Source organism: Amblyomma maculatum, chromosome 6 (genome assembly GCF_055883805.1).
Source record: "Amblyomma maculatum isolate TAMU_Amacu chromosome 6, ASM5588380v1, whole genome shotgun sequence".
Classification (NCBI taxonomy): Eukaryota; Metazoa; Arthropoda; class Arachnida; order Ixodida; family Ixodidae; genus Amblyomma; species Amblyomma maculatum.
Genome location: NC_139349.1, coordinates 22,599,729 through 22,671,817, shown reverse-complemented (window position 1 = coordinate 22,671,817; position 72,089 = coordinate 22,599,729). Strand labels below are relative to the sequence as shown.

The following is a 72,089-nucleotide window of genomic DNA, read 5'->3' as shown; positions in this document are numbered from 1 at the left end:
AAAAGTTTCCATATGTACTTTTGGTTCTGAGCATGCAAGGGGGTAACAAAAACCAGATCACGAGGTTGTAGCCCACCGCTCACAGTTCAGAGCGCTTCACAGGTTCGCTGTCTGGCCACCGATAAAGAGTTTCCATTATTCGCAGACAATGGAGCGGAGAAGGAAGAGCTAAGGGCCGGGGTTTTCCTCGCTTCCCTGGCTTCGTGGGATCCGAACAAGACGTCGAGCACGGGAGGGGGTGAACCGTACCGGTGCCTGTCGGTTGTTCTTCTAATTTCTTTCTCTCGATCGGAACAAGCTTAGCTCATTCTTTCTTCTGCTTTTCTCCCCCTGTACTGGGCTCGGCAAGTCCATCCACGCTCAGCAAGAATATATGAAATAGAAAAAAAGAAAATGGTGGGAAGGGGCGGCTTATGCATTTTTGACAGTGTGCGACGCTTGTCGGGTTCGTGTATGAGCAGGTACAAATTATGGGAACGGAGACACAGGCGCCAGCAAAGGCAGGACACCAGACGTGTACTTGTATATATTTATTTTCCCTTCTGACATTAGCTTTCTGTGATTTCTCTTGTAACGAATACGACGCGATATTTCTCGATTCGCATCGTGCGCCAGATAATTCTACCTGCCACTGGGTACAATTTGCTGGCCCCTGGCAGAACGCTCTGCGGACCCGTTTTCCCTCATAGGAGGGGTGCTCGCTCCAATTGCACGGTATCGGTTGACGACGCGGTGTTTCATTCCGTACAAATATAGTTACCACTGAAAACGCTTAGCTGTCGAAGACAATGCGGCTGCGCATATGTATGGTCCTTTGACGTTCTTTTACGCATGTATTTTAAAGGATTACGGAGTGATACCACAGCCGCCCTCTCACGGAAGAAATAGAGAGGTGACGCACGTTTTTTGTTGTAAGTTTCACTTTTTCAACAAACTTGTTTTTTAAAAGTACGCTAGTAAATACATTGCATTTACAGCAAATCTTGAGTTTGTACTCAGGGATGAAAAAAAAAGCCTGGCACTGAAAGAAGAAATTATCCTGAGCGAGGCCGACGAACAACAGCAGCATCGCCACCGCCTGCGCTCTGATTTCCTGTTGCCTGACCCACTGCCGCTTGGTCCTCTTCCTGTCTTGGACTCTTCTGATTGTGAACTGGTGAAGCCGTTCCGCGAGTGGGGGATTTTGCCAGGTTTCCCCTTTATGGTTTTGGTTTCATGCCTAGCTAGGGCTACGACCATGACATGTCTTCCCTGGGCTCCGGCCCGGTAAACTGGTTCGCCAGTTTGCAGGCAGATAACCTACCGCTAAAATGATTTTCTGCCATTGGTGTTAAGCATATCCCTGTGGCACGTATTCCTGTTGGAGATGGATTAAGTAAAATAAAAAAATCTTTGTCTAATCCAAGATCTACTGAGAGCTGCAACCAGCCGATGCCTGCAGATCTCGGAGGTGCCAGCATCTGGTAGAAGAGGTTTATTATGCAAATCTGATGACTTGGACTTCGTTGCTGACTTATTGCATTGCGCTTCATATGCTTCATTGCCTGTGAAAGCATTCATTCCAGAACAACTTGCATGCGTGAAGGGAATAATCCGCGAGGTTGATTCCTTGGTTCTTCCGCTACGCCAGCAGAGATTCTTGAGGACCTTCATTAGGCCGGTGTTGGTATCATGTCAGTGTACCGCTGTAGCAGAGAGGCTAGAGGCTCACGCGTACCAACGGAGTCAGTAATTGCGACATTTGCAGGGTCCCCTTGCCCAACTGAAATTAAAGCTTGGCCAGTTATATACCGTCTTGACCCTTTGCATCCTCGGCCATGACAATGCAAACATTGCTAGCGTTTTGGGCACACTGCCAAAGCTTGCAAGTCGGCAACGCACTGCCGCGTTTGCAGAAGTGATCGTGCTTCAGATCACTGCACTTCTGAATCTATTAACTGCTGTCTTTGCCAATGTAGTCACACAGCTGATGATTCCAGTTGACCCAAGAGGACCGATGAGCAGAGTGTCCTAGAAATTATTCAACTCGACAGCTGCTCGCGCGCTGATGCTTATGCCCTAGTAGCAAAAAGACTGAGTGCATACGCAAATATTGTCTGCACCTCATCTCCTGATGTTGAAGCAAGCTTAACAAAGTCGGCTGTTGCTGTAGTAGAGAAGGCTGTTGCTGGGATACTTGATCACTTGATTAATACATTCAGCGATGCTTTGCAGCAATTAATCTCAGCGCAGGCTGCATCGTCGTCCTTAGATACTCTAACTCCGTCTGCCTGCTCTATTTCCTATAAAACAATAGATAACATTCAACCTACCTCCTCTTCTGCGTCCACGCCTGTGGATGTAAATGATACTCACCCAATCTCTATTTCTACTGCATGTCAGTCAGATGTTGAGATGGCCTGCCCATCTCAGAAGCGTCTTGCTTCCTCTTCTCCTAATAAATCAGACCATACGCATGTCAAATCTAAGAAAGGTAATCAAGGAATTGCAAAGAAAACGGATGTTTTGAAAGAGGTTGTTGATGCCTCATTTTTAAAGCAATAATCATGGCTGGAATATCTGTACTCCAGTGGAATTGTCACTCTATCTTACCTTTCATCAGCTTTCGACGACCTGCAGCCTCCCTTATTCTTAAAACTGCCCCTGACATTATCTTACTGAAAGAAACTTGGCTCTCTCCTAATCATCCTTTCACAGTTAAAAATTACCGTGTTTTTAGATCTGATCGCCCACTCGGCAAGGGTGGAGGCTTTTTAGCATTGATTTCAACCAATCCAGTTCATCGTGCTAAAGTGGTTCATGAATTTATTGGGCCTGATTGTGAGATACTTGCCGTTGAGTTATTGGTCCCGCAGTGTGTCCCGATCATAATTACAAATATCTACTTTCCTACACACATCCGTAGGACAGATTGCTTAGAAGCTTTGGTGACAATTAATTCAAATGTAGTTTTGGCTGGGGACTTCAATTCCGATCATGTCATATAAGGTTTCAAAACAGACTATAGTGGGCAGTTACTTTGGTCTTGGTTGTCTAGAAATGATGTTCAATGTTATAATAGTCGCACCTATACTTATTAAAGAGCAAATTATCATTCAGCTATTGATTTAACATTAGCTACAAATGACATTAGAGTATCATCGTGGTCTACAACATACTTCGGTACGTCAAGTGACCACTATCCAGTCACTTTCAACATTGCATGTAATCCGATTAGGTCAACTGGTACATCATGTAAATTTGTCAACATTACACTGTTCAAGAAATGTGTAGGAGAGGCCTTCATATCCTCTGCCCCTTCTGATAAAACGAATCGCGGCTCTGAAGTATTGTCTTCAGTTTTAGACGCAACTCGGCGATCAGAGTTTATTGTTCAGTCTGCCATTAAAAACAAGACTCCTTCGAGCTGGTGGAATGAAGAATGCGAAAAAGCCTATCGTCTGAGGAAAGCCGCTTGGAAGCGCCTAGCCCATAATCTGTGCCCAAACTTACCGGATTAATTACAAATTCTTTACAGCTTCGTTTAAAAGAACAATGTCCAAGGCTAAGGAGGAATATGATGCCAGTCTGGACACCTATTTGTCTAACCCAGTCAACTGGAAATCTCTCTATAGATACATGGAACGTACAAAAGTTTTGTCCTCCTTTCATGCCACCCAGTCCACTGTTTTGTCTAAAAAAGATGAATTAGATCAATTGGAATCAATTGCCCAAGGCCTTGCGGCGCGCTTTTAAGGCTTGACTACTTTTTTTCAGCCCGATTGCACTTTGGTACAAACTTCACTGAGGTAACTATATCTGAATTATTGACGGTAGTTAATTGCCTGCAATCGGCTGCCCCTGGTGTTGAGAGAACACCAGTTGCCATGCTTAAAATACTATTCAAAAACTTTGCCTCGAACCTATTGCAGATTGTGAAAATTGGTCTTTGGAAAAAGCATGGATTCCACAAGCTTGGAAAACACCGAAAATAATTTTACTACTAAAAAACCACCGGAAAGGGTTTTATCTCGACAACGTTCGGCCGATTGCTATCACTTCAAATTTAGTTAAGTTTATAGAACAGATTGTCTACTCTCGTCTCACGGATCATACTCTACCCTTTCAAGGCTTTAGCGAGGCTCAGATAGGATTCCGACAGGGATGCTCGATTTGGAACGCACACGTAGACTTGGAGAGTCGATTAGGGTTGCCATGAGGCAAAAAGAGGTTTCAGCTCTAGTTACTTTAGATACTGCCAAGGCGGACGACCGCGTAGAATAAAGCATTTTGCTTCATACACTAGCTGGTCTGCATCCTCCGTTATACATCTTTGCGTGCATTAGGGAATTTTTAAAGGAGAAATTAATCTTCTGCACAAAGTATGCACTAAATTCCAACAATTACATCCAGTCAAGAGGTGTACCCCAAAGAGCAATCCTCCGGCCGTCAAAGTTTGTGGGTGCAGACGATATTGCCTTTTTTGCTTTTGCCACAAATATTCACAACCTATAAAATTTGTTGCAAGTTTACCTAAATGCTCTGGAGGTCTGGCTGGACAGTCTAGGGCTAACTTTAAATGTCAAAAAATGTGCCGTCCTAGTATTCTCACAGACAACCCTCGTTAACATTTCCTTGTCTTATCATTTTGTCCTAATCCCGCAGATTGATTCTATTAAATATTTGGGTATATTATACGACCCACAGTTCGACTGGAGGCTTCAAATTAGAAGCCTTGTACTTAAACGTGAAAGTGCCCTTGGCCGGTTGATAAGAATCAGCAATAAGAAATATGGTATGCGTCGGGACACTCTGCTCCTGCTTTATAAGACCTACGTACGACCAATACTTTAATTAGGCTCCATTCTCTTTTCTGGGTGCGCAAAGTACAAGCTTGAACCCCTGTTTGTTCTGGGACGACGAGCTCTGCGCCTTTGTTTAGGTCTGCCCATATCAGTGGCCAATGCTTTGCTATACTTGGAAGCTCGGATACCTAATCTAAATTCGCGGTTTCAGCTTCTCACTGTGAGAACATATTTAAGGTATTTGAAACCTATCTCTGGATTGGCTAACCCCATATTTACTTCGATCCCATCATACTTCTTTGATAATATTTGGCTTAGGTATAAGCTCCCTCAGGTTGTGTTTACTAATTCCCTGCTTTCGAAACTTTCCGTATCAATAATTTTTTTAGTACAAGTTAACCACCGGCGGCCTGACACTATGACCTCATTTGATGACACCACCCCAGGGAACGCTAAGCATTTGTCTTCCAATGTATTTAATGCCCTTATAGAGGATTACCTAGACAATTTTCCGAGCCATATTGCCATTTTTACAGATGCCTCTCAGCAGGATGAAAAAGCAGCTATTGGCATATACTTCCAGGCTCTTGACTGGAGTTATTCATTTCGGGTCCCAGACTATACGCCAATTTTCCCTGCGGCATTTCTGGCCATTGAGTTGGCCTTGATTAAAATCTCTAGTAATATTTCTAAGGTTATTTTTCTTTCTGACAGCCTATCCGTGCTGTCATCGCTCGAAAATTCGCAGGGCGCTCTGCTTTGCCATTCCCTTTATTTTTTTCTTCCTCCTCACTTTTCATATTTGCGTTTTCAATGGGTCCCTGGCCACTGTGGTATTACATATAATGAAAGCGCAGATTTTTTTAGCAAAATCCGCTCTTGGTGGACCTCTTGTTCCATGCATACCTAATACCGTTTACTTAACTTTAGCACGATTTCAAAATTTCCAACGTCTCCATCACCTCAGTAACATGCCTCTCCTTTCTGCACGAGATTACCAACACCTCAGATGGCCTTGGCGTGGTAGCATGTGTGTTTCAAGGCTATGTGAAGTATCTATGACTCTCTTGCGCTGCCGATTACCGAAAATAAATCTGTATTTATGTCGTTCGGGGCTATGCGCTACTAACCTCTGTGAGTCTTGCAAAGAAATTGAATCCATAGACCATTTTTTTTCTCTTCTGCCGGCTGTTCACAGCTCTCTGCAAAATTTGCTTAGCGACTCCCCTTTCGAGATTAGGCTTTCCACTAACCATTCCAGTTCTCCTCTCCTTCGGGGCAAACGTCAAGGGATATGCCTTAAAACCAGTGTGCGATTCTATTCATGATTACGTAATTTAGCAGGTAGACTCCTATGCTAGGTATGAATTCATTACTTTTTCTTTTTTTAATTTTGTTTCAAATTCTACTTAAACATCCATAATTATCTGAATACTCCAGTCCTAGAACATATATATTTACAATCTACAATGCACCCTGGCCAATCCCCCGCCGTGGGTATGCGGCATTTTGTCTGAGGTCATCATCATCATCACCATCCTTCGCTTTTCGAAAATGCTCTGCTAATAACGGAGACATGTGAAAAACTTAAGGTGTGTCAGAGGCGTTTTTATTTTTATTTTTTTTAGTTTGGTGCATTTTTTCGAAGCGATGCCACAGTACATCTTAATAGCTGCCGTGCGGCTTAAAAGGAATGAGTACACATTATTGTGTGCTGTATGCACGCGCTTTGTCAACGTTCTTAGGCGACAAGGCCAGGTTACAGGTACCATATCTGGACATCAACTAGACCTATGAGGCACCAGAGTTCCAAGGAACAAAAATCAGACTCCACCTCGGCCTACAGACATTTTCAGCTTCTTGGATGTTTTAAGTATCCCATTAAAAGCTACACAAGGCACAAGTTGCAATAATACCCTCTAGACTGAGAACGGTTGCCAAACTCTGTAAATCTGCAGTAACCACGGTCTTGTTGGTTTTGCGTTGTTAAAAGAAATTCGACATCGCGTGCACACACACACACACAAACACACACACACAAATGAGGAGTCTACGAACAGGCACCTTTTTGTGTGTATATGTAGCGCAATGTAGTTATTTTTCTAAATATATATTCAGTACTTCTGTGCACAGAGACGTCGTAAATGAGCTTGGTCACTCGCTCAGTTCATGACCCAGAAGATGGGTCACTTTAGCCGTACCTTTAAAAATCAGTTCGCTGCCCTTGGTGCAAATATGCGAGCTCCCTTGATGACCGTACTAAAACTTCGAGTTGCGAACACATGAAGCGGGCTGAGAGCTTCTACGGCGAGTGTATTTCAACATTAGAGCTCACAATATGAAATGGATGATATGGCAACGCCAAGATCACCAAGTGCGAGCCCAAAGAGCCGAAGTGACCAGACTGATGTGAAAGGCAAGCCACAAAACTGTCACTCGCAACATTAAGCTTCACGTGAAGTTCACAGCATCCACGGTCATTATCTGGCAGATTTTCTGCCTAACAGCTATGAAGCCGTTTAGGTCATAAATTAAGATCGTAAATGTAGATTAGTTAACGCGTGATGATGTCGGTAACCCCGCCATTCTAATCAGTAATTTCTTCTTGAGCTGACAAAACGACATGAAGCTAAGATCATTCTTCTCCTGCCTTATGCTCTCAGTATGTGGAATCAAGAAATACATGATTTAGAAAAAAAGATAACCAAACATTCCGGTATAGCTTTTCCACTATCAGGCTATCCTTTTCTGCTTGCTTAACAACCATCACCATTAGGGAGTTCCTGGTGAACCTCGAACCAGTTATGTTGGTGTAGTCTCAAACTATACTCATCATACAGCTCTGCAGGCAAGCTGCTTGTGGACAGGACAGTGGAGCTGCATGATGATGCCCACCGACTTCAAAATTTTCACCTTTATCCGAAGGCACGCAACAGCCTCATGAGTCGGCTTTGCCATTAGAACGGTTTCCCAGACAAGATCAACAAACAGGATTCGTGCCCAGACGGTACAAGTTTATTGGAGAAATAACAGAGGGACGCGACCGTATTGAAACACCCTACTGGAAATAAAAAGAAGCATTGGCCCCTCGATCTTGAGAACTTCGAACCGACCTCGGCTGCCTTCAAGCATCAAGAGTCAGACAACTCTCTCTCTCTCTCTCTCTCTCTCTCTCTCTCTTTCTCTCTCTCTCTCTCTCTCTCTCTCTCTCTCTCTCTCTCTCTCTCTCTCTCTCTCTCTCTCTCTCTCTCTCTCTCTCTCTCTCTATCTATCTATCTATCTATCTATCTATCTATCTATCTATCTATCTATCTATCTATCTATCTATCTATCTATCTATCTATCTATCTATCTATCTATCTATCTATCTATCTATCTATCTATCTATCTATCTATCTATCTATCTATCTATCTATCTATCTATCTATCTATCTATCTATCTATCTATCTATCTATCTATCTATCTATCTATCTATCTATCTATCTATCTATCTATCTATCTATCTATCTATCTATCTATCTATCTATCTATCTATCTATCTATCTATCTATCTATCTATCTATCTATCTATCTATCTATCTATCTATCTATCTATCTATCTATCTATCTATCTATCTATCTATCTATCTATCTATCTATCTATCTATCTATCTATCTATCTATCTATCTATCTATCTATCTATCTATCTATCTATCTATCTATCTATCTATCTATCTATCTATCTATCTATCTATCTATCTATCTATCTATCTATCTATCTATCTATCTATCTATCTATCTATCTATCTATCTATCTATCTATCTATCTATCTATCTATCTATCTATCTATCTATCTATCTATCTATCTATCTATCTATCTATCTATCTATCTATCTATCTATCTATCTATCTATCTATCTATCTATCTATCTATCTATCTATCTATCTATCTATCTATCTATCTATCTATCTCTATCTCTCTCTCTCTCTCACCTCCCAGTCCACATTTTTTTATCTTGAAGTTACGTGGCTGCAGCGTTTATTGGCCGTCGTGGCCTCTTTGTGCCTCTCTCCGGGCCATGCTTAGATGGTGCTTGTCCATCGTTTAGGCAGAATCGAGAACGCGCCCTTTTTCTTTTCCACAAAGAATAGAAAGCTGTGGTCTGTTAATTAGCTGGTTAAGTTCGTCTGTATCGCTTTATTTTTTATTCTTACAGTTCTATTATTTTTATTTATCGTTTCTATTCTTCCTTTTTGTTTCAGTTTCACATTCCTGGTTCTTGAAAGAGGACATTTTGTCAATGCAGCCCCAATAGGAATACCAGCTTGAGATCCTTGACTGTTAGAGAATCAACTACTTTTGGTACCACAAACTCGTTCTCTATTTCGTGACCAAAACGACCCTACCCAAGGAAGTGTCTTCTCTTTCTGCCACCCAAGGTGGTAGTTATTTACCGCCGAGATTTTGTTGCGAAAGCAACACTACGAGAGCCAAAGCGAGACCTCGGGTGACCGCAGTTACGCCTTCAAGAGGCGCAGCTAAAAAATCAGCCTGCAATGACCTTTGAATTCGCTTTATCCCTATTTCACGGGCAGGAGTTGCAAACTCGGGTCCTTTCATATGGGAGGGTGATATCAGAATCAGCCTACCAGAACCGTTTGCGTTCTCGTTACCCCTATATGACACGCAGGCACGTCCTTACGGCTTGGTTGAAGCGTGACTTTATATGTGGGCTGGTAGCATATGCTCTCGCGTCATACCATTAAAGGATGAGCTTAAGTGTCCCCAATAATGTAGCGCCTTACACTAGAAGGCAAAAGAAGCTTTCACCGTTTCTTTCGCAATTCAACTAGGGTTAACCAGAGCTAAATCACAACTAATTTTTTCTAGTGACAGGCACTTTCGGCCTATCCCCCTTCTTCTGTCCGGTGCCCCTTTTCTCGCTCTCACAAAATCGTCTATCTGCATTCCAAAGTAAATAAATTCTCGTTGCGCCTTCAACCACGCTACACGTTCACCTGTTACGTAACTCTACTACGCATACTTCAAGGGTAACCATCACGCGGTAACTATTCCTCCGCTATCGCTGCGCTTTATTCTTTCCGAGGCAACAACGTTTCGGGTAGTTGCCGTGGCAGCTACGCCGGTGAAATTTGATGCCTTCATCGGAACGCTGGTTGTGTTTGATGCAACTCTCGGTCGCCCGCAGCCAAAGCTTTCGCTCCATACTTGGTTCAGCAGCGTTCAACCCGTGTAGTTTTTTTTCTTTATTCAAGATATACTATTAGTAAAGTTTAATTATCTGACCTTCCAACAAGTGCCCAAAGAAAGACTACTGATCTCACTTTCTAATTACTGGTATCAGGAAGAAAGAGTCAGGGCTGAAGTTGTACATCTACGTGCGAGACAGCTAAATAAAATTTTGCGACAAGGCAGCGTTCGCGTACAATATTTTACTGTTTTTTACCGATTTTAAGCAATAAGCCCACAGGAAAATCTCACACGTGAGAGCAGTGCTGTTTCAGCGCTCCAGGACTTAAGTGCCTTATAGAACAAAGCTCCTACGTTTCTTTGCAGCTCTCTTTAAATAGGGCTTTGCATGTGCGTTGGGCAAGCGATATGCGCCAGCTGTTGATCACGTAGCGCCCTTTTTTTAAGGCCGCTAAATATACTTCGAAAGAGGTACCTGAACCGCTGTCTGAACCAACCTGAAAATTGTTAAGAAGCGGGGTGATTAATGCCTACAAATGAATAAACTTTCGACAGTACAGACTATTAAGCATTATATTCAACATCCTTCAAATCATTTGATTACAGCAAGAACAGTACGTTTCTTTTAAAAGTTCGGTTGCGTTTAGCTCGAACACCTGTCACATATTTTCACGAATGCCTTAACAAATGTTGTAACATTAGCACCTCGCTTGTAGCAAGCTGTCATCATAGACGGCATCCGCTTTATTGAAGCACCGATCTGTTCATGCAAGCTTCGTGCTGGTGAAGTTCAGCTTTCTTACCGAAAATAACAAGCGCATGGCATAGACATAATTGAAAACGTTCCAGATTTTGTGCATCCCCCACGCCTTTCGCATACGTCAAAAAGGTAGGATAACAATGGGGAAAAGGAAAAATCCCCTAATAAGAGCGAGTTGGCGGGCTAGTTGGTTTTGCACTTTTAAGGAACAGCGCAGCGCAGCGTATCTCTGTGTCCCGTTCCTTGCGCTGTTGGTTAAATAACAAATCCCCTACGTCGCACTTTATACCTCGTATTGCAGACAGGAGGCCGATGACTCTGCTTTTAATCCGGCGAGACCTCTAAGCTCGAGTACCATAGCGAGAGCATCCAGTGCGATTCAGCATCGCGACGCCACGTACTTATCATTTGCGAGCTCTCGGACAAGCGAGAGTTACGCCACGACATTTTGCTAAGAGCCTCTAATGCCCATCTAGTTAACGCGCAACGAAGAAATGGAGAAAAAGCGCCACAAGAGAAAAGTTGATAGCCGCCGCTTTTTGCGGAATTAGAGGTCCCAGATGGAACACAACGAAAAGGAAGAAAGCCTTGAAGATTAACATGCACTTCTGCAAAAGAAAAAGGTCGCACTTTGCACTCCCACAAGAGTTCCAATATTTGTCTCGCTTTTGGCTAACCGGTCAGGGAGAGTAACAACGTTCTCGCGAGAAGCATCGTTAGAAGTTTTGTGCATCGTAAGCAAAATATCGGGACGCTTTTCTGGTTTCGAAGTGACATCCGAAATGAACGGCGGTGCCACACTGCGCAGTCGTATGGCTTCCCCAGAAATCCGCAAGGAAATTAAATACGCTTAGCGCGCGTTATTTTTCTCTTTGGGCTTCTCAACTCTCATAGTGGCCGCGTTCTGGGAGCGCGCTTGCCAGGCACTTTTCGGGCCAAAAAAGAAAAACGGATACTGTCGCAAGTGTTTAAAGTTTGACCTCGTATACTGTTGATGTCTATAACAATTATGGATGGTTAGATTTAGCAGATTTGTTTGTAACTGTTGCGGAAGCCCGGAATGAGCCACAAATTAGTGATGCGTAGGTAATATACGGTTTTGTTGTTAAAGTGGAATAGATAAAATCGCCTGTTCAAAAGGGTATGATGATAAAGAAAATGAATGTCAGTATCTGGAACGAGGCACTATCGGAAATCGCATTGATGTAGAGGCTAACGAAAAGGCTTAACCCGAAATTAAGGTCAACGTAGAGAGTTATCGAAAGGAAAATGACAAGTGCAAGCAACGTTAAGAGACAGCACGCGTGCAGAGTGTGTCGATGAACAAAGGCGAGTTCCTCACATTATAGCCAAAATCAAGCACAACAAATGTGCTTGGCCAGGGTGCGTAATGTGAAACATAGATAACGCATGGTGGCTGACGGTAACTGACTGCATTCCAACGGAATACAGCCGTACCAGGGGCGGTAGAAGGTTAGGTGGGCGGGTGAGATTAGGAAGTTAGGTATCAGGGATTAGGTGGCTGTAGATGAACCAGGAACAGGTTGCTTGGACAAATATAAGGGAGAGTCTCTTATTGGGCACATAGCATTGCGAAGTAGAGAATATTTTATTCGTTATTGTGATATTTATGTGCGTGTAACGATGGTATGATAAGGTTATAAGGCCTAATGCCTCAAAGTCACATGGTTAATGAGCGCCGTTTTAGTAAATATTTGATATTACTGGCCCCATTTCTTTTTATTTCTCTTGTTGCATCTTTTTTCCACGAGTTCGAAAAATGCCATTACCAACATTTTATGAGTACACATATCTGAAACCATTTTTTACTACGAGCCTCAATCCTCTGTTTTCTTTTTTTTTTTTTTTTTTTTTGAGGGGGGGGGGGGGGGGTTCATTTTATGCCTGTAACCACTCCCCTCTGTAACGCCTTCGGTGCTGAAGATACACAAATAGGTTTGGTTAGGTTTGGCTAACGGGGATTAACGTCCCAAAGCAACCCAGGCTATGAGAGACGCCGTAGTGAAAGGTTCCGGAAATGGTGACAACCTGGAGATCTTTAACGATGTGCACTGACATCGCTCAATAGACGAGCGCCTTAACCGCTGCACCACCCTAGAAGAGGGAGGGGGTTGGAGTTAAATAAAAAAATTAATAAATACCTAAATATATACATGTATATATATATATATATATATATATATATATATATATATATATATATATATATATATATATATATATATATATATATATATATATATATATATATTGAGGACGCCATTCCTTACCCCCCGCAGGGGGCACCTGTTAAAGCAGGTGTTTGTGTGTTTTGTGCGACACCACGGACCCCGAGCACCCACGCTTAGCCGTGCGTGGCATCGTCGTGTCTGGGGAAAAGGGGATCCTGGTGGTTGAGCCGATGCCGAGTGTTTGGACCTTTAAGGCCCCTCGGCGGAGGCAACACACCACTTTGGCCCACGCTTCCCATAGACGGCACCTCCGGGCTGACCCACCCGGGGGAAATCGGCAGTCGCCTTTTCCTGTCCTCCTCTCCATCTTTCACTTTCCTGTCATCTATCCTACAACTCTCCTGTCCTCTACTCTCTTCTTGGTTTTTTCCTTACTTCCCGGCGGCGAGGGTTAACCTTGTGTGGCTGACTACCCTGAGTTGAGCCATATTAGGTTATAGTTAAGGTATACAGCTGGCGTGGGCAGGGCTTTTTTTTAGGCACCTGTCCCGTCCCCTTGTTGGACTCCATGGTGGGTGGCTGGTACCATAACCGAACAATAAAATAAATTTTATGGCTTCTTCCCTTTCCGCAACTGATCGCCCTCCCGCCAAGAGAGGGCGCACCGATGTGACGAACAAGTTTTTCACTAAAAATGTAAACAGCTTCCCCCGCTTTCATGTCATTCACTCCGAACAAGCAGAAAAAACTGCCCGTCAAGTCTCACCGTTCCTTGTGACAAAGACTCTCACAGACACAATAGGTCCAGGCTACAAAGTCAAAAAGCTACCAAATGGTGACCTCCTCTTAGAAGTGCTGTACAACCACCAGTGCGAAAAGCTAGCAGCTGTTACATCATTCGGTGATGTCCCTGTCACAATCTCACCACACCGCTCACTCAATACAGTTCGTGGGGTCATTTCAGATAATGACCTCAAGTTTCTGACCGAAGAAGAATTGCTCGAAGGACTCAAGGACCAAAATGTCATCAACGTTTACCGAATCAAGATCAGGCGAGACAACAAAGAGATCCAAACTAAGCACATCGTCTTGACATTTGCGCTGAGCACCCTTCCAGACTCCGTTGAAGTAGGATACACAAAGCTGCAACTCAGACTGTACATACCTAACCCACGTCGCTGTTATAACTGCCAGAGATATGGCCACAGCTCCCAGAGCTGCCGAGGCCGACTCACCTGCGCAAAATGTGCTTCAAATGAACATGCCACTGACAACTGCCAAACTGAACCAAACCTTTGCGTAAACTGTGAGGGCAACCACCCAGCATACTCAAGATCCTGCCCAACATGGAAGAAAGAAAAAGAAATTGTAACCTTAAAAGTCACTGAGAACATTACATTCGGAGAGGCGAGAAAGCGGCTTTCATTGGTCCAAAGCCCAACTTACTCCGTTGTGACGCAACAGGGCGCAGCGTCACAGCGTGCTTCGGCACCCGCCCAGGTCACGGGTAGTGACCCTGGTGTGGAGCCATCCGCGCCCACGGTGGCTGCAGCTGGCGCTGCTCCACCACCCCCAAAGCAGGCTTCGCGACCTTCCAGGTCTGCGGGGCCCAAGGCCTCTTCTCACACGGGGAGGCCTACTTCAAGCGTTCCGGTGTGTTGTCCGCGGTCATCCAGCGTGTCTGAAGACGCGATGGACACGACAACACAGGGTAGTCCTGTGCCCTCAAGACGGCGGGACTCCTTAGAGCGTGCAAAAAAGGACAAGCCCCGAATCACGGGGCCAAAAACAACGTAGTCTCTATTTTACTCATATAGCTTAAGATGGCTTTTGTAATAAACTGGAATTGCAGGGGACTGCTTAATAACTTAAGCGACATAAAAGACATTTTAGCAACATATTCACCTGTGGCCTTATGTCTGCAGGAAACAAACCTGAGTCCTCTACATGTGAATATTCTTAAAAAATACAAAGTCTTCCGCCGTGATCGAGAGCAGGCATGCAGGCTCTCGGGCGGTGTTGCCATCATAGTTAAAAACAATATTGCATCTCGTGAACATAGGCTCAAAACTCGGCTAGAAGCAGTAGCTGCCACACTTATCACGTATAAAACAATCACAATTTGCAGTATTTATATAGAGCCACACTTAAAAATAACACTCCATGATATCGAAGACCTTTTCAGCCAACTGCCAGATCCATGCGTAGTAGTTGGCGATTTTAACGCCCACTCTTCTTTCTGGGGCAGTGAAAAAACTGACACGAGGGGCCAAATTTTAGAAGACTTTATTCTGTGCAATAATATCTGCTTACTTAACACCGGAAAACCCGCTTACTGCTCCCCGAGCTCCGGTAAACTGAGTTTTATTGATTTATCTTTCTGCTCATCATCGGTTCTTAGCGATTTTAAATGGGATGTCTTAGATAATCCGCATGGAAGTGATCACCTACCTACAACAATCAGTCTAACATCATCACCATCTATAATTCAAACCAAACCAAGATGTTGGAAGCTGCATTTAGCAGACTGGAAGCTTTTTAAAGAGAAAGCCGACTTGAGAAAACTATTTGCCGAAGATTTTAATGTCGACGAGTTAAATGAAAGATTTACCTCTTGTATTTTAGCCGCCGCACGCCAAGCCATCCCTCAATCATCTGGAGTTGTGAGACAGAACTGTAAAGTGTGGTGGACAAAAGACTGCAGGGAGGCAAAGAAAAAACAAAATAAGGCGTGGAGTATATTTCGCAGGTACCCCACACAAGAAAATCTCCTAATTTTCAAAAAGGCTAGAGCTAAAGCCCGCTATGTGCGTCGTACTGCTGAAAAAGCTTCATGGCAGCATTACATCTCTTCTATAAACAGTCATATAACATCCAAGGATATGTGGGCACAAGTAAATAAATTAAATGGCAAGTACTCCCCGTTTACAGTTCCTCTCCTTACAGACCCAAATACCCAGACAAGCATTCAAGAGCAAGCGGACATTTTAGGTGAACATTTTTTCATGGTATCTAGCTCATCACATTATTCAGAATCATTTTTAAAGTATAAAAGCCAAGCAGAAAGACAGAAATTACCTACTACTGGCAGCGTTCACGAATCATACAACAGTCCCCTTACACTACAAGAAATAAACACAGTTCTCTCTTCCGGCAAACGTACAGCACCAGGCCCAGATGAAATACACTATCAAATGCTAGCCCATCTTTCTGAATCCTCAGTTGAAGCACTCTTAAAATTTTTTAACAAGGTATGGATGTCAGGAGAAATACCGCAGGCCTGGAAGAAAGCCATTATTGTTCCGTTACTGAAACATGGAAAGCCACCAACATCCCCAAGCAGTTATAGGCCCATAGCACTAACGAGTTGTATCGCTAAATCGTTTGAAAGTGTTCTAAATATCAGGCTCATGTTTACACTTGAATCTCGCAAACTTCTCGACACACGCCAATGTGGATTTAGAAAAGGATGTTCGACAACTGATCATCTTGTGCGCTTGGAAAATACGGTACGAGAAGCATTTATACGCAGACAACACTGCCTTGCCGTATTTTTTGATTTAGAAAAAGCTTATGACACGACGTGGAGGTATGGAATCCTACGTGACCTGGGAGACCTTGGCATCCGCGGCAGAATGTTAAAATGCTTGAAAGAGTTTTTGTCCGACCGTTCTTTCCAAGTTCGTCTCGGTGCTACTCTGTCAAAACGTTTCACTCAGGAGAATGGTGTCCCTCAGGGGTGCATCTTGAGTACCACGCTGTTTATAGTAAAAATGAACTCCATAGTAAAAATAATCCCAACGACCATCATGCATTCAGTCTATGTCGATGACCTACAAATAGCATGTACATCCTCTAATGTATCAACGTGTGAGAGACAAATTCAATTAACAGTGAATAAACTAGCGACATGGGCAGATAGAAATGGTTTCAGGTTCTCTGCACAGAAATCAATAGCCGTTTTATTCTCACTTAGACGAGGTTTGCAAGTGGACCCTACAGTTTACCTCAATGACATTGCTCTCCCAGTAAAACACGAACATAATTTTCTAGGCATTACTTTCGACAGAAAGCTTACTTTCCTCCCCCACATAAACACCCTTAAAAAGAAAGCCTCCCAATCTTTAAATATACTCAAAGTGCTGTCACGTAAACGCTGGGGAGCCGACAGGACATGCCTTCTGCAGATTTATCGTTCAGTTGTACGTTCGAGCTTGGACTACGGTTGCATAGTCTACGGTTCCGCAAGACCCTCATACCTAAAACGACTAGACCCAGTCCACAACCTAGGTCTGCGTCTTTCGACCGGGGCATACAGGACGTCGCCTGTGCGAAGTCTGTATGTAGAAACCAACGAACCATCTCTTGAGGACAGAAGAACCATGCTAACTTGTTCATACATTCTTAAGATCCGTTCGCTACCAACACACCTCTGCTACCCCATAGTAACAAAGTGCCCGTCCAGAACCCTGTTCAACAACAAACCGCAAGCAGTCAGACCCCTCCTCCTCCGCTTCGAACAGATGTGCGAAGAAATAAAAATACTCGATACACTCCCCGACATTGCACAATGCCCTGATCCATTACCCCCTTGGTATAAATTTCCTTGTGTATGCGACCTTACTTTAACACAGTTTGACAAACAACAAACTCCACACGAACACATATTACAAGAATTCCTGACATTAGAGGAAAAATACAAAGACCACAATACATTTTATACCGACGGTTCTAAAACTACCTCATATGTTGGTAGTGGTGTCGTAGAAAACAATCGCCAGAAAACAGTTAGGTTGCCCAATTGTGCATCAGTGTTCACTGCAGAAAGTTATGCCATATCCATAGCTGTGGAAAAAATAATAAAATGCAATATTGAAAAGAGTATAATCTACACTGACTCCCTCAGCTTAATCACAGCATTACACTCTAAAAATGCAACAGAACCTGTAGTGGGAAAAATAATACATTGTATAACATCAGCCGAAACACGAGGTTACAAAATTAAATTCTGCTGGGTACCTAGCCATGTCGGAATCGTAGGTAACGAGACAGCTGACGAATGTGCAGCAGCTGCCCGAAAAGCAAAAATAGAAAAAGTAAATGTACCACGCAAAGATGTTTTGAAATTCATACAAAAAAAGCTCAGGGAAAAATGGCAAGCCTCATGGAAAAATGAAATAAACAACAAACTACACGTCGTGAAACCAGTTGTCGAAGAATGGAAGTCATGCAGTCACCAGAAACGCTTCATGGAGGTAATATTATGTCGCCTTCGAATAGGACACACGCATCTTACTCATAGTTACATTCTCAAAAAAGAAGATGAACCCATATGTGAAGACTGTGGACATGGACTGACGATAAACCACATTTTAATTTCATGTAAAAAACTCGAAAAGCTACGGAAAAAGCATTTCACTCTATTTTACACCAAACAGATACCATTCCATCCATCACTTCTCCTAGGAGAGAATGCAATTGTAGACATTTCATGTGTTTTTAGTTTCTTGGAAGAAACATCCTTCCTGAACAAACTATGATATCTTAACACTTCATTCCTTTTAAAAAAAAACCATAATATACCTTGTGCTTGGCGCATGATAGCCTGAGTTGCTTATGCGCCATAAAACACAACACAACAACACAACAACAGCCATTCCTTACTGGTCCCATTTGTTTGACCTTGACAGAGCTTTGGCACTGTTGGTGCTGGTTCCAAAGCTTTCCAAAAGAAGCTTGACAGCCGCGTGCAGATCCTAGGTACATCAAGGACGTCCTCGCCCATTGCGACCGCGTTCTCTACATTCCATATTTAGAAGGGCATTGGCTCTTCCGCAGCTCTAGCAGCCCAAAATCGCTCTAGGGTAGCTAAAATTCCCACCACTTGCCAGCGATTTGACCACCTGCAACCCACACAAATGGAGTACACACAAGCCAGATTTGACAAGTGAACCCAACAGAGGATCATGCGCTAAATTTTCAGAAAGTCTCAAGTCACATCGTTTAGTACTTCACCTTTAAACTCGGGTATCGTTGTGAAACAAAATGTACACTCCTTGCCAAAAATATGCAACCTCGGTGGTTTGCTTCTAAGCCTTTGTAAATGGGCTTGCTGCACGCTTCCAATGTTCTAAGCATCGTAGGTGACGACATCCTCATCCTTCAAGGCCTTAAGTATTCCATAAGTACTTATTCGAGCCCCGCTACAAGACTAAAGGCGCAAATCCTTGAGCTGTTTATTGCCACGGACATGGCTCGAGATACCTGCACTCTAAGCCGGGATCAGGACGAAGTGATCGCGCTGGCGTGAGGTATGCTCGAGCTGGCTCTGGTCTGGGCGATTAAACCTCGCTCGTTCTACGGTCCCCCTCTACGTCTGCGACTGTACTTCCTCTGGTCTGTGACAAATACTGCACATATATATGGCGACAATGCTATTGGAACTGCACTCGATGCTTACTCTGCCTTTTGGAAAAAGCGTCTCAGAGCCTTCGTTCTCATTATCGAATCAAGCTTTTTGGGACTCGTGTAAAAGAAGAAATTATTGGCTCGTTAGGCTCTGCTATATGGAGACGCATGATCGGCTAAAAATATGTAAAACCCGGCTCTTACTTTCTTCGAGTTCCGTTTCAGACGGTTTTGGAGGCGCCGCGTTTAACTTCCCGGGTCGCTTATCTGCCACTCAGATGCGCCAAGCCCTCGAGGATCGGCGCACAAATGGTGCCTAGCTAGAATTCCGTGCAGTATAGATAACATCTTTCATCACACACTGGGTATAGAGGTTATTTCCCATGCTGAATTTGAGTAATGTGGTCTCATTTCCTAAACTTTGTAAAAACATACAGGTGCCTTTCTTTTTTTCGCCGATCGGAGAGAGACAGGTTCATAATTCAGTAGGAACGGTGGAGATGTTTCTTTTTTTTCGTTGAACGAGGTAGGATGGGCGGTGAAATATGCTTACAATGCGTATACTTGCTCCTGAGAAAGGGTGATATCTCGCCGTATTGCAACGCACGTTAAATCATTACGCATGTGACGCCGCTTGCTTGTCAAGTCACAATGCCTGGTCGCCATCCTCGAAATCAATAAAACATTCGGCTCTGTGTTTCCGGGATAACTCGGCCAACTGCTGCATGACACTCAACTTCCATGACTCATTCACCACTTCGTAAAATACTGCGAAACTAGGCCGCTGCGAGGGAGGAGAGCGCACAGAAACTGCTAGTCCGCTCCCCTTTTATTTGTCAGTTTTAGCCTTTATCTATCTATTTGTGTGTGTGTGTGTGTGTGTGCGTGTGCATGTGCGTGTGCGTGTGCGTGTGCGTGTGTGTGTGTGTGTGTGTGTGTGTGTGTGTGTGTGTGTGTGTGTGTGTGTGTGTGTGTGTGTGTGTGTGTGTGTGTGTGTGTGTGTGTGTGTGTGTGTGTGTGTGTGTGTGTGTGTGTGTGTGTGTGTGTGTGTGTGTGTGTGTGTGTGTGTGTGTGTGTGTGTGTGTCGCTTCAACACGTTTTGGTCACCGTTCCTAGAAGTCGTCAAGATCGCTATGGGCCATTTGTTTAAGTGCATTTCATTGGAAGAGTGGCTGGCAGATCTCCCACCGCAAGTAAGTGCGAACGGGGCTTGTCGGAGATTAAAGGGTAGCGACAAAGGTGGATGCCGGCTTCGGACCAAAAGGTGTGCACCCTGTGTGCCTCGCTTGGATGACGCCGTGAGCCGCCTTGCGCCTTTAAGCTAGTCTATGACACTTGTGAGCGGCGACATAAGGGGTTCGCAGGAAAAATGTTTGGAAGCGCAAAGGCAGGTGCAGGCTCGAACGTGCTTAAGAGATTTTTTTTCTCTCCTTGCGTACCGCCAGCGAGGCCCAGCTACCATCCGCTAATTATCGGTTCTGAAGGCGGCGACTGTGTGTGCTTTTCCGCCTTTGCATTTCAGAGTGTCTGAGCTCCATCTTTATGAGGGGAAAGAGCCACCAAAAAGTACGCGGTGCTACATCTCGTGGATGCCGACGTGCCATTGCAGCTTTTATTTGTTCTTATGATTGGTTTCGTAAAGTTCATTTTCTGATTGGTTTAAATCTTTGACGGTAGACGTTGAAAAAGTTACTTAAACGCATGTTTTGGCGCAAAAGGGAGACTCAGGGCTGGCTGACTCTGGTTGCCTGACTAGCGAACAGGGGTCTGACGGGTATGAGTAGTCAGTGAGGTGATAGGTTGAGCGGGGCCAGAATGTCGAGAGGAGAGCGGCGCATGTACCACCCTGGCCTAATGTAACATACAAGTTTGACCTGCGCAATAAATTGTTCCTGCTGTTCTAAGAGTTGCCGAGTCCGTTTGCTGTAACATGTCGCCGGATTAATGAACCATCGGGAACATTCATCGACTGATTCATTCATCGGGTACCCCATTGATCGATCTTATCAAGTCCAGATCATCCCAAGAAAATGTAACTCTTCACATACTTCTCTTGTCTGCTATTATTGTCTTGGGTGCCTTTTTTTTTTATACTCACGTATATGCCTCGAAGGTTGTGCCTGTGCCTTCTCTTGCTATACTTTGTGCAGGTATGTCGACAGTCTGCATTAGTTTCACTCTTTTAAACGCCCCTTCTCACGCTGGCATAGTACCTGGTGTGCGTCTCTTACATGTACATTTTCGTGATGTTAAAATGTATATTAGAATTAATTGGCATTAAATAAACGCGAAGTTCTCCCCGATAATGAACAATAATAAGACAAACGAGTGACAAGCAAATTAGCCATGTGCGTAACGCAACCATGACGACCAAAAAAAAAAGTCGACAAAAATGGAGCTTTTAAAGGCTACATGCATGCTTAGCCAGGTTTCACATAAGCTGTAAGTATAAATAACGTGTTCTTAAAGTTAAAGTTACCAATCAGTAAGACCATGCCCAGTTCTGATGAAGGGCAAGAGGCCACAGTCAGAATTGGGCATGGTCTTACTGATTGGTTTCCGATTGAGAAAGGAGTGAGACAAGGCTGCATACTGTCGCCCTGCCTATTTAACCTATATGTTGAGTGCATCATGAGGAAGGTCGGTCTGGATGAGTCTTCAGATGGCGTGAAGATTGCTGGGAAACGTATCAACAACCTTAGATATGCGGATGAAACCACTTTAATGGCAGAAAGTGAAGTGGAACTCAAGAGACTTCTGATGCGCGTACAAGAAGAGAGTGAGACGTTTGGGCTTAAACTGAACATTAAAAAGACAAAGACCATGGCGTCTTGCCCTATCAAGTCCTGGAGCATCAAGGGACGAGAAGTGGAAGCTGTGACAGATTTTCTCTTCTTGGGCTCCAAGATTACCCCGGAAGGAGACTGCAGCCATGAAATTAGGAGACGCCTGCTTCTGGGAAAGAGAGCCATGGCTAGCCTTGACCGCCTAGGTAAAGAGCAGAGACGTTACACTGCCAACCAAGATCCGTATAACTCGTGCTATGGTCTTTCCAGTTGTGATGTAGGAATTCGAGAGTTGGACTGTGAAGAAGGCTGACCGCCGAAGAATTGACGCATTTGAATTGTGGTGCTGGCGGAGACTCTTGAGAGTTCCTTGGAAGGCCAGAAGATAAAATCAGTAGATATTGTCGACCATAAATCCTGACTGCTCATTGGAGGGTCAAATTCTAATGTTAAAGCTCAGCTACTTTGGTCATCTGATGAGAAGAGAGGAGTCGCTGGAGAAAGATTTGATGTTGGGAAAAGTTGAGGGTCACCGGAGAAGAGGTAGGCAGCGAACGCGATGGTTAGATGGCATCCTCGAGGCGCTAGAGATTAAGTTATGTGATGTTAGGAAGATAGTGAGAGACCGGAAAGCGTGGCGTGATATGGTCCATAGGGTCACGAGGAGTCGGACACGACTGAACGACTGAACAGAACTGAACTGAACTGAACTGAACTGAACTGAAAGTTTCTGTTTAGGTTCTATTTGTAACTGGAACATATGTAACTAAATCTACAATAAGATAGCAGAAAAGGGCATGAAAACGCAAAGCAGAGGGCGCCATATCCGGTCAAACTCGCAAGTAATATTTGTACGCCGAGGGTAGACTGCGTTACCAACTACTTAGGAATTGAATCAAGGAACCTTTTTTTACCGCCCGATAAAATGCTTATGTGGCTGCTTTTTGGTGCTTTAGGTTAGTTGTCCTAATGTCCTATAAAATGCGAAGAAGGACTGCTATAATCACGAAGCTACAAGACGCAGCGCACAATAGCTCTGTGGCTTAGGTCCCAAAAAACGGGCACTGTACGGAGTCTAATTGGGCTGGGGGGAGCAACAAAAGCCACTGTTAATTTCATTCCCTGTAGTTTATACCAATTCCACCTCTGAAAGGAATGCGCTGAAGCTGAAAAGGTACATTCCAGTACGGCGTAGGTTCCGCAAAGAGAAACTTTTTTCTGATTACGTGCCATTTGTGGAAGCAGCGGCGTACATCAGATCTCGGTAGTGTTGCGATGGTCATCGCATGTCATCGGCACATGAGACGTCACGCAAAGAAAAAAAAAAGTAAACGCCAACACGAACTTTGCTTCAAGCTTAATTACTATTCCTCTAATGAGAACTTCGCTCAACCGAACTTAATCATTAGCATGCACTCGTAAGATATCATTTTCTGTGAAAGACCATATGAAATACTTTAAACCTCCAACTGTACCAAAGCCACAGAAGACTCCCATAGTGGCTGCTATAATCAATGAATCACTCAAAGTTCAAGCATTTCCTTCAACGGCTGACAACAGACACAAGACACCGTGTGAGAGCCTGCATGAAAGGCGCTGATGCAGCAAAGGCGGCAGGGGTAATTATTGTTGCTGAAAAAGTGATGTGAGGGAGATGGAGGAGGTGCGGCAGCCAGCAGCCCTGACTGGACGCAATGAAGCGTATCCTGCAGCATATTCCCGCTAGGCGGACAAGCGGCAACAGCGAGAAACCCCATCCCTTTTATCGACGGAATAAGAATCCCGCCGACATGCAGCCTTAATGCAGCGTATGGGTCGGAAGAAATCCACTCCTTGAGTTGAGTAAGGAAGGCCACAATTCCGAGCACGTGAATGGCTAGAGGCAGCTGTTAGACCTTTCGGGAAGCGCCGTTGTGGGAGTAACCTCAGGTTAGGAGCGACTTCTTCTTGGACTGTTGTCCTCTTGACGCCGAAACTTCGTCGGCAGCTGAGTTCATAAAATCGCCATCGCCACCGGAATAATGCTTGATGAGGTTCTAGTAACGCGTCCGGCAGTGGGTGGCTTCTCAAGTGATCGCGTGTGTTTCACTAATTGAACTGCACAAAATGAACAATAGTTCAGCAGCTGAGGTACAGGAATAAAAGGGAAAAGCAAACGGTATTAACGTGATGAAGTTGAATACCAGATTTACTGAAAATATGGTGTCAACGCTGTCCGCCGGCATTGACGTTGGGGAGGAAAGATCACGTGTATGGCACTGGCAGTCGGTAACTGGCAGTTGGAATGGCCGAGCACTGACTGGAAATGAGGATACCTGACACTATGCTTGGCAGGAGCTGCCAACTAAAAGCCTCTAATTTTATTCGGGAGGGTGATATGAGAATCACCTGCCAGGACCATTGCATTCACTTTACCACTAGGCCACGCAGGGAGGCTCATACGGCTTAGCTAGAGCGGGGCTTTATATGTGGGTTGGTAGACTATTAAAGAGGTGGGACTGCATCCATCAAAAGCTCTGATTTTGCCTGATGACTGGCACTTATCTAACGATTTAAATCAAAGGAGAAGAAAAAAAGAGGGCAGGGGGGGAGGGGGAGTGTTAACCGGTAGAAGAAGCTAATATTACCCTGCACTGGGAGAAAATCGTTGTATGGATTAAAGGTGAAGGTGAAAAAAAGGGCGGGGACAAAAGAACTCACTAAACGAAACACGTACTGTAAATTAATAGTCTCTCTTGAAGGCTCTACGCTCCAGGCCCTCCTCCGATCCCTAACTATGTAGTTTTAATGCCACTTCTCCCTGGCTGCTCTTGCTAGGCTGTGTCGTCTCCTCTTGGTCCCTCTGTGTTGAAGGCGTGACCCACAAACCCTAACACGCATCATGGTCTAGTCCGTAGCCTTACTGGCTTGCCATCGAAGGGTGTTGTGTTCTAACCAATGCAATAATTTATGAAATTTCTTTTACGTAATCAGGAATTAATTTATAAAGTAATGGCGTATGAAACATTCGTCTAACTTTATTTTTCTTTATAAGTGGTATATGTAATTATGTTCAGGACGTGCGTGACTTGGGTTTCTCCACTCAACGCCGAAGCAGCCTCAACGCTGAACGAAAGCCTCAAAACTACCACTTTATTATGTTCTGTAAGCTCACAAACAATAATTAGAAATGAGCTTGATTGCCGCCCAGCCGATGATTTACCTGGTGCTTCAGTAGCAAATTTTCCTAACCTGAAATTTCCAAGTGTCAATCAAGAACGTTTATATGCACAACGCTCAACGATCTTCGGTACTACCATAACAAGGAGCGCCTACAAAATTACTGTAAGCTTAGTTATCAGGATGTTGCCTCTTATTTTAAATTGACCATGCCACTTATTATCTCATTGAAATACGCTCGCAAGTAGTAAGCGTAAAGATACGTAGCCTTACGGTCTTAAAGCTAGAAATACGTAACTGCTCGGACAGACAGTCGCCCTGATACGTTGAGAGGTATAGATTCGTACAGTGTGCGTTCACGAAAGTATCTTTACAGCACTCGGTACGACTACCACAGCTATGCAGTACGACGACGCTGCGTAAGAGTCCCACTGTTTGGAATGCACTGTGCACCTTCTAAATGCATGCTCGAGATTAAATGGGGCGGGCATGATACCTTCCTAATCCTACCAAATGCCAGGCAGAGCGAATACCATGCGCAGATGCCACAATGAAACCCCTGATCGCGCCACTTCCACGGTGAGAGTTTGTAAAGCTCTGGTATTCCCGCCGCGAGTCTCAGCGTTTCGCTTGGAGCGCGGGTTCTACAGCGCGAGAACCAGTGGGGCGGACTGCCGCCCTAGCAGTGGTGATCCGGCCTGACGGATGGGAGGAGCACGGGTCAAGCGCGCACTCTGCCGTGAAAGCGGCGCAGGTAATGCATATTGCTGGAACTCATTAACGAAGAGCATCCCGGAATCTATGGCCTCATTAGCCGATCGGGAGAAGAAGGCGCGCGAGCACGCTTCCGCCGCCGGACTATATGCAGGCCCGCATTCGATTAATGCCATCTCTTGCTAACTGGTGGCGGTAGGCGGGATTACGAAAGGCCTCGAAAGACATGCGTGCCCTCCGCGCTGGAGCGGTGATGAAGAAACGCAGAGAGAGGCGGAATAGTTTGCGGAGGCAGTGGTTAATAAAATTAGTAGCTTCAGTACTGAGGTTTACATTTACACAACGTTGCACATGGAAGCTTGGTGAAGGAATAAACGTTTTGAATATTAGTCTGGGATATTGGCGGGGCTGTCCAAGATAACAACGAAGTAAGTTATGAATGCAAGTACTAATGAGCTAATTTAGACCCTCTATACAACAGGAGGGGAACTCCTCGCAGGCTTTACATTCTTGGTTAAAATCAGAAACTTTTCTTGGTTTCGTAATGGGAACTGCTAGTTCATCAACTAATTCTCCCTGAATCATCTCTCATTCCATAGCGTATTGCTTACTAGGGACAACAGTTTACAAATTTTGGACCTACAAATATTTCTCAAGGACGAAGTATCAGGAACGAGCCACTTAAAACCGTGTTGCCTTATGATTCAACGCACTCGAAAACAGAGAAGAGTGCAGCAGCTCTGATGTAACTTGAGACAGCAGTCACTAAGCTTGGTGTCACCAGGCGCAGGAAAGCTTTCACGATCAGATCAGGAATTTAAAATAGGCAGGTTCTCCTTCTTTCGTGATTAGTTTCGTTTCTGAATCTTTACTATAAAGAAGCTAACTTACGGGAGAAAAAGAAATGACACGGAGAGAGTTGAACCTCGAAAGAAAGTATAAAACCAGTGGTGATCCGCTATATGTCAGCATAACACGGCGTGTAATGTCAAGCCTGTGGCAAAGGAGTACGCTGTGCTTGTGGATTTTTGAGCCCCAAAGAATTATTCTTCACTGTGTCGTTCAGTCCCATGATGTGACAATGGCTAAAACTTCCACTATTACACATCGAACCGTTTTGTGAGGTGTGAAAAGAGGGTAGTGTATAGAATTCCATTTAAATGTGAGGAGGTGTATGCTTTAACAGGAGCTGTTGGCGGGCTAGTTGGTGAATGTCTACTGTAGTCATGGTGAAATGCGCAACAAACACGACACAAAAGTAAGAGGAACACGTATCACGGGACGAGCGCAATCGTGATACGTGTTCCTCTTACTTTTGTGTCGTGTTTGTTGCGCATTTCACCATGACTACAGTAGTGGAGGAGGTGTAGATTGGGCAATTGGGATGGTATAACATTCTGCCCCTACGGGAACATAGCGTGTCCCTACGAACCGGTACTGGTTCCCACCTTCCGGCGCACATTAGTGAATAAGGAAATAATAATGAAAAAAAAATAATTACAAGAAGCCAAAGTGAGATGCCAGGCCATGAGGCACTAGCGTCCTGTGCAGGAGCTCTTACACGCTTGCGCGGAAGCCGGCTGGGGCTCATCACTTCAAGGAGTGTGGCAATGATTGTGATACTATGCTGTCCGTGACAGTTTTTAATAAGGAGGTTGCTTTTCTTGATATGTAAGAACACGAGGTGAGTCACTCATGCCTTTCTCGCCCGTGCACGTGCCGTTGTATTGTCAGGTTTTCAAATTTTGTTGTACGAGCCGCCCGCTTTGTTCCGAAGGTATCAGTTGCAAGTAAACGCAGTGCCTGTCCTTGTTGTCTGCTGTTTCGTTCTTTTTGCGCTAAATTAAATATAAGGATCGACCAACTATCCCAACAACGCATTTTACTGGTATCGCTATAGTCTCTGCCTGTCTCTGTCTCTTCGTGTCTCCCTGTGTCTGTCAACGTGTCTGCCAGTGCCTGTCTGTCAGCGTTAGTTTGTCTGTGGATGTGGGTGTGCGTGTGTGTGTGTGCAAGTGCGCACGCTTGAAAGAAGTTCTGGCGCCATGTATATTAAGCATTAGCCGGTGCTCCCCTACAGGCCCTTCTTTCCTGTAATGTATCGGTCAGGTGTCGCCCAGCTTGTATGCGGCGCCGTTTCCGGAGCTGAAAGTATACATACCTAAACTTCGTCTCACAAGATATCTGCAGCACAGCGAAAGGCAGAGGAGCCTTTGCAATTGTGCTCCTAAGTGTCTCTCGCCCCTGCTCACTATAATAGAGGATTGTGCTCCTACTCTCACCCCCGTCAATTTGGGGGGGGGGGGGGGGGTGAGAGGCTGTAGGAGCACAATCGCCTATTGTAGTGCGCGTGATCCTGATTGGACCGCGGTGCCCGTGCCTTTCGCAGTGCTGCGAACATCTTGTGAGACGAAGTATAGCTTAATTGTAACCACCATCACTGCATCTGAGTGCTCGCTGGTTGCGACGCGCGTCACTCCTTTCGGGCTTTCCATTTCTCTTTCTTCTTCCCGTTCCCCCTCTTCTACTCCCACGAAGCAAGGACAGTGGCAAACGCAGTTGCCGCCTGTCGGCAGAGCCACGCACTTATTTTTCAGCGCATCCAATTTCTACTGGTACTTTTTGCACTACTAACTAAGCGAATATTTCAGAATTTTGCCGTCGTCGAATGACCCCAAATGTTTTGCCTATATTCTGTAATTCATTTTTATGTGCAACCTAATGTCGTAAAGTATCGCGTCATAACATGGCACGAAATATGTATTGAACGCAGCGCATGAGCCCAATTATTCCCGGTTCTGGCGTTCATTTTTTTCGCGGGTATCTTAAGCCTGGCTTTTTCTGCTCGGCGTTTCTCCACTGAAAACAAGCATCCTTTCTAGCGAATTCTCGTAAATACTTACAAGGTCTGTTCTTGCGTCGGCGTCTGCCCTGATACACGCAACCTTCCCCTCTTTTCCTCCTTTTGTGTTGCCGAACAGCCGGCCACACACGTTATAGACAAAGAAGCTTTCCCAGGCAACATAACCTCCCCCTTCTCTTCCTGGGTCTCTCCTACACCTCGCCCTTCCTGTATGGTTGCAATCCCCTAAAAATCCCCGCCGTTTTTACAACCCCCACATTCACTCCCATTTCCTTCATGGCCTCATGGATCCCGCTTGCAAGGAGCCTTTGTCCGCTTTGCTTTCCCGTCGAATTTGTTTTGCTGCGTGACTTTATGAACCTCGGCTGCCGCCTTCAGCGCGCTCTCACGCCTCCCTTCCCCCTCCTCACACACCACACACACACAGGAACCCCGTTCTCGCCCAGCGCAATTCAATTTCTTTTTTCGCTGCCGCGACCACAGGCGGCGCACTAAACGCGCTTGAAAGAGTCTGCGACGCGTGCCGCTCGCTGCAAACGCTGAAATGCACGCAAAAAAAAAAAAAAAAAAAAAAAAAAAGAAAAAAGAAAAGCACCCAAGTGCTTTTCTTTTATGCTTTCATCAAAACAGCCAGACTTGCACCCAACAGAGAGAAACACTGTCGTCCACAATCCACGATTCATGCGGTCGCGTTAAAAATAATAGAATTGCGCTTTAAACAATGCCTTCCTCAAGGAGCAAAATCGTCTAAAAAATCTCGCTGGCTGTTCTCAGCAAAGACTGAATTCGGCCACTGCAACAAAGAAAGCACAAGTGTTGGTCCCCTTTTAAAAAATAAAAAGGAGGTAAACGAAGTTTTATTTCAAATCACTCTTTCCTGACTCGCTTCAGTGCCCATACGCCGGACGTATCTTGCTACAAGCAGTACAAGACGCTGTAGTGTCCTTCCTTTTCCCACTCTCTGCAGCTCTCGCCACATTCCCGTCATTTGAGTTGCAATCCCAACCCTTCCATGCCTCGCGAGGCGCAGTTTCAGCTCCCGGCAGCCGCACTGGGGTATTAGACGATGAGGGGAAATTGCGCGCAATGCTAGCGTAGTGGCAGTGTTCTCTCCGCCTGAGACGACATCCTGAGTTTTCGCTTCCTGGGTTTGTTCCTGAAGTTTTCGTTATTTCGTTAAGAGAGTAACAGCCATTATTTCACTTGAGCAGCGCTCACAGAAACATGCTGATGTTATTAGCTGGCTTGTTCCATAAGTTGCTTCGGCAAGCGATGGCCACGTAGCAAACGAAGGGAATGGTCACTTTTTTAGAACGCTATGGTGTTAAGTTTACTTCAGTTTTCCGGTTCTTAAGACAGATCCCAGAGAGAGAGAGGAAGATCTTAGTGCTAAAAGAAGAAAGTCGATATGCCTTCACTCTCCATCGGAATGAAATGATATTCCCGACATCAACTTGTGCTGCGAGTCTTTCTCGCTGTCTAATTGCGAAGGGGAAGTCATATCTACAACTCACCATCATGTGTTCTTCACTGAATTCTACGCGTTCTCCTGCAATAGATGAGATGGCAGCAAATGTTCTTTTATATAGTTGCTTGTAAATTTGAAGTCACTACAACTCTAAAAGTGTGACCACATGAACAGGTTTCACGCTGGCGCCTCTATGAATGAAATCTTCATCTATTACTGAGAACAAAGTGGCATATACGTGAAGCATGGTGTTCCTTTTTTTTCAGCTCCACCCGAATGGTACTGTACACCTGTCTCTCCTATTGCAGGAATTGTAGCAACTGTAGCGAATGAGTATCCTCATTCTGCTGGAATGCTGAGAACAACTGGATCCCTAAAGTTAACTTTCATTCTTTGCTCATAATCTTCCTCGAGTTGATGATAAAGAATCGGAGAGTTATATTTGTATTCTGCTAAAACCTAGTACTGCAAAGCCACGCAAACCTTCCTCTCTGTGTTCTTTATACTTACTCGCGAGAACACCATTCCCGTGTTGTGCACTCGAAACTATACAATCATTGCCCTTCGAAAACATCAAGCCTTTTCAGCAAACTTGACGTTCTACTTCTTGGAAAAATCGCGATTTCCTCGGATGTCTCGCATCCTATTGCACAGCCTCTGGAGCCGAGTTTCATGCATACAGCCTACAATAAGCACACGAAAAACAGTAATATACATATCCGTGCTTTACTTTTAACCGTATCACATAAAAATTTCGCACAGAAGTGTTTCCTTTGTTTTTTGCCGCTCCTCCTATAAAGGCCATCGTCACCTGCATCGACGTGGGACACGCGCTTAATTATTGAACGCCCACTGCGCTCACAGCTTTTCTGGGCAGCTAAAAAGTAGTCACGCTAGCGCGTAGTGCCAGGTACATTGTCCTACGCTGACAATGGCAGCGACACGAAGATGAAATTCCCTGTCCGAAGCAACGACGTTCAGCGTGCGAACACAATAGACTGTATTTACCTGACGGCAGTGTAAGCTTGGTCTGCAGCGGCCCGCTGCACAACATCCTGACTTTGTTCATTTCGTGGGATGTATGGAAGGTATAGTATTTTGTAATAAATATACACCCCAAGGAATTTACTTCTAAGCACTGTAAAGGGGCTCCCGGAAACACACTTACCATGCGTCAGCTGTAGAAGGGTGAGAATGATTTCTTGTCACCTGCGAGATAGCGAACGTTGGAGTTGCCCAACTAGCCCCGCAACATGGCTTAGGAGCAAATCCGCGTTGAGCGTTTAAATACTCGACAAAGCCTGTACCTACTGCTTGCCCACGCACTCTGTATTTTGAGTGTTTACTTACAATTTCATACGCCAAAAATAGAACACTGTTTTCTGCTGCCCTAAGGCTGATTAAAAGCAGAGCAATACCGGACGTGAAGCCAATCCCATCCAAATTTGCCGGAAAACTGTAAGCGATCCTAAACCAGCTGCTCTATTTTATCGATGCATTGAAAGTTTTTATCTGTGCGACAAATATGCTCGTGGCTTGCACCTGTCTTAGTTATATCTTTCCAGCTATCCCTATTACCGCGTCAGCCTGACACGCGCTCTTGGAAAGTTCGATCTTGTTTTGTTTATTTCTTTGAGTATATTTGTATATCCACCGTCCTAACAGTCAGTCTTTTCGTGTCTACTCGTGGCCTTCTTTATATACCTCGACCAGTTCGTCAGCGTGGTTAGTATATATATTTTTGCTTTCGTTTTGACGGCAGGGAACTGTGGACTATCGCTCTGGCCCGAGTGAAAAAACGAAGAGATACAAAAAGAAGGCGGTGAGTGTGCATAGCGAGTTCTTTCTCATCCTTTTTGATTAGAGCTATGCGTTGAACGTCAAGACCTCAATTGCAGGACATATCATTTTAAGCGAACTTTGAGCGGCCGTAAAGGAGAAGTGCAAAAAACTGCAGGAAACAAACGGAGGTGAAGCAGGGTGAGGAAGAGTGACAAACATTGATTAATCATCAATATTCACCAAGGGATAGTGCATGTTTGCGATGGCGCTACCGTCATTACGTAACAGTCGTTCCGACGAGTGTAGCAGGAGCTAAAATTAACTGTCTTGGTGCTGACCATTTTTTTTTATTCCGATTTTTTTCAGCCTATCGGCGCCTCTTCTGTTTTCCTTATGCTCAGAGCGCAAATTTACTCTAGGAGTCTATTTCCACGGGGGATTCAGCGACCGCCGAGAGAAAGCATAAGAAAGATGAGGCCGATGTGAGGGGAGGGGGTATTCAGAAATTTGCATAATGGCGTTCTCCGGGCCAGCCGTGATTAGCCGACGCCCCTCGGCAGTCTCACTGTTTCGATCGGTCCGTCGTAGCACGCTTGCTGAGTGAACACACCCGCCAGCCTTGGCCGAAGCAACGGCACGGTTCAATCGAATGAAGAAACGCGCGAGGAACCGCAGCCACCCACCTTCCCAAATCGCAGAGATGAGCTGTGCTGTCGCACCGCGGGTCAACCCATAAAGCGAAAGAGTCTGCACATGGTGTTCTGATTACCGTTTACTGCCCGCGTGCCTTTAATTTGCTTTTTAAGTCTTGCGTTGTTTAATTAAAGCGAACATGAGTATAGTTTGGTATCTGCAGTAGCGAGGCTGTTAAGCAGTTATTCCTACCATAACAAACAACACAATAAGGATGTAAAACGCATGGTATTGTGGCACACGTCCAGACCTTTGTGCGCAGTGTTTTCCTTTCTACGGTAAACCTTCAACAGCGAAAGCCAACGAACTGCTATGGGCAGGTCGAATAAAGTTTGTTCACCTAAAGAAATATTTATGATCTACAAATCTGTTCAAGAACGTCGCGTATTTTGTCCTAAACCAAAAGTTTTTGAGCTTTTATTAGGTGCCATTCTGTTCATTTTTGCTCAGTTTTGGAGCCACTGTTCTAAAATAACCCTACACTGGAGGCGAGACCGCTCTGTATTGACCAAGATTAAACATTTCATCCAAGCATTGCAGAAGCAGCCCTCTTACTGATCGAGCAGCTTTGGCAAAAAGAACTTCAAGTCTATATATGCACATTAAAAAGTGGTTTCTCTCTAATTTACACATTCCAAGGATGACAACTATACTTTTATTGGCATCCATATTAGTAAAGTGCAAAAACTTTCACCTTTACAATTAACAACATTTCTGCGCAAGCTTAATAGCCAGAGCGATATTCTATCTTAAAAGCTCTAAAACTTCCACACTGAAAAATTAATCTCCTTCTGAAACGCCATGTTTCCTCTTCGCTACGGCTGACATCAGTACGCGCCTTGCACCCATAACGATAGTTTAGGACAGGTTTATATTAATGAACTCTCTGCTTACAAGTGAAGTACGACCCCGATAAACCTTCTTTTTTAATGCTTCGTGACAGGCCAGTGCAACATCCTTGGTCAAATAACCTATGATGCAAGCAAACGTGGTGATAAGCAGAAAAGTATTGCCAAATCAGGAACAACTGTGTCGAAAGGCAACTTGTGTACACCTCCCAGATATTTGCGATCCAAAATTTATGGCCGGCTTGTTGCAGGGTACAGTCGATATGACGAGCAAGTACGGCTTCGCTACTATTGCAGGCAGAAATCATTTCGCAAGTCATGTACGCAAGTAAGTTTCATCCATATTCCCCTCTATGTTCTCCTGCTGATAGCACCGTCAAATTACAGCTTGAGCTCGTTACCTCTATTGGGGCAGGATAATATTTCTGCGAAGCCAGCTGGGAGCAACATCACTTCCCTCATGAAGATGCTTTTTACTTCTGTGCCCACAGAGGCTTCACAAAGGAATAAAAATAACGAGAAGTCAGACAGTAGATCATAAAAGTTAGGCGAAGCTAAATAATTGGCAAGATTGCGATGTTGATCGGAATGTGAATAAGTTTGTTTGCCTCGCATATCAGGAGAGCAGTATTAAGTACTTCGCAAGCGTGCACGTAATATGCGGGAAACTATGCGCAGCGTCAACTTGAGCAGTAAAAACGCCAATAATAAGGGTTCAACCTACACAGCGCAGAGTCAATTCCCTCTTATGTAACGAAACTGAGTACGCGAATATTACAACTAACAACGATGGTTGGCAGTGTCTGCAATTCGCCATCGACATGCAAGAGATGTCAGCATTCTTCAGATGCTTTCATGCCCATAATGAATTGTCCCCGTTATATTGTTCGTGCCAACTAAATTAGGTAACACTGGTACTTTGAGTAAAATAAAACCCTTTGCTCTCTATTACCGCTTTTTTACTGTCAAGACGAAGAGACCGTAATTAAATTATATCCGCCTTTCTTTCCTTTAACTTGGAACGGTCAGTTGCTTTCTCAGTCAAGAGCAACTTTAAAGTTTTTAGACACAAACATTTTTTGTATCTGCGTCGCTCAAAGGTACCATTCCGTCTTCCTCATCAATAACAACTGTGACAAAAGGGATAGCCTCTCTAAGGTCCCGCCTACATATACAATAGGCATAACTTTCAACTTGAAAAACATAAAAAATGTCTTTCGACATATAACGTTCGATATGGCGGCAGCAGCACGTACTCATTGCACCTAATTGGAAAAAACCTATTCTGATATATTCGCTTTTAAATCAATTCATGAATGGTGTCCCCCCCCCCCCCTTTCTCTATTTCAATTTCAGATAGCCAACAAGGCGACAGCTACATTGGATCAAGTGCGTTTGCCTATCAATATAAATAACTTCATAGGCGGTCTAAGCGATTTAGCGATGTCGGAAGAAGTGCAGGATAAGCCTTTTTGTTGATGTTCAGTGCTGCACTCCGGATCTCCACACTCTAAAAACAGAAGGAGTACTAGAACTCCATTTGGAGGAGTTTTCGCTTGTCCCATATACGACTCCTTTTTCCAGAGTAAAAGAACTCTCTCTAGCCATAGAGTAATCGGACTCCACTGATGGAGTACTGCGCTACTCCTGTGAATAGAGTAAAGGTACTCCTCCGAAAGGAGTAAAACTACACACTGTAGTAGCGTCCTACAACTCTTCCAGGAGGAGTTCAAGGACTCCACTGATAGGAGTGCCTGTACTCCTTCAAGGAGAGTTTTATTTTACTCCTCCTGATGCAATTTCATGGCCTGTTTTACATATACTACCATTTTTTAAACCAGTTCCAGCCATATGTTTTGTAGGACTCACTTTGGCCATACCTTCCTCTGCAAAACGGTGCATAGTATTTCCACTACACACTGTTCAATGGTGAATGTACAAATTTTTTCCACACTTCTTGCACCATACACACAACAGTCTGTGATGTGAAATCGGTGCTTCAATAAATAGGGATGCAAAAGCACGCTGATGACAGCTTTTATTTTCTCACAATTGCTGTGCATGCCAGCAATACATTTGGGATGTGCTCTGTGAGGTCTAGGCCCATCAGTGTTTTTCAACACCACAGTCTAATTGGCATTAGATGCCCAGAACACTGCTACAAGCCAAGTGATCCTGTGAGCAAAGTTTTAACCAAGTGATCCTGCCGCTCGACCACATCGCAGCTTGCCGAGCCGAGTGAAGCCGCTCAAGATATCCTTGCATTTTCCAGGTGCCTGCATATAGAATAAAAACAATGCAAGGGAGGTTAAAGCAAACCATTATAAGCAACTAAACATACTCCTAATCTCAAGTTTTCATTTTAACCTACAGCTAATGCAACAAAACAAAACTTGGTGTGAACGCCTGGGGTCGCCACCTAGGTATGCCCTAGCAGTGGCACATCATGACCAAGTGTAGACTTTTCATTCCAAATCATTAAACAAAGCTAGTGATCTAGAAATCCACATACTTCGTTTATTCTGACTGCCAATTTGCTATACCTCAAGTGGGAATACCACTATGCTAGTCCCTCAGAGGCTAAACACAAGCCTGGCCGGCACTGGACCGTTTGTTGCTCGAGAATTGGCTTTGGATGTAGAACACATGCAGCTGTACTGGCGAACCTCCACTCCCTCTGGAGTTTACCGAGGCCGCTTCTGCAGAGTGGCATCCATCTACAACTAAAAACAGCGCTGCAGAATCTGAATTGGAGTAATGCAAAAGCACGGAATCTGCTGTTGGTTGCTTCTGTTTGCTTAATTCACTTATTGTTTACCCATTTTCTTTGGTACTTTCAAATTGTGCACCAATCCCTTCCTATGCCCTTCTTCAGCTAGACTTCCGGTTGGTAGTGCGACGTCACAGCCTCTAGCTCACATTATCCACTTCTTGTTTATTCATTTTAGTCTTTGGTACTTTCAAATTGCACAATCCCTTCCTATGGCCTTTTTCAGCTCTATTTCCAGTTGCGTGACGTCACACCTTTGACGCCACTCTAATTGACTGCCTTAACTGCTTTAGTCTTTGGTACTTTGAAATTGCATGCTAGTCCCTTCATATGCCCTTTTTTAGCTCGACTTCAGGTTGTGTAATGTCACATACTTGAAGTCACCTTAATTCACTGGTTTAATTATTTTAGTATTTGATACATTCAAATGTGGCACCAAGCCATTAGCTAATGAGACCATTTTTGCCTTTACTGTTTCATTTTTTGCCTCTTATTAATTACCTAATTACCTTAATGGCCTAATTCTTTGCACACATTACATCACCCTCTATCAATTAACACCACTCATTAACCTCTACGATTTCTCAATCACTCACAACTGCTACGGACATGATTTTGCATGTTTTGCCTCTAATTAATTACCTAATTACCTTATTGGCCTAATTATTATTTCGCACACAACACTACGTCACCCTCTATCAATTGGACTCATTAACCTCTACCACTTCTCAATTACAACTGCTGCAGAGAACTTTTACATTTTTTGCCTGTAATTAATTACCTAACTAGCTTACTGGCCTATTTTTCGGCAGCAACATTATGTCAGCCTCTATCAATTGACACCACTCATTAACCTCTCACGTTTCTTAATTACTCGCAACTGCTGCGGACACGATTTTGCGGGTGCGGTCTACGGACAGAAATCTGTGAACATAGCGAAGTAACGCTTTCGTGTTAATAACTTGAATGAATCCTTGAGTTTAGTTATATTTAGAATCCAGGAGAAGGCTTTTGTGTCAAATATCAAGAAGGTCATAAAGGCACGTTCGGTGTGATGACTGCTCCTGAACCAGGCTAGCTTCAGCGATATAGTGAATAAAATCATGAAGCAGATATTGCAGTTTCTTGTTTTTCATGCCTTCCATGACCTATACTGATTTCTGACACAGCCATTGCTATGGCATTGAAATTGAAACAGATGATGGGAGAGATTGTATTATTTAGCAGCCATAAACAAATACTATGTGGTAATCCATGTATAGTCATGCACACTGTTACAAAGACAACACGCAAAAAAATCGGGGGTCCTTTAAACTCTACCTTAAGTGTATGATGGAGCACATTGGGGCTTCCGTGTGGATTCTCATTCATGTACAGACACTTCACTACAGGGTAATTGAGTAGCCCCACAATTTATTCTATTATGTTGTGCATACTCATTAACGCAGTTGTAAGCCATCACATTATGTTAGACCACATAAAGATATAGAGACCTGCTTTAACCAAGAGATCTGAACCTACCTGAGTCACCTGGGGATGCCTGGTTGACTGGATCCAAAGAACCTTGGATCCAGACAAAGACATGCTACCCCTAGGTCACTCGGGCACATTTAATGGCTTGGTTAAAGCCAGAATTCCTATCTGCCAACTTAAGGTCTATTCACACTTGCGACTACCAGTCGCGCGACCAGAGGAGAGGAGCTCGCCACTACCGATGTTCACACTTGCGACAGTCGCCTTCTCGTTCTGTTCTCGTTCCGAACGAGTTGGGAGTAGGAGAGCTGCTGGGCGATGACAGTGAACGTCGGTAGCTGCCGCCTGCCAGACACTTCAGCTTTTTCAGGCGAGCCGGTACGCATGCCGCGCTCTCGTGTTTCCAGGAAAACGCCGACGACGAATAGACAATGTCAATCACCGTGGTGTCAATATAAAATGTTGCACCTGCGTGAAAAATCCATTTCTTAAAAGTTCATGGTATTTACCAGATAGTCCAAATATCTTTCCAATCTCCTCCCAGGCCATATCCTATCTCCCTGCCTTTGAATTCCGGGTGCCGTTTGTTGAAAAGGTAGGGGTATTCTTTAATTGCATTGAGAAGGTGCGCGATCAAGTACTCCGGGACCTCACTGATTGGTGAAATGGTTTGCGACTAGTAGTCGCGCGACTGAAAATTCGAGCAGTGCCCGATCGGCCCGCGGCAGTCGCTTTTCGACCGATGCGACCATTTGCGACTGTCGCTTTTCGACCAAAACGGTCACGCGACCGCTGCTAGTCGCAAGTGTGAACGGGCCTTTAGCCGTGTCATGTAGACTCGTGACATGCACAACCACTGAGCAGTGTCCAGCCATGTCACCAGCCAACCACCACCTGCTAGAGATATGCCCATGATTTTTGCTCAAAATGCCTATATCAGACTATATCCAGAATAAAGCCATGAATGCTGTGGCATTATTATGGTGTCTATACAATTTTAAGTTAATACTGCCACTCAGGCAAGATAATGACAATGTAAATTTTGAAGTGACGCTGCTTTTGTAGTAATGAAATCTATCAAATGACAAATTACATAGGGAAGCTAGCAGCCAGCGAAACTGGAGAAAGCATAAGCAACGTTTTCAATTTTTATTCATATTTGTCTTGTTTGTACCTACTGGCAGCCAGACATGGCAGGATTATTTTATGCTCGCTGCAGCCCTCCAACTAGCAGACAATGGAGAGGTGATATAGAAGTGAGAAATTTATGCACTATTTTTAAACTGACTAGAAGGACAGGAGTATCATGCGACATTTCTTTTATCCGAGGGCATCATAGGTGCTCTTAGCTGATCCATGGTGCCCACCTATGGTATCTTTTTTTTTTTGTCAGCTGTCGCTGCTTATATACGTATAATATGCATGCGGCACTCTTTCCCACCAGGCAACTGACAATTGCAGATTTCTATTTCATAATGAACTCACTGAACTCGGATTCTCTATATATCTTTCATCTGTCAAGTGCATAGCCTCAGCTTATTTTATGGTATCATTTAATGACCTTCTCGAGTGTGACATCAGATCATAGCCCTCAGTACATGCTCAGGCATGCGCATTCATGCAAGCATATCGCCAGTGTGTGAAACACAATCTGGGTGCATGGTATTTTATTTTTCAATGCAGTGGAAATGAGGACATGCTCTGGTAATAGCTCAGATATATTTGAGATGTACCACATGCATGCACTATCATGTTTCACTTCAGCCATCAAAAAGCAATGTTTCTCAAATGGGAGTCACGATTTCAGGAGTCCAAAAACATATGATAAAAAAAAATTGAAAGGTCATGCAATAGCTTTGACCCAGCTAGACACAGCTTTAAATGGCTAAAAGGGCACAGGTTTAAAGCTGATTTTAGTTTCTCAAAACTCAACATAAAGGAGTGCGGAAACAGGGAGCATGAGAGAGAGAGCATCAATGGGATTTGTCGATGCCAGCATCGGTGACGCTCGAACTTTGGCTCCATTGCTGGATGGGAATGCAGTGCAGTCTTAGGAATCTATCAGGGGAAAAGAGGACACTATGTGGTAGAGCTGACACGACAGTGTGTCTGTTGCATGCCGTCATCCATGCATAACGTCGATAATGTTTTTAATATGCAAGCGCCTCTACCATAAATAAAAATTAAGCTGCACACCGCAGGTTTGAATTCTTTATGCAATTGGGGCTGGTACAAAAGCAGCCAATGGTGTGTGCTGTGCCGTCACTGTGGAGAAACCGCTAGCATGACCAACGTGACAGTCCTTGCATGTTGGTGTCCATGCATGATGCATGACGCGGAAGATTGGGAACGAATAAAGTGATAGATAGTGCATGCATTGGTCATTTCTCAAATATTTGAGTGTTTTCCAAAACACGTCCTTTTTCCACTTTGCAGAAAAATGAAATGAAGATGTGAAAAATGAGTGCACTCATGATACTGATGTACAGGGTCCTTCAAAATATGTGCGAACACGGCGAAGCGTTCGCACATATTCGCATATTCGCACATATTCGAAGCGTTCGCATGCGCACGCTATGTGCGCATGCGCCACATTGTTTCGATGCGCGACCGCGCCGGATGCGCTGACGCTCACGGAGCGCGGGCACGCTTCGCCGTGTTCGCAATATTTTGAAGGACCCTGTACATGTACGAATTAATGTGCCTTCCTGACTAAGCACAGGGAGCTGCAATCCGCGCTAATGCCTGAGAAAGCCCTCAAATAGCAAGCCATGTAAAGTAAACCGAGTATGGACTTGAGATGAAATGCATTTTACAAATCAATTGGCTTAATGCGCATAGTATGACGCAAACATCTGCACTTTTAAATGGTGAGAAGAGATATGTTGCCCCACATGCACAAAATAAGTAAACAATGGCAATGGAAAGACACATGATGTCCATCACGAGTGGCAGAAATAAGCACTATCCTTGAGATTGTACGATATGTCGTGTTCAATAAAGTACCGCACATGCTCACCACTTCCATATCACCTCTGTTGTCTGCTAGCTACCCAAGCGCAGCCCGCACTAAATCATCCTTGTGAAAGTCTGGCATCCAGCAGCATATCGTCGAGAAAAAATGAACGCATTCTGGAGCAACCAAAAGTAGCCCCCCTCCCCCCTACACACAGAAAAATGCAAGAGCTGGCTCCACGCTCGGGCGCCCCGTAGGCTAATGAGATAACTTAAGTGCACTCAAAAGGCAGCACATATGCAGAAACTAAAATAAAAAAGAAGAGTAAGTGTGACAAATGTCTCAAATGTAATTTATATTCATTATTTTACCTGCTTTTGCTGTGCTTTTGGTCATTTAGTTTTAATGTGACAGTATTGAAGGCCCCATTCTCCCCAAAATCTTGCATTATTGTTGACAATGTCGTGAGCAAATAGTCATAAGCAGGGTTCTAGCATTTGGTAATAAGCAGGTGACATTTTTGTGGGTCAGGCATTGAGTTTTGGTGTTAGTTTGTGTGGCATCATGAGGCCGCATGAGATGCCGAATTGCTAGGAGCTCCTTGTGATTGAAGAGTGAGATGGCAATCAAGCCCCTCCGAGTCGCACTTTTATACAATTGTTAAAGCAAGTATATATATGTCAGGTTGTCTTTCAGATAATGTGGTAGCTTATCACTGTATGTTAATAAATGTTTGAAATAAATGGATCAGTGACGAAGCAACTAGCAGCATACCCTTAAAGGCAGACTTTAGGTATCCCTGCAGGTTTTAAAGTTAGGTTTAATTTATTTTTCCGAGATTTTTAACACCTGCTTTCCTTCCGGACTTGGTTTCCATTTGTAGCACCGCGTCGATTTAAGGTGGTCTCTGTTCCTGCAAGGGTGGAAAAATGAGCTAGCTGGTAGTTCATCTCTGGGAAAAAAAAACAGCACTCTCTTGAGACAACGACAAAGCGCTGTGTTGTCATCTCTTTCTTTTTCAATGTCTTAGGAGTGCGGTTTATTTTTTTCCCAAGCTCTCTATTCTTACTGAGTTTTTTCATTCCACCCCAGATGCATTACCTACAGCAATGAAGAAGATGAATTTGTTTACGCATTATCGCCTACTGTTGTTTTTATTTTTTTAACCTAATTTAACAGCTGCCACATGTGTGTGTATTCGATATGTCAGACTAAAGAGAAAATCCTCGACAGCTTGGTACCAGTGAGTACTTATGGAACTTGTTGGTACTGGTTTCACTACTTTTTTCTAGCTCTGAAGTAGAGCCCACCTATATTGGCCTCAGCTATCACAAATGCTTATTGTGAACGAGGGTGGAGCTACTGTCAAAATATGTGTTTATAGCCTTGAGTTTGAGACAAAAAGAACTACTGAGGTCACCCTGCTTTGTTATAACGAACAACAATGCACCATAAAGTCACCCTACTGTCAAAACATGCATGAAGATCAGAGTATATCCTAACTCCCATTATCATCCTCAAAGAAAGTGTCGAGCATGTAAAAAACAGTGCAAGAAACTATAAATCAGAAGCACTAGTAAAGTTAACCACTGCCCGAGCACATGCTTACAGGCTACAAGGTCGATCAGTTGGTATGTCAGTGTGCCGGCTAGGCAAAACTTCTGAAGTGTGAGCAGGGTCAGGGTAGCAGCAGCTTCACTAATGCTATTCTACACTGGCAGTGATCAACCACTAACAGGGCTTTGAGAAGTTTGAATACGAGCCACGAAGTATGCTTTGTTAGCCGAACTGGTCACATGACAATGTGTCACCTGCCCAACTGGATCTGCACCTTCTCAATTACTGGAGCGTGCAGATAGCACACAGAGCAAATAATCTGCACCTCTCCTTTGTAGGTAGAGCAGTGCACACTCATCAATTGAAACTAGACAGCAGCCGATGGTGTTATGCTAAAGAGCCACTTCCTACCAGGCTTGTTGGTATGTGCAGATCTACTTGTGCAGAAAGGTTGCTTCAAAAGTAGAGCAACGGCGACTGGGTATCAGTTTATTTAAAGCTCGATGTGCAGCTAGAATGCTTTAAACAAAAACTATGCGTACAATTGATGTTCTGCATGCACATCTGCTTGGTTAGCCTTTAACTGTTGAGGGTTGATGACAAAAACACCGACCCACCTAACCACCAGCTGTCGTGAACACCTCAACTGCTTTATTATTGCATTCCTAAAGCAGCACACCCACAACCAATGACTGCATCAGGCGCCTGAATGCTTGGATATCCGACTTTATTTGTATTTAACAGTAAACAAAAAGACAATGTGAAGGTGTATGTATCTATAGATAGCTCTGTTGCTGACTTTCAGTGGTCAGTTTAAAGAATGTGTAAAGGCCAGCACTTTTTCACGTGTTTATGTCCATAAAATTTAGTAAGGGTTACATTTTTCATTCAGAACTGATACTGGTGTCTTTCTAATGCACCGCTAATGTGTGGTAAAAACTGCAGATTCAGTTCTTACAAAATTAATGCAGTCATGTGATTTATTTCCCAGCAGATGGCTGCGGTTTCACCCCCAGGGCACATATATGGCAATTTTGCAGTGATCTTAACTGAAGGTGTAAGGAAATAGCATCATGAAAAGGCAAGCAATTAGCTGAAAGAGCATAAACAAGACCACTGTAAAGGCAAATTGCTTTACGTTGCTAGTGGGGACGCAATAAGTATGCTTATTACGGTTGCCTGTGCATAGTGTCACTTTTCCTAGTAGCCTGAAACAACAGACGGATGCATTGCTACAGACATACAACAGATATCTTTCAGCAGGGCGGCAAGAAGGGAGAGGTAGACTGCAGACTATCTTTGCATAATGCAGTCTAGCACTTTGCCAAGTGTAAATAATACTGAGAAAGGGCAACCCTTTTATGCAATACATTTTCTCAAAAAGCCTAAACGACCTGATCATCCATACCAAGGAAATATAGAGTGCCTTTTACACTCGACTAAGGGCTACATTTATGTATGAGCCACTCCTTGTAAATTTGGAACCTGTTATTTGAAAGGAAATGGAATCTGCATAGTACAGTGGCCCTGCATACACCCCGAGGTACTGCCCCTGCCTGCTGCCATCATTATCATCATCTAGCTCTGTGTCATATAAAGGACAATTCAGACACATCTGTACTTTGCGCATGGCAGCAGTCAACCACGTAATGACACCATGAGGTTAGCTTGGAGTGTCACTTTAGCCTGTCTGTTTGCGTATTTTCAAATCTTTGCATGTGATGTCCCCAGATGCTGTTGTTGTTCAAAGGTTCAAATATATGGGTATTTGAGATGCAGAGCCTGTAATTGATTACTTCATATACCAGGGAGATGAGGAGCCAGGTTTTAGTACTGCAGACAACAATAGCAAGAAACAAGAATAAGAGCTGGGGCGGCCCTTACCCTATCTGTAACATGCTGATGGGAATCTCAAGAAGACATCGGACCCGCCACATGCCCGAAGTGTTGCACACCAGCTGCAGAAGTGGATGTTCGCCACCTGCTGTGCACTTGTGCAGGGACCATCAAGGACAGATTCAGCAGGAAGTAGGACTAACTGCAACAAGGCAAGCGGACTTCTCCAAATGGCTCACCGACAACGATAAGAGCAAGAGCCTTCTTCGGTTACTTATGGAAAACAATTTAGATGGGTTTTTATAATATGCCTTATGGCGAGCTTGCAGAATAAAAAAAAAACCTAAATGTATGTGCAATTAGCCAGATATAGCATCATACTGTATTGCACAGCTGATTCCACCGAATATATTTGCAAAATTGACTGATAATTGCTACTTTCATGCAAGATCCACACAGAAGTTATATCTAGCAGAGTGTAAAAGTTTTAGGACTGCCACCACTTCCTTTTTTGCATGATGCTTGCCATACCAAATTCAGTAAGCACCCTGACCCTGTCAAGCTAACGTCTAAGCTCTCTGGAGTGCTTATGTTCTTTTGACCGAGTCATTGGTTGTGGATAAGCCACTATAGCAACGCAATAATATAGTAATCGAGGTGTTCACAACAGCTTGTGGTAGGTAGGCTAGCATTCTTGTCATCGATCCTGAATAGTCAAAGATACTGCGGCAATGCTACCAAGCACATGTGCATGCAGAACATACATTATACATGTAATATTTGTGTAATGCACTCCACCAGCCCAACAACCTTTAAGAAAGGTGATATCGGATCGCTGTTGCTTGGACCACAAAGCAACCTTTCCGCTCAATTACGTCTGCACAGACTAATAACACACTGCTACCTACACTCTGCAGTAGTGGAGAAGGCAGAGATCCAACTAAGAAGGTGATGCATTGCAATGTGACCAGTTGGACCAACACAGCATACTGCGTGACAAGTATTCAAACTAATTAAAACCCTGTCAGTGGTTCATTTCCTGGCAGTGTAGAGAAGCTGCTGCTACCCTAATTCTGCTAACACATCAGCCCTTACACACATACACACTGAGTGGCTGACCTCGTAGCCTGTGGGCATGTGGTCAGGCGGCAGTTAACTTCACTAGCAATGCCTACCGCCTTAGTGTTTCTGCATACTAGACACTTTCTTTGAGAGTGATAACGGAAGGTAGGATATGCTTCGATGTTCATGCATGTTTTGACAGCGGGATGACTTTATGGTGCATTGTTGTTCAATATAACAAAGCAGGGCAACCTCGGTCGTTCTTTTTATCTAAAACACAGGGCTATAGACATAAGAAAAAAAATATAATACTACAACATTAAGTGATAAGGCATAAACAAACAGGCATGTCCTTCTTCATTACTGTAGGTCATGCATCTGAGGTGAAATGAAAAAGCTCAGTAAGAACAGAGAGCTTGAGAAAAAATAACAGCGCATTTTTGAGACATGAACAAAAAATGACAACACAGCACTTTGTCGAGTGTGCAATCATTTTTTCCTTTCCCAATATGAACCAGCAACTAGCCCGTTCTTCCACCCTTGCGAGAAATGAGACTACCTTAAATTCACACAATTATAAATGAAAACCAAATCCGGAAGGAAAACAGGTGCTAAAAACAGCCCTCGGATAAATAAATTAAAATTAAGACCTGGAGGGATACTTAAAGTCTGCCTTTAAGGGTATAATGTGGTAGTTTGACTGTCTTCAGTCTGCATTTCTACAAGGTGACCCACCTTTTCGTACCTGCATACTGCTATTCGCTTCGTCACTGATCCATTTATCTCAAACATTCATTAGCATACAGTGATAAGCTACCACATTATCTGAAAGACAACCTGACATAGATATATATATACCTGCTTTAGCAACATTGCACAAAAGTGCGACTCGGAAGGGCCCATCTCACCCTTCAATCGTAAGGAGCTCCAGGCAATTCGGCATCTCATGCGGCCTCATGATGCCACACAAACTAACACCAAAAATCAATGCCTGACTCACAAAAATGTCACCTGCTTATTACCAAATGCTAGAACCCTGCTCATGACTTTTTTGCTCACGACGTTGCCACCAACAATGCAAGATTTTGGGGAAACGGGGCCTTCAATACTGTCACATTAAAAATAAATGACCAAAAACACAGCAAACACAGGTAAAATAATGAACATAAATTACATTTAAGAGACATTTGTCACGCTTACTTTTTTTTATCGTTAGTTTCCGCATACGTGCCACCTTGTCACTGGGCTTAAGTTATTAGCCTAAGGGGCGCCCGAGCGTGGAGCCAGCTCTTACATTTTTCTGTGTGTATGGGGGGGGGGGGGTCATTTTTTCTCTGATGATATGCCACTGAATGCCACACTCTCACAAGGATGATTTAGTGTGGGTTGCGCTTGGGCGGCTAGCAGACAACAGAGGTTATATGGAAGTGGTGAGCATGTGCGGTACTTTAGTGAACAAGACATTTCGTACAATCTCAAGGATAGTGCTTATTTCTGCCAGTCGTGGTGGACATCTTGTGTGTCTTTCCATTGCCATTGCTTACTTATTTTGTGTATGTGGGGCAACATATCTCTTCTCACCATTTACAAGTGCAGATGTTTGCATCATACTATGCTCATTAAATCGATTTATTTGCAAAATACGTTTCATCTCTCAAGTCCGTACTCAGCTTATTTTACTTGACTTGCTGTTTGAGGACCTTCTCGAGCATTGCCGTGGGTTGCAGCTCCCAGTACGTACTCGAGAAGGCACATTAATAAGTGCATGTACCGTCTTTGCCAAAAGTAACCAGGCTGCATGTTTTGCTTCTTGCTTGTATTCTGAAGCTAACATGGATCCCCTGAGGATCATAACTTTTTGGCAAGTGAAGACAGGAGCTCTCATTTATGTTGCACCAATTTACAGCATCAGAACTTTTATGAATTCTCTGCTAACCGACTGAGAAGCGGAACACGCAGCCTGGTTACTTCTGGCAAAGACAGTACATCAGTATCATGAGTGCATTAATTTTTCACGTCTTCATTTCATTTTTCTGCACAGTGAAAAAAGAATGTGTTTTCGAAAGCACTCAGAAATATTTGAGAAATGCCAAATGCATGCACTATCTATCGCCTTATTTTTTCCCAATCTTCCCCGTGTGAGCCATCATGCATGAAAAACAACATGCAAGGCCGTACTGCCACGCTGGTCATGCTAGCAGTTGTTCCCCACAGTGAAGGCACAGCACACACCATTGGCTGCTTTTGTACCAGCCCCAATTGCATAATAAATTCAAATCAGAGGTGTGCTGCTAAAGTTTTATTAAAGTAGAGGCGCTTTCATATTAAAAACATTCTTATCACTGCGGACAGGAGACTATGCACGGTGGAGCGTCGTCTGAAATGCAGGCTGCAATATCAAAGGACACTTTTTTTTTCTTTGCAGGGAGGGGGGAGGGAGTTGATTGACTCAGTGGCCGACCCTCAGACGAAAGCGCTTGATGAAGATGCTACTGCACAAAAGCAATATAGAATAAGGCATGTTTCCTTCAGCATAAGGCACGGTCAGTCAGCTTATCAGCTTTAGCTTATCGACGCATGATTTTTCGCATTACACTGGCGACGACGCCAGCACGACCAGCACCTATCACCGTAGTGTGAGGTTTTCGGCCCCGCGACACCGACGGAACTGATCAATGGAAGGTCGTCAAGAGGTACTGCTTTGTTTAAAAGTTTTGTCTGCTCCTTTAATGTTGCAAGGTATGCTCTCGCCTCAAGGTAATGCTTGCTTACTCTTAGTTTTTGGACCGAAAGAGCAACGGCAATACCTCAGCAATCAGGAACATAATGCTAACCCCTCCCCACTTTCGTGGCGCGGGTACACGGCGGGAAGAAACGGACAAGTACCTTTTTATATGCGTGAGTGCTTGTTGCTAAAACAAGCTAAATCTCATAGTGTAAGAATAAGATGCTTCTGATTGTATGCTGAATTATACAGCATGAGCCCGTCCATTTCAGCCTCCTCGGCAATCTCTAGATGAAGCCCAAAACAAGTCCGAGGATCACTAAAGTCGCATATTATAGTAAAGGCTTTTCAAGGAAAAGAGAATATGCGAATAAAATATTTTTGCTGAAAAAAAAAAAAATCTGTGACCACCATCCAAGCATGAATGCAAAAGTGCAGCATACATAGACTACATCGCGAATAGCAGACGACATGGGAATGATATCTCATGACGTCAGCGGCCAATGGTTGCCAGACCAGAAAGCCAATTTCAATAATAATAAAAATTATTTTTAAAACTATCTGCTGCACCGAATGAGCTCAAATTTCGAGGATTTATAATTTAACGTGTGAGGAGTGAAATGCAATAACTAGTTTATGCTCAGTTGTTAGCTGTCGTGACCACCTTAATGAATCAAGTGAAACGTGATAGTGCATGCATGCGTTACATCTTAAAATATTTCTGAGCAATTACCAAAGTATGTCCTTTCCACTGCGCTACAAAAGTAAATACCGAACACTCGGACCGTGTATCGCATGCTGACGATATACTTGCATGAATGCGCATGCCTGAGTGCACAGGGAATTGAAGTCTGCTCTCACGCTCGAGAAGGTTCTCGAACAATGCTGTAAAATAAGTTGATGCTAGAACTTGACAGATCAAATATAATTTGCAAATCCGAACTCATTAAGCTCAATATGGAACGAACATCTGATCTTGTAAATTATGTGATGGGAGACAATGTCACACACATACAAAATATGTATGCGGCGACAGTTAAAGATGTAATAAATGAGCACTGCAGATCAGCTGAAATGAGCACCTGCCTGCACATTATTAAAGACACCCTAAAAACAAAAGATAATTTCACCCGAAGCTCTGCGGTCCTAGTCAATAAAAACAGCCGCAGACATTCCTCACCTCCCCATCACCTCTCCGTTGTTTGCTAGTTGGATGCGAGTAGCCAACATAAAATCATCCTGGCAAGTCTAGCAGCCAGCAGGTAGCCCGGAACTGTCCACCTGGAGAAAGACTAACGCCAGAGCAACCCTAGTAAACAAATGGCTGGGCTGTACTCAGGCGACCTGCGGACAGTGGATAATCTAAGAGGCCCACTGATATACACAATGATAGTCAAGGAAAGAATACGTATCATCAAATATAAAGCAAAGTCAACTAGTGTATTACAAAAAAAACAGCATTGAAGAACTGTGATTGAGTCCCCTTGAGTACAATTACATGTTTGGGAACAGAACAGATACAGTGACTTATAAACAAGAATCACTGATTCTCATGTGCTGCCAAGCAGAAGCACACCTGCTGGAAGGGCACAAGATCAACCAGTTCACTAATTATTGCCATTACTTAACACAAGACAATGACAACAAAATTATTAAACCAAGCATTGGCTGAAGGAAGTGCTTGAGAACAATACACTCAATCAGTGTCACATGCTGCATGGCAGCAATAGCAATAAATCAGTTGTCAAAATAAGGTAGTGATCTATTTTATGCAATTACCTACACAGATCATTCTCTTAAGATTAAATAAGGAGTGCAACAATTAACACACACATAGCATGGAAGGTAATAGTAGGCCTGTAGTAACTGCACTTAGCCACAAAGTGATTGGTCAAGAGGTTGTACATGGGTTGAATAGCATGCCCACATCTGCTATACTGTTCTTTAAGGATGTTACTCCACATTAGCACACTTCAGATGAACAGGCAGCATGAGCAGACAAACGGTCTTGCTCATATTTTATGTTCTGAAGACTGTCCTATACAGCAAACAATTGAAGAAATGCAATTTAAACACTGGCCAAACACACCCATTTATGGATCGTTCATTTCTCACTTTCTGATGTGAACGCTTTTTCAATCTGTAAAATGGACAGTTATCAACATGCATTGCTTAGAGCTTCAGCATGGCTACGGACCTATAAGGCTGCCGCGATACCTCAAGCGAAAAGATTCTGAATTAGAGGGACATCACTGGACAGCGCACTACAGAAAAGCAACTGGAGTGGCTGAGGCTTCAGAGGGCATAATCATACATACTTACCGGGATGAAGACCAAATCAAAGATGCTTCCCACTATCTCACCAAAAAGCAACCAAAAAGAATTTACAAATTGTTGCCTCAGTTAGTGACAGCCTGTTCGTAACAGGGGGTGAGATAAGGGCCTTAATGTGTCAGATAAATTTATTAGGCAAAGGCGTGACAAAGCAGGATTCAGATAGGATGGCTACACAAAAGCCCTAACTTTAAGGCAGTACTGGGTGGGCCTGTACTGGGTGGGCCTAGAAACAAAAAGAGTGCTGCCTAGTTGCTAAAAAGTAAATGATTATACTTTTGTCTTTTGACCTGTGGCTTGCTTTCTTATAATACCATGTTTGTTTTGCTGCCAAGGCTGTAACTTTCATTAAATACTGCTATTTTAAGGTATGATCCCCTTTATGTCAATGGCCTCAGGCCAAGCACTCAAAAATCCTTAAACATGTGAAGGGGGGGGGGGGGGGGGGGAGAGGTTGCCACAAAGACAGCCTCTCACCTCTTCCCTGCATTGATGGTCAGCTGAGCTCCCAAGCTTATTTTGTAATCATTGCCACCAGCTCCTTTCTCACCTGCTAAAAGGACCTTGCAAGGATAGAAAAAGTTGTCGGGCTAATGGTGTTGATTCATGGTTGACAGTGCTTAATTAACCACACGGACAGAGTAAACACATAAAAGACGAACACAGGCTCTGAACTTTAACCTTATTCTGGAACCACTGATACTCTGCTTATATACCCATAAAGGCACCGACTAGTGGTGATTTTCGACACTTGTGACAAATAAAAACAAAAAGAAGTACCGTAAGAGCAAACCCGAACAAGGGGAGAACAAAATAGGCAAATCATTTTTTAAGCCGCCAACACGTGGAACAACGGACTAATAACAGAAAAAAAAAATGCAATGGTAACAGAAAATGGGTAACAGACGTAAGCTAACAATTACACAGCAAAACGCACGAGATGAAGTACACTAAAACTGAAAGAAAAAGTGCATGACAAGAAAGATGAAGCCAACAATTGACCGCTAAATGCAGAAGATGAGCACTAAATAGCTAAAACAAAGCAAATGAAGGAAATGCTCATGAGCAACAAGGGTGAAGTCTACAATTACATTGCGAAAGGATGAAGATGAGGTGCATAAAACGAAACAATAAAGATAAAATGTCAAGAAATGAATTCAACAAATGTTATAAAGCTAAAACCAGGCTAGATTAGAGAAGTCCATAAAGAAAGGCAATCTTTTTTTCCAAGAGTGAAATGGAGGGGGTACTAACACAATCATCCTTGAGCCTGAAAATCTTGGCAGCTTTAACTATTTCATGTGTCAGCTTATAACGATGAGATTTTAACACAGTTTTTTTTCGAAGATTGGGTGGCATGGCTTCTTTAAGTCGGTTCCTGCAGTGGACGGGCAGATTCCTGGGGGATATACCTGATAAGTCATTTTAATGCTCCATTAGCCTTCATCGGCCAGTTTGGTCCATGTATAGCTTACGGCAAGTGAAAGGCTTAGAGTGAGCGCCTTCCGCATGTGCTGCTAAGGGTTTTCTGTGCTTCTTAGTGCGGCCTCTTTTTTATTTATTTTTTTTTTTTTTGCTTTTCTTCTTCATTAACGATTCATCAAAGCTGCAATAGTTGCTCGAGGGCAGAAAACAACGTCAACTCCTGCTTTCTTTTCACTCGTCGTAAAGTTGTGGGAAATTTGGTGCATGTAAGGAATCCCTGGAACATTATCGTGTTGCCTATGTGCTTCAGCACTTTTTCTGAGACAGTGGAAAGGACTTGTAACGGGTACCCTGATTGCGTGAGCCTGCATACCTTTTTCAAGAAGCTTTCTTGTAATTTGTGCTCGCATGACTTGTTCAGGGCATTGACAAGGGCAGACTGGATGATATTTCTTCTAACCAGCTTTGAACGAGCGGAGTCATATTATAGGAAGGGCTAGTTGCCCCTTGGTTCAAATGCCCAGCTCACGTGACTGGGTGTGAAGATGCTTAGTTCCAAGAAGCACATGGAATCATTGTCTGGCATTTCTTGCTTTAATTACACTCTTAAAGACACTCAAAACTTCAGGTACTTCATGAAAAAAGGTTTCTACGTCACGGTCTAAATTAACTAAGAAGTCATCCCCAAAGTAGAAAATTTTTTGAATTCGTGAGTTTTCAAAGTGATTCCTGAGACTACTGTCATGCATAACTAAGAACAGATCACTGAGCAAGGGAGTAAGTAATACATGATATGATGCAGATCCCGTGCTTTTGGATAAGGTGTGAATCATTCCTTTCTGCAAATGTTTATTTTAGATACACAGAAAACAATTCTAAGAGACCATCTACAGAGACACCACACTCACTCTGGGAGGATATGGTTCCATGTTGGTCAATAGCTTTGCGAACGCATTTCATGAGGTTTATCTTGAGGTATAGAATAAAACAAGCCTTTTGCATTTATAGAAAAGGCATGATAGGCTTTGTTTCTTTTCCCGTTCAAAAACCTAATGACTACATCTGCATTCTTTACCAGAAAGGGATCATCGATAAAAAGTAATTTCAGGTTGCCATGCAAATACATAGTGACGTCTTTCTGCCAGATATACCTCTCGTGCCCTCTGTGCGTTATTGTTTCGGAGGATACCTGGCAGAAAGACGTCTCTATGTATTTGCAAGGCAACCAGAAATTGCTTTCTATCGATGATACCTTTCTGGTAAAGAATGCAGATGAAATCATTAGGTCTTTGAACTGGAATAGAAAGAAAGCCTACCGTGTTTTTCTACAGATGTTAAAATTATTTTATTCTATACCTCAAGATGGGGGACCTCATGAAATGCGTTCGTGAAGCTATCGACAAACCTGGAGCCATATCCTTCCAGAATGAGTGTGGTGTACAAGAATGCTAAATTGGGCGAGTTGGTGCATTCGCATTTTAGGAAAACGTAGCGCAAAGAAGACAAGGACAAAAAGAGAAGGAAACACACACGAGCGCTTACTCACAACTGATTTTTTATTCGAAAAGCAATTGCCGCCCCATTTTCGATAAAACTATCATTCTTGGCACATCGCGCAATCAACGCACACGAGAAATTATAGAGGCATACCATATCATGAAAGGAGGGGATAAGTGTGTTAGCGAAGCTTCTATTAACTTAACAAAAGTAGAGATTACATACCTAGAATCAGTGGTCAAGTAGTTTTTTTCACGTGTGTATCTTTGCAGACTTGCCTTTGCTCCACATTTTTGTCAATTTCTTGTCAATCTCACCACTTTATTAGATGTATTTGATAATATCTTGTATCCTATATATTCTGTTTGCTTTTCGAATAAAAAATCAGTTGTGAGTAAGCGCTCGTGTGTGTTTCCTTCTCTTTTTGTCCTTGTCTTCTTTGCGCTACGTTTTCCTAAAATGTGAGTGTGGTGTCTCTGTAGATGGTTTCTTGGTTATGCTTTCTGTGTACCTAAAATCAACATTTCTAGAATGGAATGGTTTGCACTTTATCCAAAGTCACAGGATCTGCATTGGATCATGTATTGCCCCGTTATCAGTGATCTGTTCTTAGCTATGCATGACAAAAGTCTCAGGAACCATTTCAAACACTAACAAGTTCAAAATATTTTCTGCTTTGTGGATGATTTCTTAGTTCTTTTCGACTGTGACAAGGAAGCCTTTTTTTTCATGAAGTACCTGAAATTTTTAGTGTCCTTAAGAGTGCCCTGGCTCCCCTTAAATTTATGCACGAAATGCCGGACAATGATTCCATGCACATCCTGGAACTAAGAATCTTCTTTATACCCAGTTATGTGTGCCGGGCAATCCGCCTTTCGCGCGAGGATGTGGCACCATCATGCGGGAGCGGGCGGGAAACACATTGAGCGGCAGTGTAGCAGACGACGCGAGAGCGCACCATACGAAATGGCCACGCCAACGCTGGTAGAAAGCGAAAGCTTCCCCCCCTTTTTGGCCTCGGAGCGGAAAGTAGTGACAGTGATTGCAGCATATCATGCTCACGCAGTATGGGGGAAGGTAGAGCGTTTTCACAATCCACTCATAACGCACGTACGCATATACTATCTTCGTATTGTAAGAGCGTGTAGCGCGGGCCGTGTTCGACGCGTGCAGGTTTTCGGCAGACAGGAGAGCGTGGGGGCAGAGAGAGAGAGAGATCTCAAAGGGCAAAGCAGCCAGGGGTTTGTTGATGCTGCAGAGCTAGGTGGAATCGTATCCTGTGACTTTGAGCGGCGCATATGCGCGGGGTGTCTTGAGTTACCGAGCACAATGCGGTCACCGCGGCGCCGGCATGGTGCAATGGGCGTCGCTTCCTCCTCGCGTCATCTACAACCGTGCAGCTGGGGTGTGTATATGTGGGGTGTGTATATGTGACTCTCTGCCGACGAAGATCGGCAGAGAGTCACATATACACACCCCGTGAAAAGGGCATTGTCCCGGCCGAAATGCACACCTGCAGGAAACGCGCTGCATTTTTCTGGCAATGGATGATTCAGAGCTGTAGCCGGTTTCTGGCCTCAGGAGTCGGAACGGATGTGGTCGCAGTGGTGAAAAGGTTCTCGGTGCGCAGAGAATGGTCATTCTGTTGTGAAAGGATCTCCAACGTTCATTTCTGCCTCCGCCGCGATTTCTGCGGAATCAACAACTTGGTGACACATATGTGAATCTCCTACATATCGGATGCGCATCTCGGTCAGGAACCAACCCTGTTTTACGTCCAGAGCGATCCACTCTGCAAGTGAACGAGCATGAACCCTCCAGGAGACTCATTTATTGTGCCGGGCGGTTTCCTTGCCGTTGCGAACGGTTGGACGAAGACGATTATCAAGCTCCCTAACGAAGTGCATCTGATTGCGTACATTAAAGGAACAAAGTCCGGATGCTTTGGCGTGCACGAAGGCGAGCCTTTAATTAAAAAAAAAAAAAAGTACTGTGCGTCGTGCAAGTGCGTCATATGCTCCGAGCGGCAAAAACACAGATACTACAGGTATGTATGCATCTAAGCGAAATAGGCATGATGAAAAGTACCTATTGGTTTTCACCCAGGCTGTAGCGCACCAGTGATAGCTGCAATGAGGATTTCTTCGGTGCGTGATTGCTTCAGTTGCACCGGGGCCTGAAGGCGATGTATTTTGTCCCTTCTTATCTTTATGTGCGAAAGGGCTAGGTAGCTTAGATATCACAAGCGGCTGTGTGCGCTAGGCCGTAATATTTAGCATGTTTTATCGTGACTGCCACCTCACTAACAAGAAAAAAAAAATATGGCGTTTTAATGCACTGCCGTTTGCGAGCCTCATGACCAGCTCAACCACTCGGCTCGCTGACGGCGGTGCATCACAACACCTTTTTTTTTTTTTCTTCTTTTTAGTCAGGCGGCAGTCGCAATAAAACATGCTAAATATTACGGTCTAGCGCACACAACCACCTTTGATATCTGCGCTACCCGGCCCCTTCGCAACAAACGACAAAATACATCGCCATCAGACGCGCCGAACAAATGCTCATTGCTGCTATCACTGGTGGGTTACAGGCTTGGTGCAAACTCCGGTAGATACTTTTCATCATGCACATTTCCTTTAGATGCATACATACCTGTAACGAAGTGTTTTTCGCACAGTCGAGAGCACGCAGTCGGCTGCCAAGGTCGCCCATTCACGTCTTGACGCTTGGTTGCCCTAATCCAAGCTTCACGCCGTTGCAGGTTGCGGCTTGCCGAAGGAAACCTAACAAAACGCGTCTTGCATCCCGGCACGCCTCGAGAGTGGCAGACGTAAGCGGCACAGGTGGTTGGCATCGTTTTACCGAGGCTGTGAACGTACCGCGCCTCCAGCCCCCATGCGTTGGCTATGAGTGCAGCGACGAGAAGCGCCGTCGACGCCTCTCAGTGTGTTTTCATCAGTCGCCGCTGGGGCTTCGCGCATGCGCAGAAAACTCGCGCAAAAGGCGGATTGGACCAAGGGGAAACAATCCCTTCCTAACATGCAGCTCCGCTCGTTCCGAAGCTGGTCAAAAGAAATATCATCCAGTCTGCCCTTGTCAACGCCTTGAACAAGTCATGCGAGCACAAATTGCAAGAAAGCTTCTTGAAAAAGGTATGCAGGCTCACGCAATCAGGGTACCCATTACAAGTCCTCTCCACTGTCGCAGAAAAAGTGCTGAAAAACACCAAGTGCAAAAACACAACCACTGGCTGAAGTGCACAGGCCACGCAAAAAGGTTGCAGTGATTCGTTGCATGCACCAAATTTCCCACAACCTTACGATGAGTGAAAAGAAAGCAGGAGTTGACGTTCTTTTCTGCCCCTGAGCAACTATTGCAGCTTTCGTGGATCGTTAATGAAAAAGAAAAGATGCCGCACCAAGAAGCACAGAAAACCCTTAGGAGCAGTGTACAGAAGGCGCTCACTCTAAGCCTTTCACTTGCCGTAAGGTATACATGGACAAACAAGCCTTTTTGATGCATCAATGAAAGGCTAATGGAGCATTAAAATGACTTCTCAGGTAATTCCCCAGGAATCTGCCCGTCCACTGCAGGAACCGACTCAAAGAAGCCATGCCACCCAATCTTTGAAAAAAAAAAAACAGTGTTAAAAACACATTGGTAAAGCTGACACATGAAATAGTCGAAGCTGCCAAGATTTTGAGGCTCAAGGATGATTGTGTTAGCACCCCCTCCATTTCACTTTTGGAAAAAGAGATTGCCTTTCTTTATGGAATTCTGTAATCTAGCCTGGTTTTAGCTTTGTTACATTTGTTGAATTCATTTCTTGACATTTTATCTTTCTTGTTTGGTTTTATGCACCTCATCTTCATCCTTTCGCTATGTTGACTTCACCCTTGTTGATCATGCGCGTTTCGTTCATTTGCTTTGGTTTAGCTATTTAGTACTGCTTGTGTTCTGCATTTGGCAATGTCAATTGTTGGCTTCATTGTCGCTGTTCATGACGCTTTTTTTTTTCAGTTTTAGTGCACTTCATCTCATGCATTTTGCTGTGCTAATTGTTACCTTTACCTCTGCTACCCATTTTCTGCTCTCCTTCCACATTTGTAATTTTTTTGTACTTATTAGTCCACTTTCCATGTGTTGGCGGCTTAAAAGATAACTTGCCTATCTCGTTCTCTCCTCGTTCGGGTTTGCCCTTTCGGTACTTTTTTTTTTGTTTTTATTTGTCACATTAGTTTTTGTTGCCACAAGTGTCAAAAATCGCCACTTGTCTGTGCCTTTATGGGTATATAAGCAGAATATTAGTGGTTACAGAATAAAATTGAAGTTCAGCACCTGTGTTCGTCATTTATGTGCTCTTTACTCTGGCCGTGTGGTTAAGAGCTGTCAATCATGGCTTACAAGAATGGGCATTTTCTGCCGCACGATTCTTTCCCTATCCTCACGGCGCACATTGTGAAAGTGCACCTTGAAAAGCTTTGTAGCCCATTACACTAGCTTGGCTTCCTAAGGTCGCTGATGTGAAAGTCACTGAAAACATTTCAGGCATTAAAAGCCATTTTGCAAAAAAGGGTCCTGCACACTGCAAATTCTGATGAGTTATGGAAGGCCATCAAAAGTGCGTGGAAAGAGCTGAAGCCGATGCAACACTGTCGTGCCAGTGCTCTATGACTCCTTGCCATGCCAAGTCTGCTGTCATAGAGCTCGGTGATGACTTCCTCCGCTACTCAACTTCCTGTGTGCACTCAACATTGGTCCCCACCCTCATTTTCTTTTTTTTTGTGTGTGTGTGTTTCAGCAAGCACACAACAGGTCACTGAAATGTTTCCAGATTTTTTTTTTTTAGATGTAGGACATTTTGCATTATTTTGCACAGCAACAAAGAATATTCTTTATGACTCGACAATTAATTCGTGAGCCATTCTTAGCAGCTTCTCTTTCTTATGAGCATGACCTAAATAGCAACTTTACTTCTTTGAGGTTTCAAAGTGGCTTTATAACAGCATGTCCATGCTGCAGCTATAAAAAAAGTATGCATACTGTTTATAAGTGACTTTTCTACAGAAGAAAAAAAGTATGCCAGGAAGTGAAAAATGAACAATTCATTTTCTTGGGATTAACTCACGATTACTTCCTTGATTGGCTGCTACACACGACACTAATCTTCAGAACATAAAGTGCAAGCAAACACATTCGCATACTCAAGCTGCTTGCCCATCTGAAGTGCCCTAATATGCAATGACGTCCTCAGACAGAACAGCCTAGGAGACCATGGCAACAGCTGACCGCACTTTGTGGGCACGTGCTTAGCCTAAGACCGCGGTTCCTCCACTTGTACAGCATAGGTAGGCAAATAAAGCATTTATCACCATTAATCATGGTAGTGCCTTTTGAGAATCATGTGACGGAAGAACACACTTACGAGCTTAATGCTGTTCACGGGACGCCTTTAGCAACCAAGCAAGCATCCACCCTGAGCAAGCAGCTGTCTTCCAGGAGAACATTTTCAAAAACAGTGTACACCTGGAAGTGCAAGGAACAAAATTGTAATGCCTCACTCAACCGGACGTAAACGTGACTGCCGGTGCATATTTGTGATGATAAAAAATGGAAGTTATTAAAGTATGTATGCACAAGAACACATACTTCTGTGTCTACGGAAGAAAATTAGCGGTTACAGCACTGCCAAAACAAATAGCGCCTACGCGCCTCCCATGTTCGAACAAGCGACAATGCCACTGCTCCCAGTACAAGAAAATAGCGCTTGGTAAAACTGAGGCTTCAAAATATGTGCTAATGAACAGAAGTCTACACGCTTTTGCGCGTTTTAAACTTGCAGTTGCGGAAAAAAAAAATAGAAGCGAACCTTACCTGAATGACTCCATTATTGTCCGGAGACCGTTGATGCCGTTGGCGAGCGAGCATTGAAAGCAAGTTGCAGGTCATATCCTGTGTGCGCGCTGCAAATGGTGAACACTGCGAAGGCTTGAGGCTTGCGATGCATTTCATAATGATATAACAGGGTAGTTTAAGAGGTCAAGCCGGCGGTAATAAAGGATTTCTAAGCGAAATACGATGTAACTGACAGGCCGCAGGAACAAACAACGCACAGCTAACGCAGCGCTTGAACTGAACAAGGAGAGCAACAGTTGCGCAACGCAAAAAAAAAAAAAAAAAAGAAAGAAGAGGGAGCATGAGTTTGATAACTATCAAGTATTTGTGAATGCATAAATTATTTTCAAATAATAAAGTTCATTTGTGAAGTTAGATGGTCGTAGGTTATTCATTTCTTCAGGTAAATTTGGTTTGAGCAGTTGACAGTTTCGTAGTTGAAAACAGTAGCAGACGACACGCCTGGAAGCCTTTACCCTTGATAGCTGATTACTACTATTTAATGCGGTATCACGCAGACAGGTGGAAAAAATGAAAAAGAAGCCTGCTTCAATGTCCAATACGGACACTTGTGCTGCCCGAGCAACAATCGAAACATGTGTGGTACGGAAAGTTATAATTTCTTTATCGCAGGAGTAAAACAACCTTTAACGCTATCTAAATCTGCAGGAGTAGAATGTTCACTTTACTCATTTTTTCTTTGAAGATTGAAAGGCCATTTCACTCTTCCTCGCATATGGCAGGAGTAAAGTGAGATCTGCAGGAGTAATTAGGCTGTTTGACTCTTGAAATAAGAGTTCCAGTTCTTAGAGTGCAGACATGTGGGAGCCTTAAACGGTATCTGTGAGAAAAATTTGCAGTTATTTTTCTTCCTCTTCATTATTCCTTCCATTCTTCCTGACCAAAGACCGCCTTGGAGTCACGGCCGATGCTTAACAAGCAGCGTTCCTAATCAACTCAGCTAATTTACGAATGAGAGCTGACTCAACCAGTTATAAGGGAGTGGGAGGGATGGGTTCTTAAATGTATGAATCTGGAAGGAAGCTGGTATAACATATGGTTCGAGTAGCTAGATGTTAGGTTTAATCAGATTTGGCGTTGTGTATTCTAGCATCCGCATGCGTTACTATCAAATTTGACTAAACAATTGGACATACAAACTAGCTGACATCGAGCCATAACATTATTGTATATAGCTTCCTTTTCTGTGGCGACATTTCAGCGATATGTGATACCATTTGAGCCAAATTATTTACTCCTTAACAGTAGCCTGTCCACACTTGCTTGAGAAATTGGTGGAGGCCGGAAACACTAAGCCTAATAGAAACGTTAAACCTAGACGCCCGATATGTTGATCCTAATAAGACATTAAAGTACGTACATGTCTTTACGGCTTGCCGAGAATGCATCGCACCTTACATCCTGTTTTGAGATCATTATCTCGATGACACAAAGGGATCGCTTCTAATTAGCCTAATTATAAAACATATTTTTATCCCCGCAGAAAGCCGGGCACACTTCCGTTAACTTTTATACATCTTTACTCTCTCATTAAGAGAGCGAGAACTTCTCATGGCTAATCTATCATTTCGGATACCCACGGCAACTCACAGGGAGCCGGATTTTACACATCAAGAGTTTCACAGTACGCTTGACGGTCTTTCTTTTTTTTTTTTTTTGCAACTATTCCTAACTCTCTACCGTCACCGTCATTCCTAAAATGGGCTTTATCAATTATTTTCGTGCTTAATAAAATCGATAAAGACCAAATTTAGTATTAAATAGTTAGAAATTTTGGACTTTAAGCTCAAGTTGCCACGATTTTAAAATTGTATTACTCATGTAGTTTTCTTTTCTACGCCTTGACGCTAATATAGGGCTATGTGCACGCATACCACTCTCATCGTCTTTCTCTATAGCGCATAACGCTTCATCGCCTTTTCATCCCGTTACAATATTTACACTAACACAGTTTTCAGCCTAATTTCAAGATCGGCCTCACTCCCTCAACGGTTCCGGTTCCGCTTGTAAAGAAACGCCCTTTTCCTTTGTTAAGCAATTTTTGCTTGAATCTTGCTATTACTGAAAAAACATTTGCGATCATCTTTCTTGTAACTAGCAATCCCAAGTTCTTCCAAATACAGCTTTAGAATGGCAGCTGAGTGCGAAAATACTTTTTTTTTTTTTTTTATGCTCCGTCGGGATGGACTCTTTTCTGCCGGTGGATGATGCGCCCCTTATTGCGGAAAGCAGCCGTCCTTCCAGAATCCGTTCGCTGCGACGTCATTCGCAGGACCATCCCAGGAATCAAGTGCAGGGCAAAGGTGGCGCCATGGGGCGGAGCAGATTCATTACGGCGAGCTATTTGTCAAGCAGGTGCCTCCCTCTTGGCGGCAGGAAAACTAATAGAGGAAACTGACCATCAGCGCCAGAAGCAGCGGCCGGCACAAAATAAAGAACCGCGGCTGTAGCGCACCGTGATTTCTCGGTTCGGGAACGCCCCGTAAAAACAGCGTGCATTTTTAAAGTGACTCGTCTGCTGGGCGCTGGAACGTCGACATGGTAGCCTCGCCCAGCAGCAGCCGCACTGAGCGTTGACTGCTCAGCCGTTGTATTATTTCTTCGCACACTCTTTCCGTCTCACTCTCTTCTCTCATCTGTCTACCTACCTGGCCTGCGATTGGACGTCCCGCCAGGGAAGCACACGAAGAAGCGTCTGCTAATGAGATAACTAATGAAGTGTGTGCGCCTCGCATGTCTCTCCCCGTCCAGCCGTCACTGGACTGGATAGCCTGTGACGCGAGAACGTCGTCGCCGGTCACCGCACAGCTGCCTGCAACTTTTATCGCGCACTGGGATTTGTGGGAGCCGGCCGCTACTTTGTTCCACCTTCCCCGCCACCTGGCAGCGCGGCGGGGCAGGCGCCCGCGTCGCGCAGTTTCATCATGCTAATGAAAATGATGATGACCACGGACCGGTCCCGTTCCTCTCAATTACGCTTCTCTATACGTCGCGCCTCTCGTAGTTTCTGAAAACGCTCGAGTCACTTCTTCAGTGTCATAGGGAAAGGACCAAAATATCGCGTGCGCGCGCGCAAGTGAACGCACACACACATACTCACTGCGCCGTCATTGTCCACTTCTCCTCTTTGTCACGTCTTTGTTGCGCACTTATTTTACAGCTCACTCACTCACTCATTCCCCTTTCATTCATTCATTCACTCACTCACTCACTCACTCACTCACTCACACGCACGCACGCACGTACACACACACACACACACACACACACACACACACACACACACACACACACACACACACACACACACACACACACACACACACACACACACACACACACACACACACACACACACACACACACACACACACACACACACACACACACACACACACACACACACACACACACACACACACACACACACACACACACACACACACGTACACAACAAAGCTTAATATTTGGGTTTTTTATTTCTAGTATAAAAAAGATGGAGTGGAGTCGCCACTATCAGTCTTGTTCGTGGCGTCAACCAGAAGAAGGAAAAGCTAGGACAGTTCAGTTCAATAATTTAATGCTTATTTCGAATTTTATATGGCAAAATGCAGGCAGCGGTGTAAAAAAGCTGCTCTGTGACCAGCTCGAACGAGTCCCCAGCCGCTTTAAAAGGCAGTTTTTTTTTTCTTTCTCTTTTTCTTTTTTTGCAGCAGCAGAAGCTTTTGTGAACTCTAACAGCACAAGCCGTTTTCATGCTGTGGTCAGATAAAGTTTGTGATAACGGTAAGGAATGCAAAAAACACTGGCATAACAACATTATTAGACTTGGTTGATGACGAGGATCGTAAGCATAACTCCTCTTGGCAAAGTAAGGAAGATAGCCGCACAGTCAAATGCGAAACACAATCCAGAAGAATGTGGTGAAATAGCTGGATTAAAAATTTATGGTTTTATTCGTGAGGATGACTGACAGCTTAAAATCTTTCAAACTCGCCGATGTGTAGGAACTTCCATATTAGCCCTTAGCTCCTCCTCCTCAGGTCAATTTTCCCACGTATCGATTCGTTTAACATCCTCGGAAAACGAGTGCCGATGCTGTCTAGACCATGTCTAATTCTGGAGGATGGCACCTGCCAAGTTGTTTCATTACTTACACCCCATTTTGGGGCTCTTTCAGTTTACGTCAAGATCAAAGTGCGATATTATCGGTTTTGAAGTTCTGCTCGTGTCACATGTAAGGGTTGAAGCCTTATGAATTTGGAAGGGTTGTAGTTTTGCATAATATATGTAATCGACTAAAGTTACATATGTTGCCAACATGACCGATGGTTCCATCTGCAGAGAAAAAAAAATTCGTTTTTTTTTGTTTTTTTTTTTAATTTGGTCCCACAAGCCCGCAGCAATAGATATATTAAGAACTTGAATTCAAGTTGGCCTACACTCCCGTTTAAATGACATTCGCTTTGCTACTTCTTTAATAGCAGTGTGGAGATAAATCGCAGACACGCTCGTTGTCGGGTTGCCCCAAGTATAATTTACCTGACCTGTTGAGCCAGGCGGGCACGGAACAGCGAACCGCCGACATCTAATCCTGCCGCCGCGAAGAACAATCTGCGCGCGCTAAGCAAGCGTGCTGAGGCTGTCGTCTTCTCTGCAGCCGGACCACGATGGCATGCTACAGCCCCTCCTCCCCCTCTATCGATGAAGCATGAGCGAAGGGGAATGGCGAAAAGCGGATAGTGTGGGTGCGAATCGTACCAGGCGAGGACTGGAACGATCGGGAGGGAGTGCAGTGGCACAGGTAGCGATGACGTCTGAGTCAAGGTGGGCGGGTTTAAGACGATCAACGAAGCTCTCGGGCATTCATGCGCAGTAAAAAGCGTTTAGGGACCATCGTATGGTGGCCCTAGGGGTGAACGTACGGCGTCGTGGCAAACAAAGTCGTGAATGCGCCGCTGAAGGTCGGGGAAGACGTTGATGTGATGGGAATATTGGCGCTGACGTACTGGAATGACAGCGCCCATGGCGGTACGTATACTCAATTAAGCCATCAGATTATGTGATAGAACCACCGAACATACATATAAAGCAGCGCTTTATATGTGTACGGTTTTGCCTGTGTGGCATAGAGGCCTCGCCGGCCATAAGTGTGATCTCCGTCAGATTACAGATATTCCGATATTTTTTTTTTCAGCCAGGTTAATTTACAATATATATGTACTTACATGTAATGACCTTTGCGTCATGATGTGACCTTGTAATTATCAGTTTGTTAATGAGTTTGCACTTTTCATTCATTTTCAATCAATTTTCATTCTACAGCTCCAAGTGTGACGTCATAACCCCTCACACACGCGCACATATTCACACACAAACACTCAACCAATCCTGATTTTCTCGACAAGCCGCCAGCGCCGTGAGATTCCCGCTGGACAGACTAATTAAATAGCTCGCTTAATGTGTTCCAGATAACAGAACAAGATTTTATAAAATAGGGTTAGCCATAGCACAATGAAACCAATTCAGAGCTTTTCAGAGTCGCTATGCTAACCTCCAGTATTTTTTTCGTTGGCTATTTTTGTTATTATTGGCTTGAGGGAAACAGTGCGCACGCAAAAGTTGTAGATCGTCTCGAAAAGCAGGTAGCTACGTTGTGTCCATCACGCTACTACAAACGCCGCCCTATTTACAGGCCTTCAAGGCCTTCAAAAAAGCTGTCACATAACCAGCTGATCAAATCATTCACCAAGTGCGTACAACCAGCTTCATCGTAGAGAGCACGGCCCAGAAAAGCAGATTTATCTCGGGCGTGACTCGAGGCATTAAGGTGACGCCGCAGTCACAAAGAAGATTTCTTTTCTTTTTTCTTTGTTTTTGCGCAGGCGTCGTTTTCGGCTGTTAAAAATATCACTTTGCGTAAACTCTAGTTTGATAGAAACAACGTAGCTACCTGTTTTTAGAGAAGATCTAGAACTTTTGCATTGACACTTTTTTCTCAAGCCAAAAATTACAAAAATAGCTAATAGTCCCCACTAATTAGATAACTTAAGAGAACGAAAAAAAATAGTGGAGGTTAGCATAGGCGACTCTGAACTGCTCTGAATCGGTTTCACTGTGCTAGGGCTAACAGCATTTTTTTTTTAATTCTTAGCCCAAGTAGTTGGGACGCCCTGTATAACCCAATGTCCAGCGTAGGCCTGTATTCTGTTCTGGGTCTGCGTCGTTGCGGTTTTTTACAGCAGCGCTTTGGCGCCCGTTCCTGCGTTCCAAGTCGTCGTCGCCGTCGGCGTTGCCGTTGTCCCTCGTAACCACCTCTACAGCCGGGGCAGCGCACGCTCCTGCCGCCACCGTTCGCCGCAGCGTGTACCCCCCCCCCCCCCCCCCACCTTTTTTATTCTCCGTTTGCTGCACGCGCTCCTGCCGCCACAGTTCGCCGCAGCGTGTACACTTCCCCTCCTCTTACTGCGTGGCGGCGACCGCGCGTGTTCTCCGATTGCTGTTTACTATGATGCCGTAACTTTTCTCAGATATGCAGATATACTTCCGATTTTTCGATTACGGGCATGTGGTACATATATTTCGCAGTCGGTCCGTAATTCGTAAAAATAATTTTGAAATAGCCACATTTTTTTTTTTTAGATTTTAGTCTGTAGTCTGTTGGAATCAAGTGCTCAACCCGTACTGTGAAGCATATATGTGTCAACAAGACGGAAGCCTCAGAAAACCTTGTTATAAAATGAGCGCTGCAAATTTTATTCCTATTCAATATTGAAAAACTATTATTTGTAATTCATGCATATCAAAAGTCAGTGAAGCCCAACTGGCAGTGGAAATTACGATAGTACTACTCCACATCGTTTTGCATGGTGTTCGTTGTAGAGAAATATGACAGAGACCGAGATGATAAAGGAGCAAAGGGATGTCCCAAGACCACCCTGCACACTACTACTTGCGAAAAGATTTCTCAGTTTGACCTTTACGTGCTTTAATGGGCGAAGCGGGCTCAGAGCTTTCCCGCACAATTGTTATGTGCAACAAGGCTGCCCAGAGGTGAAAATGTAAACTCAGGCCTCTGCATATTGAGAGCAAATAGTCACAGTGCCCGAACTAATTCGCTAGTTCTGTCAGCGCCTCTTTACTAATAATTATTACTAAATACACATGGTTATTACATTAAGTATATCAAAGCACACCTATAGTGTGCGACACCATCCACACACGAAGTCTACGCGCAGACACAACTTCGAAAAAACTGTCCACGAGCATTTCTTAAGCTAGACAAACGGAGCTATCTCGAGTGACCTGCCATTTGTTTTCCTGTCCCCGCGAGACCTGTACATCACGTCCTCTCGCTGAACCTCTAATGTATGGCACAGAGTCAAAGCAGGCCCCCATTTCTTGAGAAACACGTGATACATTATAACCTACTCGGACCCATACACTTTGCAGCTAGCGAAGAGATACGGGAGATAAAAAATAGACAAAACAATAGGCAAACGAAGATTAGATTTGGAGGGAAGACGTACAGCTCGCCCTTTTTTCGGCGCCATGCCGAGAAAAAAAAAAAGGCTACTTGACGAAAACCGCATAATTTGCAAAGCGGACACTCCGGAGCGAGTGCGTGTGGCGGCGGTAACGCGGAACTCCAAAGCGAGCAAAGGGCCTTCAGTGCCGACCTATGGTGGCCAAGGCAAAGAGAGAGAGGCAGATAGATAGAGAAGGAGAGAGATGTGGGGTAGAGGGGGCGACCGCCTGCTTCAAAGCCGAGCGGGCTTGGGGACCACCGCCGAAGAGCGTCGGCTCGCGCTTCGCATTCCTGCGGTTGCAGGGCACGCGAAGATCCTCTTTTGTTTGCCGGCAGGATTCCTGCGCGACCTCTTGCAAAGGGGAGACGCAGAAGGCAAGCCCGAGAAGGGAAGGGTTGGGACTTAGCCATGAGATTCCCAGCCAAGCAGTTCGCGCTCGCTCGCCCGCTTGCTTGCACGCTCTGTGTCCTGCCTCCTCGGCTCGCTACGAGAAACGATTTAGCGAGGCACACGCTTTCGCTGAGCTGACTCGAACGGGCCATCTCTGCGCCCGCAAAGCCGCGTGCTTCGCTGATGATGAACTGCGCTCTCATTCTTTCATAAACGTTTTTTTTTTTTTCTCGTTTTAATCAGACTGGGAGGAAGCTTTGAACATCGTTTGAGTGGAAATGTTGCTGCAACGCTTCGTGCCTGGCTCCCCAAATGATATTTATTTTTGCGGTAACTCGTTTTTGCAGCTAAGAATGATTTAAATTATGGCGAAGACAAGTCCCGGACGAAGATAAGTCCACTTGTCGAAACGTTGGCTCACGAACTGAGGCTCTCGCCTATACCCCTGTTCAGTGCTCTTTTAAATTAAGTTCGAATAAGTGTTTTAACCTTCCATCTCATCCTCCAGATTTACTGAATACACTTTGAGCGGGCATTTGTAGCAACATAAACTAGAAATCCTCATGATTTTTCTTCTTAACTGGGATTATCTGTAGGCTCGTACAAGCCAATTTACGTGTTTTATAGGAGCTCATTCGCTGACTCCATGCATCATGAAACTGCGCGCCTATTTGTTGGCTCACAAACTCCCAATCATGCCGATCAGCTTAATCTTCTTGTCACATCATTCAGGCCGCGCTACGTGCGTCAATCCGAAGGATACGATCACTCCGTGTTAAGCACGATACGAAAAGCGTAACGGTACGCCTACTAGAAACGTAAGCTGGAGTATCAACAAACTTTCATTACGGTGCCGCCAAGAATTCAAGAACTGATTCGTCGTGCACTAATCTCCGGGCTAGACAACAGCCATAAGATAAGAGAGTAACAGCACAGTCATGTGGACTATGCCAGTAGCGGCTTATTCCCAAGCGTAATCAAAGCGCGAGATACGTTACTTAAGCACACACACGTGGGCGCAATGAAGCGCTCATTTGCACGGTCTCCGTACAGGAAGCTGGAAATGGCAGCACACTCATGAAACGCCCCCTGCTTTTAGTAGGCGACCGCTGCGATTCACAGAGCCTGCTAGCATGCCTGTCAGCAATGAAGCCTTGTCGCATCGACATTCGTTCCAGAAAGTAAACAAGGAGAAGCGGCATGGAAAGCATCAGGCATTATTCCGTTTTGCGCAGACGCTCATACCCGACTCGTGTCATATGTGCATACTGCGTAGCTAACTCTTTTATGGCTTCTGCTGTAATTGAGAGGACATAAGTAGAAGCCGCACCCAGCAGGCTTGTGCTCTTGTGAGATCTATCTTTTTTACCCGGTGTTTGCGCGAAAGTGAAGTAGAATATTAAGAATATCCACTGTAGGTCAGAATCAGAGCAAATTTGATAATTTTACTTAGTACTTCGGTTAAGTAGTGTTTTATAACATTTTATTTATTACTAATGTTGCAGAATTGTAACTAGTTTACTAATAATCTGCGTGCAATTCTGAGTTTGTAGGTGCTGTTTGACATCACCTTGTTGCAGTTTTAACTGGCACCGAATGGTATCAAGTCCTTTTGAAGAAAGGAGATAAGGAAGCTGACATTCTCGTCGTTGGTCCTTGTCGACTATAGTTCGGTGCCTAGTGAGCGGTTATGTCTGATGACGGTGATCGCAAGATACCAGTCACGGAAACGTTTGATGAGACTTTCTACGTAGGGCTTGTGTCTTGTAGAGAAGTCCCGACCATCGACTCGTGTATGTCCAATATGTTGAAGAAGTACTGTCCACGGCAGACGTAGAAAGGAATTTTTATTTATTATTTCTTTTCTTTTTGATAAGCAACCACCACTTATCTAGTCGGCTTCTTGTTTGGGGTTCTCAACTAATATTTGTGAGCAAGTTCCTGCGCAACTTTGGAGACGTTCGATAAGGCCGCCGGTGGTACAAATTGTCCAAGGTAGTAGGAACTGCGGGAGCAGTCATCACATACAATGCAACAAACTTTACTGTTGTAGACGGTATCGTTATGCGGTCATCACTAATTCGAAACATTGCTCAGTTGAGCTAGGTTTCGGTACCAACTGCTCGGTGGGTTTAAATGATACAATGATCTTGTCAAGGCAAGTTCCGCAGCATACTCTTGTAGGGGTTGCGTGTCCCGAATATGATATTTGGAGCACTGACGTAAGGCGTTAAAAAAAAAAGTGAAAAGCACAGCACGAATTTATACTCTTTAATTGAAACGCTCAACTGGCGTCACCGCACAGCCATGCCTGCAAAGATGTGCGGTCATTACCAGGCTGTGAGAACCTTTTTGAAGGTTGCGGGCGGCTAGCTCCCAGCTCATGAGAAAACACCAAGAGCAGCCATGCGCGAGTGAGGTCACTTCGTTGTTGCCGCCGGTTACTTAAATTTTGGCGTAAATAAGCCTTTTGCAGCGGACAGGTGAGCTTGTTCGATCCGATCGCCTTCACTCGGGGTTGTCACGTCAAATAGCCCCGTGGGGAGTGGGGTGGATGCTTTTGAAAGGGTCCGTTTGCGACTGTCTTCCCCATTGACGGCGCCACCTTCAGTTTTCTGGACATGGGCACGTGCGCCTGAATTGGCCAAATAAAGATGCAAAGCACTGCTAGCAAATTCCCGAGAGACGCTTATTTGAATTAGAATAGCTGCGGTGTATTTGTTTGAATGCATATAAACTCACGATTCTGGAGTTTCTCATCGCAGTGCGGTGGGGGTTCATCCGCTAGAAATCGTTGCGAAAGTATATGGCCTAGTTGCATGCAATGATAGCAGAGCGACCGGCTATTGAACATGATCCTCACCTGCACTTTATTTAAAGCAGAGTGTGGAACGTGAGGCACGACAATCTGCAGGTGAGTTTGTAATCATCCTCCAGTAGCAGAGTGCGACTTTGTAGAAGCAGGAGCAGCCCTTGGACCGCAGGACACGGCCACAGGTCGTGACGCATGGCGCAAGCTATCATGCTGCTGCTGATGGCCGCACCGCTGATCCGATTTTGTCATGGACGAGATCAGCAACGTTTTCATGCAGATGTTTCGAGAAGAGTTCTTGCACTTCTTCGTGTACAATAAAAACTGTTAGGGTTCAAGCATGACTTTAACCTAGTGATACTATTGAAAGCTGTGAGAATATCCGCGATATCTCCCTTTACACCGCCTTTCAATCCACGGTTTTCTTCCTTCATGTTCTCTAAATACAGGAATGGCAAGGGGCGGTATCTGTCACACTTCTTGTATGGACACCTGGACCGCGCTGTAAGAAAGAGGAGGAAGGTGGTAGTGAAATTGCACACAGAGACAGAAGTGCGGTAATTGAGGGCTACGGAGCAATTAAGACCTACTGGGTTGTGGTGGTAAAACTTTAATATCCATCCCATACAAGATAGTGTTAGCCTATCCGCCTAGGAGGCTGGCTGGAGTCCATGGACCCGGGCAGCGTGTTCGGCCAGTCGGATTAGACCTAGCTGAATCAACCGTAGTCTCCCAAAATTCTTCTGTTAGCGTCTCTTGATCTGAGTTTTAGATTCCTGGACACGTCCATACCATACCATACTATATCGGCCCTATTCTGTTATATATTGCATCTTCTCAGAACTGTTCCGGATACAATGGGTAGCCGGATTCTAAAACGTTCTTTTTTTACTTGTTTTTAAACGCCTTCAGATGTCTTCTTGGCGCTTAGTTAGTGCCCTATCGACTGGTGGGTATTCTACACTGCTTAACCGACAGTGCTCAATAATATCTTTAGAGCTTACTAGCCTGTCCTTATTCTGTGCACTGAGGCTCAGAGCTCCTAGCCGGAAGATGAGACCGCGGACGAGCTTTTGGTCTCCTTCATTTCCTTGGAGCTGGACGTGCTCTGGTGGCCGCAATAGCTGGATTATTCTGTCATCCTGACGTGTTCCTAGTATCCTTTTTGCCTGTGGAGACACCCCTACACCTAATACGGTTAATCCTGAGAGTCAAGCGACCAAACGTTTACGGAAAAGGATGGCACAGAGTATTTTTAGCCATATTTTGTCCTGTGGCTACTTGTTGGTCCATGGCTAGCCCACTGATAATGTTTTGGCTTATAGAAAAGCAAAATGCACCTGTCAATTTTTTTTCGGGGACACCTCAACTCCATAGCAACAATTTTTTCCGCCTGCGCCTTAAAGGTCAATGAAGGTGAAATGGAAGCTCACGCTGACCTTGACCCGACGGTCGAAGCGCCGTTGGCCTGGTAGCCGCACAGTGTACTCTGCACCTACAAGGAAGTGCGAAGATGGTGAACGATGGCTGTTCTTGGCCCTACGGGGCTGGGACTGGTGGGTCAGCGCCGCTTGCAGCAGGGGCTAGCTTGTCACCGAACTTTTATCTGTTGTAGGCTGTCATTGCACCCGCCACCTCTTAGGCGGTGGACGATGGCTGTTGCGGCGCGCGTCTTTCTCTCCTTCTTTTTCTTTCTTCTCTACTTTCTATCTTCTGTCCGCACGAGGCAGCGGAGGTGGCTTAGCTACAGAGCCAGTAGCAGGCCCGTGCATTTTCTTTTCCTTTTTTTCCTACAGCCACTACAGCAACAACCTTCAAGGAACATTTTATGTTTGTTGCTTCTTTCGTGATATTGGGTATGGCTTTTGAAGGGTTCAGTATGAGGCTAGCAAGCGCCTTTTACTTGATCCCACTCACGGGAAGATGTGACTTCCTTGCCTTACAGCTTGGAATGAGCGGCTTTAATGAAGAGTTGTCTCAAGTCATCTCTACTATTGTGTCACTGTCATTGGACTGCTGTAGCCCGAACCACAAAATAATTTGAGTGTTTGCTTTCGTTTCCCTCGGGTTGAATGTGGCAAGCGACTAACGGCGGAAAGCTTTCTGTTTGGTTAGAGGAGCATTATGAATCTAAAACTATGTCTTGTTGCCGAATC

At 44.3% G+C, this 72,089-nt stretch overlaps 1 long non-coding RNA gene across 3 annotated transcripts; it reads right to left on the bottom strand.

The window, feature by feature from the left end:
* Window positions 1-35,672: 35,672 nt before the first annotated feature.
* Window positions 35,673-59,411, bottom strand: LOC146185252 (uncharacterized). Of its 3 annotated transcripts, XR_014707979.1 has the most exons (5): window positions 59,161-59,411; window positions 58,712-58,812; window positions 49,211-49,322; window positions 44,292-44,445; window positions 35,673-35,927 (listed from the first exon to the last, which is right to left on the bottom strand). It is a non-coding gene; the product is annotated as an uncharacterized LOC146185252 (long non-coding RNA). The 3 variants fall into 3 exon arrangements; XR_014707978.1 differs by lacking the exon at window positions 44,292-44,445 and having other exon boundaries at window positions 59,161-59,407; XR_014707977.1 differs by lacking the exons at window positions 44,292-44,445; window positions 49,211-49,322 and having other exon boundaries at window positions 59,161-59,400.
* Window positions 59,412-72,089: the final 12,678 nt, after the last annotated feature.